Source organism: Rutidosis leptorrhynchoides, chromosome 8, assembly GCF_046630445.1.
Source record: "Rutidosis leptorrhynchoides isolate AG116_Rl617_1_P2 chromosome 8, CSIRO_AGI_Rlap_v1, whole genome shotgun sequence".
Lineage (NCBI taxonomy): Eukaryota > Viridiplantae > Streptophyta > Magnoliopsida > Asterales > Asteraceae > Rutidosis > Rutidosis leptorrhynchoides.
In genome coordinates this window covers 302,367,510-302,439,598 of record NC_092340.1, presented here as the reverse complement: position 1 = coordinate 302,439,598, position 72,089 = coordinate 302,367,510, and the positions used below count along the sequence as shown (strand labels likewise).

Here is a 72,089-nt window from a genome sequence, read left to right as displayed (position 1 = left end):
ATATGCATGTTTGAGTGACTTTATGTTAATTTTGGAGATACCGAATCTGTTCTTCTCTTGATACCGAGTCTGACTTTTGGTACCTTGAAACTTTCTGATTTTTATCTTCAAACACTTAACATGTTTATTCTATATCTTTCTGATCTGAAAACTCAAGCTTATTTGGTTACAGAATCTCAAGTTTTCATGACTACCGAATCTGCTTGAATTGTGTTTAAAAATTGACTAAGTGCTGTTCTGATTCTTTGTGTTATATAATTGATTTTGCATGATGAATTTGTATTGTGATGAATATCATATGAATGTCATGATTGTCAATTACTTGTTCATATTTGAGAATAAAGGATTTTTATATCTTTGAAAAACCATAAAAATCATAAAATATAAAAGATAAAACATATACAAAGGATTTCAAAGGCAAATAAGAATAGAGATATATGCTTTATGTTAAATACCTTGTGGTCTTCTATTTCTTATTTATACAGCTAAATGACGAACAATCACTTCATCAACTCTGAAACCAACATTCCCTGCAACTACTGGACTACAATTCTAGAGAGACACACTTTGTGGCCTGCTCTAAACTCTACAGTCAGTGTACCTATAACAGATCTGGAGCTACTTAACAGAACAATTAGGTTTGTGGAAGCTACACAAACTACTGCTGAAAATCCAGATGGAACACAAGCTCATTTTGAATTTCAACTGAGAGGAGTTCAAGGGAGGAGGAGTATCACTAAGGCTGATTTCAGGAGGATATTCAGACTTCATGTTGTGCAGAATGCTCCTGCTTTTCCTGCTACTCAGCAGATGATGTCATCTATCTTCGATCTTGGTTATGTTAGAGCCCGCAATGTTCCTCTGGCTAAGTTTCAGAAGAAATATCTGCACTCAAGGTGGTATGTGATCTTCTCAATCATCAATAGATGTTTGCTGATGACAAGGAGTAGATCCGACAGCCTGACTGTGTCAATGCTGAAGTTGTTCTACTCTTTCATAAGAGTAGAAGCTCCTGACTATGCAGAATTAATATGGGATTTGGTTCAAGCTCAAGTTGATAAGCCAAGGGGTTCATACATCCCTTGCGAAAGGTTTTTCTGTATCTTTATTCATGATGCTATAAATGCTTGCAGAAATTCAAATATATTTGTACCAGGTACACATGGATTACAGATGAAACGATTTGGGGAGCTGAAGATGAATACCCCGATGGTATCTGATAATCAATTCACTGCACCGATTCCAAATTGGCTAGTGAGGCTAGCTGAACCCCAAGACGCTCGTATGCGTTCTTATTTTGAGGCTGTAGGAATACCTCTTTCGAACCCGATACAAAAAGAACAAGTTGAACCCGACGCGGTTCCAGCCCCAGAGGTTGTAGAGGAACCTGTAGTACAACCACCTGGACCAGCTAATCCTCCACTTAGGGTGAACTTTAAACGATCTAGGGCAGCACACCAAGCTCAACCCGTGAGGATCAGGGAACCTAGTCCAACTAGGATTGAACCAACCCTTTCCACAACACCCGAAGTGAGCAGTGACACCGACACTTCAGCAACAGCATCTAAATCGTCTCTCGAACATTCTCCTAAGAGAACTCGATATATACCTGATGAGATGATTCAGACTCCACCAACCCAACGAGTAACTAGATCTAGGACTTCGACACCTATCGTTCGCCAAACAGTTACTACAACCGTTGGTGATACGGACCAAGACCTAGAACCAATTAGGTCACCCTCACCCATTTTCGTATCACATCCAATAATAACAGTAAGCCCTACGCTAAATGAAGCGCAAGCTTCGGTAGGCAAGAGATTTAAATGCACGGATGGTACAAAGACCACTAAGCCCATCCAATCTAAACAGGACTTAAGAATAAATCCTATAAAGCAAGGTTCTTCGGCATCTAAGGAAGTAAAGTCTTCCTCTGCAGTAAAGTCTGCGTTGACTCAATCGATTGAGGAAACTCAATCATTGAAGTCCAGAATAGCCGAAGGGGAGCCGAAAAATCTTGAAAAGGCACCCTGCGTATCGGCTGAAAATCCTCCTGTGTCTCAACGTACAACAGGGTCTCGAGGTCCGGCTTATCTTGATGAGGGAGATCTACCGCTGTAGTGACCCGAACTTTTCCATGTTTATATATATTAATTGAGATTGATATTTACATGATTAAATGTTTCCAACATGTTAAGCAATCAAACTTGTTAAGACTTGATTAATTGAAATAGGTTTCATATAGACAATTGACCACCCAAGTTGACCGGTGATTCACGAACGTTTAAACTTGTAAAAAAACTATATGATGACATATATATGGTTATATATATAGTTAACATGATATTATGATAAGTAAACATATCATTAATTATATTAACAATGAACTACATATGTAAAAACAAGACTACTAACTTAATGATTTTGAAACGAGACATATAAGTAACGTTTATCGTTGTAACGACATTTAATGTATATATATCATATTAAGAGATATTCGTACATCATAATATCATGATAATATAATAATTTAAAATCTCTTTTGTTATTATAAACATTGGGTTAACAACATTTAACAAGATCGTTAACCTAAAGGTTTCAAAACAACACTTACATGTAACGACTAACGATGACTTAACGACTCAGTTAAAATGTATATACATGTAGTGTTTTAATATGTATTTATACACTTTTGAAAGACTTCAATACACTTATCAAAATACTTCTACTTAACAAAAATGCTTACAATTACATTCTCGTTCAGTTTCATCAACAATTCTACTCGTATGCACCCGTATTCGTACTCGTACAATACACAGCTTTTAGATGTATGTACTATTGGTATATACACTCCAATGATCAGATATTAGCAGCCCATGTGAGTCACCTAACACATGTGGGAACCATCATTTGGCAACTAGCATGAAATATCTCATAAGATTACAAAAATATGAGTAATCATTCATGACTTATTTACATGAAAACAAAATTACATATCCTTTATATCTAATCCATACACCAACGACCAAAAACACCTACAAACACTTTCATTCTTCAATTTTCTTCATCTAATTGAACTCTCTCAAGTTCTATCTTCAAGTTCTAAGTGTTCTTCATAAATTCCAAAAGTTCTAGTTTCATAAAATCAAGAATACTTTCAAGTTTGCTAGCTCACTTCCAATCTTGTAAGGTGATCATCCAACCTCAAGAAATCTTTGTTTCTTACAGTAGGTTATCATTCTAATACAAGGTAATAATCATATTCAAACTTTGGTTCAATTTCTATAACTATAACAATCTTATTTCAAGTGATGATCTTACTTGAACTTGTTTTCGTGTCATGATTTTGCTTCAAGAACTTTGAGCCATCCAAGGATCCATTGAAGCTAGATCCATTTTTCTCTTTTCCAGTAGGTTCATCCAAGGAACTTAAGGTAGTAATGATGTTCATAACATCATTCGATTCATACATATAAAGCTATCTTATTCGAAGGTTTAAACTTGTAATCACTAGAACATAGTTTAGTTAATTCTAAACTTGTTCGCAAACAAAAGTTAATCCTTCTAACTTGACTTTTAAAATCAACTAAACACATGTTTTATATCTATATGATATGCTAACTTAATGATTTAAAACCTGGAAACACGAAAAACACCGTAAAACCGGATTTACGCCGTCGTAGTAACACCGCGGGCTGTTTTGGGTTAGTTAATTAAAAACTATGATAAACTTTGATTTAAAAGTTGTTATTCTGAGAAAATGATTTTTATTATGAACATGAAACTATATCCAAAAATTATGGTTAAACTCAAAGTGGAAGTATGTTTTCTAAAATGGTCATCTAGACGTCGTTCTTTCGACTGAAATGACTACCTTTACAAAAACGACTTGTAACTTATTTTTCCGACTAGAAACCTATACTTTTTTTGTTTAGATTCATAAAATAGAGTTCAATATGAAACCATAGCAATTTGATTCACTCAAAACGGATTTAAAATGAAGAAGTTATGGGTAAAACAAGATTGGATAATTTTTCTCATTTTAGCTACGTGAAAATTGGTAACAAATCTATTCCAACCATAACTTAATCAACTTGTATTATATATTATGTAATCTTGAGATACCATAGACACGTATACAATGTTTCGACCTATCATGTCGACACATCTATATATATTTCGGAACAACCATAGACACTCTATATGTGAATGTTGGAGTTAGCTATACAGGGTTGAGGTTGATTCCAAAATATATATAGTTTGAGTTGTGATCAATACTGAGATACGTATACACTGGGTCGTGGATTGATTCAAGATAATATTTATCGATTTATTTCTGTACATCTAATTGTGGACAACTAGTTGTAGGTTACTAACGAGGACAGCTGACTTAATAAACTTAAAACATCAAAATATATTAAAAGTGTTGTAAATATATTTTGAACATACTTTGATATATATGTATATATTGTTATAGGTTCGTGAATCAACCAGTGGCCAAGTCTTACTTCCCGACGAAGTAAAAATCTGTGAAAGTGAGTTATAGTCCCACTTTTAAAATCTAATATTTTTGGGATGAGAATACATGCAGGTTTTATAAATGATTTACAAAATAGACACAAGTACGTGAAACTACATTCTATGGTTGAATTATCGAAATCGAATATGCCCCTTTTTATTAAGTCTGGTAATCTAAGAATTAGGGAACAGACACCCTAATTGACGCGAATCCTAAAGATAGATCTATTGGGCCTAACAAACCCCATCCAAAGTACCGGATGCTTTAGTACTTCGAAATTTATATCATATCCGAAGGGTGTCCCGGAATGATGGGGATATTCTTATATATGCATCTTGTTATTGTCGGTTACCAGGTGTTCACCATATGAATGATTTTTATCTCTATGTATGGGATGTGTATTGAAATATGAAATCTTGTGGTCTATTGTTACGATTTGATATATATAGGTTAAACCTATAACTCACCAACATTTTTGTTGACGTTTAAAGCATGTTTATTCTCAGGTGATTATTAAGAGCTTCCGCTGTCGCATACTTAAATAAGGACAAGATTTGGAGTCCATGCTTGTATGATATTGTGTAAAAACTGCATTCAAGAAACTTATTTTGTTGTAACATATTTGTATTGTAAACCATTATGTAATGGTCGTGTGTAAACGGGATATTTTAGATTATCATTATTTGATAATCTACGTAAAGCTTTTTAAACCTTTATTGATGAAATAAAGGTTATGGTTTGTTTAAAAATGAATGCAGTCTTTGAAAAACGTCTCATATAGAGGTCAAAACCTCGCAATGAAATCAATTAATATGGAACGTTTTTAATCAATAAGAACGGGACATTTCAGTTGGTATCCGAGCGTTGGTCTTAGAGAACCAGAAAATTTGCATTAGTGTGTCTTATCGAGTTTGTTAGGATGCATTAGTGAGTCTGGACTTCGACCGTGTTTTCTTTAAAAATGATTGCTTAACATTTTTGTTGGAAACTATATATTTTTAACATATGAATATTATGTGATATATTAATCTCTTAACGTGTTTGATATTATGTGATAGATGTCTACCTCTAGAACAAGTCCCATTGACTCACCTAATAATAATGAAGAGTCAAATGTAAATTGGAATGATTTGTGGACTGATTCACAAGTTCCCGAAGAGGAACCGGGAGAAGAGTCGGAACTGGAAGAAGAATCGGAACCGGAAGAAGAATCGGAACCGGATGAAGAAATAGAACCGGTGGGGGAAATAATAAAACGGTTAAGTAAAAGAAAATCCTCAACCAACCGACCAAAGTTAATTATGGTCAATGGTGTTTCCGCCAAGGAAGCAAAATATTGGGAGGATTACCAATTCTCCGATGAATCGGATTCCGACGAGAATTCCGATGATGTTATAGAAATTACCCCAACTGAATTTAAAAAGGCAAAAGAAAATAATAAGGGAAAGGGCATAAAAATAGAGAAATCTAATTCCAACCCCGATGAACTTTATATGTATCGTCAACCCCCGAAGTCCTTAAGTTGTAACAATGACCCGGGAACCTCTAAACCACCAGGTTTTTCTAAACCAATGTGGACAACGACGGCTCGTATTAGGGGAACATCATATATCCCTAGAAACTTGGCAAAACGAACCAAAACCGAAGAAGAAGAAACGAGCGAGTCGGAATAAGATAGTTGTATTCGTGTGGTGTAATATATGGAATATAGTGTTCTTATGCTTTATGATATATGTAAAAATTGCTTGTATTAATAAGTATTTTTTTTATGAATCTAACTCTTGTCTATTTTACAGTTTAAAAACACAAAATGGATAGACAACCCAATATTTTAAGAGACCTACTCGGAGACATGATTGATGAAATCTTGTCTAGAGTTGGTCAGAATTCCTCGGCACAACTATTTAAGGCGAGATCAGTTTGTAAGACATTCAAAGAACGTTCCAAGAATGTCTTGGTTTATAAGAGACTTTCGTTTGAAAGATGGGGGATATCACATTGGGAAACCCATAAGTTACGATGTGTTTACTTTGACGCATATATTGCGGGGAACCCAAATGCTATTTTACGCAATGGGTTAAGAAATTATTTTGACTCAATATATCCGAATATTGGACTTCGTGATTTAGAAAAAGCGGCTAACATGCAACATAAAGAAGCATGTTATGCTTACGGATTAGTAATGTTCGCTTCTCACCAAAGTGAGAACAAGAACATCGGGCTATAACTATTAAACAAAACGTTTCCACAAGTGACGGAGTCGGTAATTGGGGTAAGAAATGAGGTTTTTAGATTGTTACGGGACTGTTGGACATTACGTAACCCTCGTCCCTTTGATGACGTTACAACACGCTGTCTTATCAACGGCCATAACGGTTATGTTGCACAAGACCAAGGATGGGAAGTAGTCCTAGTAAAACCAGAATGCATGACTTGTTTCTGGACGTATGAATTACGTGTCTTTATTGCCTTTGCTGAACGACTTGTGTACTAGTTAGAATTGTCTTCACAACTATCTTGTATCAAAGTTATTGTGTGCTATATTTCATGCTTTATGTAAAATAAGCGGTATTGTAAGTTTGTAAAATATTGTATAAAAGTTTGAACGCGAAATATTATTATAATCAGTTTTTCATATAGAATTGTAGTAGTTGAATTGTATATTAGCTACTAAGTATGAACTTAACGGGTAGGTACTACCCGAATTTAAACTTATAAAACGCTAATATGAAGAAAAAGCTTTTATAAATGAGTTCATATTATGCTACGAAATACTATTAACTACTCTTAATATTCTGTATGATTAACTTGTTCCATTTAACTATTTTGAAGGAAATGGCACCGACTACTCGACACACCGTGAATATGAATGAAGAGGAATTCCGTACTTTTCTAGCTTCAAACATAGCCGCAGTACAGGCTGCGCTACATACCAACAATAACCTTGGATCTAGCAGTACAGGAAATCGTGTAGGATGCACCTACAAAGAATTCACTGCCTGCAAACCTTTGGAATTTGATGGAACCGAAGGACCGATCGGATTGAAACGGTGGACCGAGAAGGTTGAATCGGTGTTTGCCATAAGTAAGTGTACTGAAGAGGACAAAGTGAAGTACGCTACGCATACCTTCACAGGTTCTGCGTTAACATGGTGGAATACCTATCTAGAGCAAGGGGGACAAGATGATGCATACGCACTACCGTGGTCAGCATTCAAGCACTTGATGAACGAGAAGTACCGTCCCAGAACCGAGGTCAATAAGCTCAAGACAGAACTTAGAGGGTTACGAACCCAAGGATTTGATATTACCACGTACGAAAGAATATTCACAGAATTGTGCCTATTGTGTCCGGGAGCATTCGAAGATGAGGAAGAGAAGATCGACGCGTTTGTGAAAGGATTACCGGAAAGAATCCAAGAAGATATAAGTTCACACGAGCCCGTCTCCATACAACAGGCATGTAGAATGGCTCACAAACTAGTGAACCAGATTGAAGAAAGAATTAAAGAACAGACTGCTGAAGAGGCCAATGTGAAGCAAGTCAAAAGAAAGTGGGAGGAAAACGGTGATAAGAATCACCAATACAACAACAACAGCAATTACAACAATAATCGCAACAATTATCCCAACAATCGCAACATCAATCGCAACTACAACAAACGGCCCAACAACAACAACAACAACAACAACAACAACTACAACAATCATCCCAACAACAATAATAACCGCAACAACAACAACAATCAGAAGCAACTGTGCCAAAGGTGTGAAAAGAATCACTCGGGGTTCTGCACCAAATTTTGCAACAAGTGTAAAAGAAATGGTCATAGCGCGGCGAAGTGTGAGGTCTACGGACCAGGGGTTAATAGAACGAAAGGAACAAATGGTGTCGGAACGAGTAATGGCGGAGCAAGTAGTGTCGGAGCAAGTTATGCCAATGTAGTTTGTTATAAATGTGGAAAACCAGGCCACATTATTAGAAATTGCCCGAACCAGGAGAACACGAATGGACAAGGCCGTGGAAGAGTTTTCAATATTAATGCGGTAGAGGCACAGGAAGACCCGGAGCTTGTTACGGGTACGTTTCTTATTGACAATAAATCTGCTTACGTTTTATTTGATTCGGGTGCGGATAGAAGCTATATGAGTAGAGATTTTTGTGCTAAATTAAGTTGTCCATTGACGCCTTTGGATAATAAATTTTTACTCGAATTAGCAAATGGTAAATTAATTTCAGCAGATAATATATGTCGGAATCGAGAAATTAAACTGGTTAGCGAAACATTTAAGATTGATTTGATACCAGTAGAGTTAGGGAGTTTTGATGTGATAATCGGTATGGACTGGTTGAAAGAAGTGAAAGCGGAGATCGTTTGTTACAAAAATGCAATTCGCATTATACGAGAAAAAGGAAAACCCTTAATGGTGTACGGAGAAAAGGGCAACACGAAGCTACATCTTATTAGTAATTTGAAGGCACAAAAACTAATAAGAAAAGGTTGCTATGCTGTTCTAGCACACGTCGAGAAAGTACAAACTGAAGAAAAGAGCATCAATGATGTTCCCATTGCAAAAGAATTTCCCGATGTATTTCCGAAAGAATTACCGGGATTACCCCCACATCGATCCGTTGAATTTCAAATAGATCTTGTACCAGGAGCTGCACCAATAGCTCGTGCTCCTTACAGACTCGCACCCAGCGAGATGAAAGAACTGCAAAGCCAATTACAAGAACTTTTAGAGCGTGGTTTCATTCGACCAAGCACATCACCGTGGGGAGTTCCTGTTTTGTTTGTCAAGAAGAAAGATGGTACATTCAGGTTGTGTATCGACTACCGAGAGTTGAACAAACTTACCATCAAGAACCGCTACCCACTACCGAGAATCGACGTCTTATTTGATCAACTACAAGGCTCGTCTGTTTATTCAAAGATTGACTTACGTTCCGAGTATCATCAAATGCGGGTGAAAGAAGATGATATTCCAAAGACTGCTTTCAGAACACGTTACGGTCATTTCGAGTTTATGGTCATGCCGTTTGGTTTAACTAATGCACCAGCTGTGTTCATGGACCTTATGAACCGAGTGTGTGGACCATACCTTGACAAGTTTGTCATTGTTTTCATTGATGACATACTTATTTACTCAAAGAATGACCAAGAACACGGTGAACATTTGAGAAAGGTGTTAGAAGTATTGAGGAAGGAAGAATTGTACGCTAAGTTTTCAAAGTGTGCATTTTGGTTGGAAGAAGTTCAATTCCTCGGTCACATAGTGAACAAAGAAGGTATTAAGGTGGATCCGGCAAAAATAGAAACTGTTGAAAAGTGGGAAACCCCGAAAACTCCGAAACACATACGCCAGTTTTTAGGACTAGCTGGTTACTACAGAAGGTTCATCCAAGACTTTTCCAGAATAGCAAAACCCTTGACTGCATTAACGCATAAAGGGAAGAAATTTGAATGGAATGATGAACAAGAGAAAGCGTTTCAGTTATTGAAGAAAAAGCTAACTACGGCACCTATATTGTCATTGCCTGAAGGGAATGATGATTTTGTGATTTATTGTGACGCATCAAAGCAAGGTCTCGGTTGTGTATTAATGCAACGAACGAAGGTGATTGCTTATGCGTCTAGACAATTGAAGATTCACGAACAAAATTATACGACGCATGATTTGGAATTAGGCGCGGTTGTTTTTGCATTAAAGACTTGGAGGCACTACTTATATGGGGTCAAAAGTATTATATATACCGACCACAAAAGTCTTCAACACATATTTAATCAGAAACAACTGAATATGAGGCAGCGTAGGTGGATTGAATTATTGAATGATTACGATTTTGAGATTCGTTACCACCCGGGGAAGGCAAATGTGGTAGCCGATGCCTTGAGCAGGAAGGATAGAGAACCCATTCGAGTAAAATCTATGAATATAATGATTCATAATAACATTACTACTCAAATAAAGGAGGCGCAACAAGGAGTTTTAAAAGAGGGAAATTTAAAGGATGAAATACCCAAAGGATCGGAGAAGCATCTTAATATTCGGGAAGACGGAACCCGGTATAGGGCTGAAAGGATTTGGGTACCAAAATTTGGAGATATGAGAGAAATGGTACTTAGAGAAGCTCATAAAACCAGATACTCAATACATCCTGGAACGGGGAAGATGTACAAGGATCTCAAGAAACATTTTTGGTGGCCGGGTATGAAAGCCGATGTTGCTAAATACGTAGGAGAATGTTTGACGTGTTCTAAGGTCAAAGCTGAGCATCAGAAACCATCAGGTCTACTTCAACAACCCGAAATCCCGGAATGGAAATGGGAAAACATTACCATGGATTTCATCACTAAATTGCCAAGGACTGCAAGTGGTTTTGATACTATTTGGGTAATAGTTGATCGTCTCACCAAATCAGCACACTTCCTACCAATAAGAGAAGATGACAAGATGGAGAAATTAGCACGACTGTATTTGAAGGAAGTCGTCTCCAGACATGGAATACCAATCTCTATTATCTCTGATAGGGATGGCAGATTTATTTCAAGATTCTGGCAGACATTACAGCAAGCATTAGGAACTCGTCTAGACATGAGTACTGCGTATCATCCACAAACTGATGGGCAGAGTGAAAGGACGATACAAATGCTTGAAGACATGCTACGAGCATGTGTTATTGATTTCGGAAACAGTTGGGATCGACATCTACCGTTAGCAGAATTTTCCTACAACAACAGCTACCATTCAAGCATTGAGATGGCGCCGTTTGAAGCACTTTATGGTAGAAAGTGCAGGTCTCTGATTTGTTGGAGTGAAGTGGGGGATAGACAGATTACGGGTCTGGAGATTATACTAGAAACTACCGAGAAGATCATCCAAATTCAACAAAGGTTGAAAACCGCCCAAAGTCGACAAAAGAGCTACGCTGACATTAAAAGAAAAGATATAGAATTTGAAATTGAAGAGATGGTCATGCTTAAAGTTGCACCTTGGAAAGGCGTTGTTCGATTTGGTAAACGAGGGAAATTAAATCCAAGGTATATTGGACCATTCAAGATTATTGATCGTGTCGGACCAGTAGCTTACCGACTTGAGTTACCTCAACAACTCGTGGCTGTACATAACACTTTCCACGTCTCGAATTTGAAGAAATGTTTTGCTAAAGAAGATCTCACTATTCCGTTAGATGAAATCCAAATCAACAAAAAACTTCAATTCATCGAAGAACCCGTCGAAATAATGGATCGTGAGGTTAAAAGACTTAAGCAAAACAAGATACCAATTGTTAAGGTTCGATGGAATGCTCGTAGAGGACCCGAGTTCACCTGGGAGCGTGAAGATCAGATGAAGAAGAAATACCCGCATCTATTTCCAGAAGATTCGTCAACACCTTCAACAGCTTAAAATTTCGGGACGAAATTTATTTAACGGGTAGGTACTGTAGTGACCCGAACTTTTCCATGTTTATATATATTAATTGAGATTGATATTTACATGATTAAATGTTTCCAACATGTTAAGCAATCAAACTTGTTAAGACTTGATTAATTGAAATAGGTTTCATATAGACAATTGACCACCCAAGTTGACCGGTGATTCACGAACGTTTAAACTTGTAAAAAAACTATATGATGACATATATATGGTTATATATATAGTTAACATGATATTATGATAAGTAAACATATCATTAATTATATTAACAATGAACTACATATGTAAAAACAAGACTACTAACTTAATGATTTTGAAACGAGACATATAAGTAACGTTTATCGTTGTAACGACATTTAATGTATATATATCATATTAAGAGATATTCGTACATCATAATATCATGATAATATAATAATTTAAAATCTCTTTTGTTATTATAAACATTGGGTTAACAACATTTAACAAGATCGTTAACCTAAAGGTTTCAAAACAACACTTACATGTAACGACTAACGATGACTTAACGACTCAGTTAAAATGTATATACATGTAGTGTTTTAATATGTATTTATACACTTTTGAAAGACTTCAATACACTTATCAAAATACTTCTACTTAACAAAAATGCTTACAATTACATTCTCGTTCAGTTTCATCAACAATTCTACTCGTATGCACCCGTATTCGTACTCGTACAATACACAGCTTTTAGATGTATGTACTATTGGTATATACACTCCAATGATCAGATATTAGCAGCCCATGTGAGTCACCTAACACATGTGGGAACCATCATTTGGCAACTAGCATGAAATATCTCATAAGATTACAAAAATATGAGTAATCATTCATGACTTATTTACATGAAAACAAAATTACATATCCTTTATATCTAATCCATACACCAACGACCAAAAACACCTACAAACACTTTCATTCTTCAATTTTCTTCATCTAATTGAACTCTCTCAAGTTCTATCTTCAAGTTCTAAGTGTTCTTCATAAATTCCAAAAGTTCTAGTTTCATAAAATCAAGAATACTTTCAAGTTTGCTAGCTCACTTCCAATCTTGTAAGGTGATCATCCAACCTCAAGAAATCTTTGTTTCTTACAGTAGGTTATCATTCTAATACAAGGTAATAATCATATTCAAACTTTGGTTCAATTTCTATAACTATAACAATCTTATTTCAAGTGATGATCTTACTTGAACTTGTTTTCGTGTCATGATTTTGCTTCAAGAACTTTGAGCCATCCAAGGATCCATTGAAGCTAGATCCATTTTTCTCTTTTCCAGTAGGTTCATCCAAGGAACTTAAGGTAGTAATGATGTTCATAACATCATTCGATTCATACATATAAAGCTATCTTATTCGAAGGTTTAAACTTGTAATCACTAGAACATAGTTTAGTTAATTCTAAACTTGTTCGCAAACAAAAGTTAATCCTTCTAACTTGACTTTTAAAATCAACTAAACACATGTTTTATATCTATATGATATGCTAACTTAATGATTTAAAACCTGGAAACACGAAAAACACCGTAAAACCGGATTTACGCCGTCGTAGTAACACCGCGGGCTGTTTTGGGTTAGTTAATTAAAAACTATGATAAACTTTGATTTAAAAGTTGTTATTCTGAGAAAATGATTTTTATTATGAACATGAAACTATATCCAAAAATTATGGTTAAACTCAAAGTGGAAGTATGTTTTCTAAAATGGTCATCTAGACGTCGTTCTTTCGACTGAAATGACTACCTTTACAAAAACGACTTGTAACTTATTTTTCCGACTAGAAACCTATACTTTTTTTGTTTAGATTCATAAAATAGAGTTCAATATGAAACCATAGCAATTTGATTCACTCAAAACGGATTTAAAATGAAGAAGTTATGGGTAAAACAAGATTGGATAATTTTTCTCATTTTAGCTACGTGAAAATTGGTAACAAATCTATTCCAACCATAACTTAATCAACTTGTATTATATATTATGTAATCTTGAGATACCATAGACACGTATACAATGTTTCGACCTATCATGTCGACACATCTATATATATTTCGGAACAACCATAGACACTCTATATGTGAATGTTGGAGTTAGCTATACAGGGTTGAGGTTGATTCCAAAATATATATAGTTTGAGTTGTGATCAATACTGAGATACGTATACACTGGGTCGTGGATTGATTCAAGATAATATTTATCGATTTATTTCTGTACATCTAATTGTGGACAACTAGTTGTAGGTTACTAACGAGGACAGCTGACTTAATAAACTTAAAACATCAAAATATATTAAAAGTGTTGTAAATATATTTTGAACATACTTTGATATATATGTATATATTGTTATAGGTTCGTGAATCAACCAGTGGCCAAGTCTTACTTCCCGACGAAGTAAAAATCTGTGAAAGTGAGTTATAGTCCCACTTTTAAAATCTAATATTTTTGGGATGAGAATACATGCAGGTTTTATAAATGATTTACAAAATAGACACAAGTACGTGAAACTACATTCTATGGTTGAATTATCGAAATCGAATATGCCCCTTTTTATTAAGTCTGGTAATCTAAGAATTAGGGAACAGACACCCTAATTGACGCGAATCCTAAAGATAGATCTATTGGGCCTAACAAACCCCATCCAAAGTACCGGATGCTTTAGTACTTCGAAATTTATATCATATCCGAAGGGTGTCCCGGAATGATGGGGATATTCTTATATATGCATCTTGTTATTGTCGGTTACCAGGTGTTCACCATATGAATGATTTTTATCTCTATGTATGGGATGTGTATTGAAATATGAAATCTTGTGGTCTATTGTTACGATTTGATATATATAGGTTAAACCTATAACTCACCAACATTTTTGTTGACGTTTAAAGCATGTTTATTCTCAGGTGATTATTAAGAGCTTCCGCTGTCGCATACTTAAATAAGGACAAGATTTGGAGTCCATGCTTGTATGATATTGTGTAAAAACTGCATTCAAGAAACTTATTTTGTTGTAACATATTTGTATTGTAAACCATTATGTAATGGTCGTGTGTAAACGGGATATTTTAGATTATCATTATTTGATAATCTACGTAAAGCTTTTTAAACCTTTATTGATGAAATAAAGGTTATGGTTTGTTTAAAAATGAATGCAGTCTTTGAAAAACGTCTCATATAGAGGTCAAAACCTCGCAATGAAATCAATTAATATGGAACGTTTTTAATCAATAAGAACGGGACATTTCAACCGCGTCCCATGGAAACGAGTCAACATGACAATCCTTCGGGATATTTATCAGACTTCCAGCAGACTGATCCCTTGGTTCATGAAAGTGATCCATTGGATCAAACCACTTCTCTTCTGAATTCTGAATCTCAGGGTCTAGAGGAAGAGTCCTTAACTGAAAGAGATTTGCCACCTCATGGTATATCAATGATTTCAGGAGTCGGAGATAGCAATATCTCTGCGAGAGCTAAACCGACGGGTAGTTCTGCTACTCTGTCAGAGTCCCATGAGACTAAAGTCATGGAGGCGGATGCTTCGAAAGAAACTTCGTCGGTGATAACTCCGGTTGTTACTCAACCTCCATCAGAAGGGGATATCACGAATCTGACTAGTAGTATGTACAGCCCTACATATAAGAATAATACCGCACAATCATCCTTACCTGCCCTCACGGCAACTTAAACACTTCCATCGACATCGCCTTCAACAGATGCTGCTACTTTTGTTCATGGTTACACCGTTGTTTCACCAACTGGGTCACCTTCTCGTATTTCAAATAGATATGGATTACAGTATCTCTCTGAAAATGAGGTGGAGGAGCTCTATCTTACCGAGTCTGCTAAACGGACTGATCTTGATGAAGTTCGTGAGACTATGATGATTTATCTTGAACAAGCAAGGATAGTGTATCCTTTCTCTCCATGCAAGTCACCTGGACCAATTCACATGCCTGATCATGATGATTTTGATCCCGACAATCTTCATGAGGGGGAGAATAGACAAAGTGGTCATCGGTTCAGTGGTTATGAAGCTGGTACATCTAGTCAACAGAAGGATAAAGATGTTGTTGATATATCCGATTCCGGTAGTGATGAAATTGATGAAATCCAGTGTGAAAGTTTTCTAGATGAATCAGAAAGTCAGAGAGAGGGTGACTCTGGGATGTTAATGATTATGGATACAGCTGATCAATCAGAGAATAAGTCATCTCAAGAGAACAATCAAAACTTTGACAACATTGAAGATATTTTGAAAGGGTCATCGAGTGTCGCCAATGAATTCAATGATCATCAATTTGTTAACTTGACATCTCCAACTGATGAATTTGGAATACACTTCGAAAAGGAGATTTTATCTAATGGCAAAGAAGATACTACGACTCCTCCTGATTTGAATGTTCCATTTCAAACGGCAGAGATTGTTCTTGAGCGTGATGCTGATTACCAACTAAGTGAGGATGAAGAGAAAACGATTCTTCGTTCACCATTCATTGAACAACAAGTGTATAGAATCTATGGTGATTCTGATCTTGTCCTTTCTGCATCAATGAGTGTTCTGGGTGCATGGAAATATCATAAGAAGCCAGAATATCTCAAAGCTTATCTGAGTGTTCGCAATAAATTCAAATTGAAGAATGAAGAGAAACTTCAAATTCAGCGGAATTCAGAGATCAAAAGCATAAATAAGATTTTGATGATTAATAAGGATGAAGTGAAGATGCCATTGTTTCAAGTTACAAGAATGGATGATGAGGATTATCAGTTTCAGTAGCGGATTTTGATAAACTGAAGATGGACGACATTATTTCATTTACCATCCGATTAACTTGAATGAATCTGCAACAATTTATCATGCTACTGCAATGAAGGCAGTCTACAGGTTTATTCTTGATTCGATGAGATGGATGTCTGTTCATGATTTTCAAATGGGATTGGAATCTGGACAAAAAAGAGCTCGGAATCAAACCACCAAATCAAGTGATTGAAGAGCTAAGATACATGTCCTTACTTGAAGTGAGCGACTATCCATATGGGTTTGCATTTGTCAATTCTCACTATACAAAGATCTTCATCAGAGTCTCAGATTTCAGAAGATACTCAGACGGAACGTTGATGTATGCTTTCAAATACATGAGATGGAGACTGATCAATAACTGCTATTCAACTGAAGATAATGAGATTGTTAAGTACATTCTCACAAGATTGAAAAGTCGTCTCGAAACAAGAGTGAATATACGAAGATATGAGAATCTCAAGGGATTCAAATCTAAAGTTCACTTCAGAGGAACAAAGTTCCTTTAGATGTTTTCGATAGGATTATATTGTAAAGTTCACATTTAACACTAAGGGGGAGATTGTTAGGACCCCGAAGTTGTATAGTGTTAATGTGAATTAAGTTTAAATGAAGGTTCCTTAGAAGAGGGCTATATAAGGAACCTAAGTAGTCCTAATTAGATAGCCATTGTATTGTAACTGAGTTCTAGAAGCTGTGGAATGTAATTTTACCGATTCTCTCTCATACCGTGTCTTCTTCCTACATACCGAATCTCACTCTATCTTATCATTTCTTTCAATCTCATCATGATCTGACCTATCACTGGAATTGTCCTATTCCCAAGTCCTACGGAACCTCTTGGCGCCCAGGTCCTTCACCCACGAAAAGAGATGAGAAATACCCTTCCCATCTTTTCCTAATTTCTCCTTCCTTCACTATGGTTTGACCGGCTTCATCCTTGATAAACTTGATGTTATCTATATCCCTCCTCCTACGCTCCCTAGCTTTTGCAATCCTGTAAATATCATTTGCTCCTTCTTTAGAGTCTAGTTTCCTATACAAGTCTTCATACGCTTTATCTTTTGCACGGGCAATGGCCTTCTTCACTTCTCTGTTGGCTTCTTTATACCTCTCTTCTGCCCTAGTTCTATCATCACGTGTCCCGTCCCGGCATGTAATGAGCTCCCTAAACCTCAGTTGCTTAAGCGCGACTTTGGTTTGAACCTCATCACTAATCCACCATGATTCTCTATTAGAATTATGTCCTCTCAATGTCCCTACTGCCACACCTAAGTTTTCCTTGGCAACATCCCTAATAGCAGATGCCATCGTATTCCACATCTGATCTGTGTCCACTTGAGTAATGGTATCCATTCCTGCCTCTACTCTTTCCAACACTGATGCTTTAAAAGTTTCGACTTTCCCTTCAATCAGATTCTTCCATAGGATCCTAGGTTGGACGGGCCTCACTCTCTTAGTAACCCGCCTCTGCAGAACCAAGTCCATGACCAATAATCTGTGTTGGGTGGAACAAGTCCAGGTAGTCAGGGCTCTACAATCTCTACAAGCTCTAAGGTCCCCTTTGCAAAGCATCAAATAGTCAATCTGGGTACTATGTCCCCCACTGTGGAAAGTAGCTAGTTGTGCTTCCATCTTCCTAAAGAAAGAGTTTGCAACAACCAGATCGTGAGCAACAGCAAATTCGAGAATAGAACGTCCTTCTTCATTCCGAACTCCGTACCCAAAGCCCCCATGGACACCCGTATATCCATCCGAGATCGTTCCTATATGACCATTAAGGTCTCCCCCAATAACCAATCGATGGTCAGCGGGGCAACTCCTCACAACTTCATCTAACGCTTCCCAAAAGCGACTTTTTCATCATCTCCTAAACCAGCATGAGGTGCGTAGGTGCAAATGACCATGTAAGTCTCCTCCTGGATAACTACCCTAACCGACATAATCCTATCGCTACACCTATCCACACCCACAATATTATCCTGATATAGGGGTCCTATAAGGATCCCTACCCTGTTTCTAGCTACTCTAGAACCCGAGAACCACAACCTGTAGTCGTCAATGTCAACCGCCTCTTCACCCCTCCATCTGGTCTCTTGAACACACAATATGTCCACATTACTCTTAAGTAACGTATCTACAAGTTCACGAAATTTGCTAGTCAAAGCTCCTACATTCCAACTACCTACTCTAATCCTAACGCGAGTATCTCTACTACCTCTAGACCTACCCGCCCCTAAACTAATAGGACATGACCTCAAATAACCATGCGTAAGTGACGAGTTAATCTTACCCTATAAACAGCACACTAAAAGTAGAAAAGAGTTGCTAAAACCGAAGTATAAATAGCTAGCAAAAACGTTTCTATCCAAAAGAAGCAGCAAGTTAAAAATAAAGGTAAATAGTACCCTTAACCAGTTAAAAACAAAAACAGGGCAAGTGGGGTCTCAAATTTTTTTTAAAGAAATCAAAATTATAAATAATGAATAAAGCTCAAAAAATAGTAGGTATATGGAAATATATTATAACTATAAAAAAAGATAGTTATATGTAATGAAAAATCAAAAAGAAGTGGAACATCACCGTTAGGTACAAAAAGAAAAGTAGTAGAACAGAAAAGTTTAAGGGTCAGAGAAAACAAACACAGCCTTGTAAGAACAAGGGAGTTCCGGCAACCGACGGTACAGAGGTAGCAGCAGCCAGCAAATTAGTGAGGTTTCTGGTTCGCAAGGACTTTTGCTCCAAGCTCCGTAATCTTACCTGGAAAAAAAAGTGACCGGAGAACTATTCCGGCGACCTGAGAGGCGGCGCGTGGAGAAAGGTTTGTCAGCGAAAGTTGTACTTTCAGGTTCGGAAAATTGCTGCGAGTTTAATGATGACGGTTTCGACTTCTAATTTGATCGGATCTAATACTAATAATCTTAATGATATTAATAATAATACTTATAATGATATTAGTAGTAATAATAATAATATTTATAATAATAACAATAATAACAATAATAATAACATTAATTAATAACAATAAAAAATAATAATAATAATAATAATAATAATAATAATAATAATAATAATAATAATAATAATAATAATAATAATAGTAATAATAATAATAATAATAATAATAATAATAATAATAATAATAATAATAATAATAATAATAATAATAATAATAATAATAATAATTATAAGACTACCTTTAATGATAAGCTTTCAAAAAAATGCCCCAAACAAGGCTCGAACCCAAGACCTCACGCTAACTCGAAACACTCTCAAACCATCTGCTCTGCTACTTCTTTTCTGATTTAATTCGCATCATAATTTATTTGATCCCGTTTTTCTGTTTTTATCTTCCTAATTTCATCACCACCATCTTTTCAGCCCAACAGGAATAATAAGCTGGATCTCGGCCCACCAGGCCCAATTGCAGATTGGATTTCGGGCTTATAAATGATTAATGGATGGAGGAAAAAAAACGCTGAGCAACAACTTCTGTTTTTTTTTTCTTTTTTTTAAGAAAACAAACAAGTGGGGATTATGTTTGTCAGCCATCTTTCTCTGGTTACTGTAGAAGAAATAAAAAAAATAGCAGCAGTTTTTGTAATTCGCAAGTATGCAGGAGGCAAGGAAAAAAATATAAACGCATGTAGTTTGGTTTGGTTGGGTCTTTGTTGACAGTAGAAATAGAAAATCGATGGTACTGTAGTGGTGGTTCATGACGGCTGGAGCAGGAACAGGAACGAAAAAGAAGAAAGAGAATACATAATGTGTTTGTCGTGATGATTGTGAAGTTCTCTCGGACTGAAACAGAGAGAAGAAAAAAATATAATATAGCCGAATTGTTTAAATGGGTGTTGGTAGTTTCGATGATATTGGTGACGGGTTTTGTGAAGGTGGTGACCGGTGATATATGGGTGTGTTTTTGGGTGGGTTTGATTTGTTCGAAACAAAAAAAAACACTTATATAGCAGCAGTGGTATACGATAATGGTTGTGTTTTGTTTTTGGTTTCGAAACATAAAAAGTGAGAGAGAGAGATGAGTTTGATGAGGGTGATGAGTGATATGGGTGTTGATGGAAAGTTTATGGTGTTGGTGATTTGAACTAAGGTGGCGGGTGTGGTTGACGATAGTTTGTAAGAGGGTGGTGATTAATTTGCTTTCGTTGAAGATGATTATGGTGGTGATGACGGTTGTCGGAGAAACAAGAAAACACAAGAGTGGAAGGTTTGAGATGGCGGTTTATGGTGATCATGAGTGGTGCTCTGGTGGTTGTGGTTGGCGAACGAAGCAGGAAACAGAATCCGAATAGAAACATAAAAGAGTGATCATTTATGAATGTATTTGAGTGAAGTTTAAATTGAACTAAACAAGAGGAAACAGAAGAGTGTAGTTGTAGTTAATTACGATGGGTTCCTAGTAGTGTGGTAGTTGTGAGCATAGTAGAAACACACACAAAAATATTGCAGTTGTGGATGGTGGTTGGTCGATCAAGAACAGGAACACACAACTCTAGTTGCATTCTCTTAAATTGATGGGTGTATATAAAGAAAAGAGAAGGAATAAAATATCATTAATATAATACTATATAAAACAAGAAACGTGCACAAAAATAATTTAACAGCTCACATATTTGTACATATACTGCCGACAGTTTTCAAGGACTATTATATCGTGCCCCGTTGTTCACTCAGTGGCGAATAAAAAGTCTTCAGAAAAATTCCAAATTTTAATAATAATTATCTTTATTTATTTCAGTCATTATGGTATAAAATTCGATCATTAATTTATTAAATAAAAATTACATCAACTGTCCCTCTCAATTCTGGTTAAAATATAAAAGTGCTAAAATTTAATAACTAGATCATAAATACATTTTTAGTAAGCCTAAAATTTATAAAACTTATTTTCAAATCACCGTTTATTTTAAAATCACATAAGTTCGAATTTAACTTGCTTAATACCGATCGAATGACAATTGAGTGTTACTGCCGTTTACTAAATCGATTCAAAATCACAAAATATATATTTAATATACTTTATTTATATAGATGTGTATAATATCATATTTTTATTTTATTTTACATAATTAATTTTGATACCAACAACATATAATATTTCAAATTATATTTCCAATTATATATATATATATATATATATATATATATATATATATATATATATATATATATATATATATATATATATATATACACACACATATCTATTTACAGTTAATTGTTCGTGAATCGTCGGAAATCATCAAAGGTTAAATGAATCCATATAAATAGTTTAAAAAAAAAATTTGAGACTCAGTATTACAGACTTTGCTTATCGTGTCGGAAACATATAAAGATTAAGTTTAAATTTAATCGGAAATTTCCTGGTCGTCACACCGGGTGTAAGCGAGAACTTATGTTGTATGGCCATATGGGTTTGACAAACCCTCATTCGGACGGTTCGCTACCGTTATGCGGATGAAATATATTTTTCGAGAATAAGTGTATGTTCTAACACTATGTGATGGGGTAACGTTAGTTGAGCCTTGATAATTGGGTGCTCGTGATAACAATTTTAGAATGATTTTACTATTACTCCAACGTTATAAATCATGTGGTTCAACCATTTTACTTACGTACTCACTTATTAAACCTATGATTTCACCAACATTTTCGTTGACAGATTTCTATGTTTTTCTCAGGTCCTTGAACGTTAAGTGTTACATGCTTCCGCACGCTATTTTTGATACTTGCTTGGATGTCGAGTATACTTGCATACATGGAGCATTTTTTGACTTTACATTAAATCGTGTCGCATAGGTTTCATTTGTACTTAAAAGCGTTGTATTGTATTAGTCGTTGAACTACCTTGTAAACTTTGAAACATCTTTACATATGAAATGAATGCGACATATTTTAGTCAAACGTTGTTTTAAAGACTTATGACCACGTAACGGGACCTAAGTAGACGGCGCCGTCAATGACGATTTTGTCGGGTCGCTACAAAAGATATTTGGGACAGACTTGAACAGATTCATTTGGGTAAAGATGCTGATACATCAGAGTTCCTTACAGACTCGTCAGAATCAGAAGATGAGCTCGATGATGGGAAGAAGACAAATTACTTTGCATTTATGGCTGAGACTTCTTCATCAAATAACGCTCAACAGGTATTTTTTGATCCATCTACTGTTATTGAATGTGTTAAATGCGCTGAATCTAAGATAACCATAGATAATTTAACAAAGGCATATGTGGAGATGAAAGAAAAATGGCACACAGACCATGTGACCACTAAGGTTGAAAATGAGTTGAAAGAGCAGATCAAAGTTTATAAAAAACAACTTCACGATCTTAAATGTTATAACTTTGACATAAATCAAACTTTAATTAAACGTGTGGACACAATTAATGAACTAAAGAAAGAAAATGAATGCGTTAAAGCTGATTTAGAAGCAATTTCAATTAAAATGAAGTGTTGAGCAAGTGCGTCACAATGGAATGAATTAATGGTGGAACTTAATGACACCAAGGACAAGGGTATTGGATATAGTTCTGCATCTCCTCCTTTTCAGAACACATTTGTTAATGCAAACGTAGTTGACGGTCGACCAGAAGATAGTATCCCTCCTAGTTATGAAGATTATGTTGAAAAGAATAAAAAATGTAGTTCAACTAAGAATACAACTTCTGATGATACTGCTGAAGGTGCTCTAGATCATGAGGAAGATAGGAAAACTGGGTTAGGAGATAACTCTAAGACAAGTAGAGTTAGAACACCAAAAGGTCCTGTTAAAATTTTAAGAAATCCTAGATTTGCTAACAGACCAGTTCCTCCTGTTACACCTAAGCCTGTTCCAAGTAGGGATGGCAATGGATCGGATATGGATCGGGTGAGGCCGTATCCATATCCATATCCATTTATTTTTTTACTTTTCATCCATCCATATCCATATCCGTCGGGTGAAGCGGGTTAATGGATAATTATCCATATCCGTTTAAATTTATTTTATTTTTAACAATTATAAGCGGTGGTTCACTATATACGATTAAAAGTAATATTTTTAATAGTTTATGCGATCGAAAGTCACATTTTACTAATCTATATAACAAATAATCAATAGATAACCTATTAAACGTGTAAAGATATCGACATGTAAGTTGCTTACTTTTAGTTACATGAAATCACATTTGAACCACCAAAGTACGATAAATACATTTGATTATTTAAACAAAACAAAATATAAGAAGAAAGTTATATTTTTAGAGAAAATATAAAGAAAGATGAATATGAATATAATTAATGAAATATCACTACATAAATGATACTAATTTGAGTGATAAATTTATATATTTAGTTATTTCGAGTGAAAGCGGGTTCATCCATGGATGGAATTTTTTCATCCACATCCATATCCATATCCATTTAGATTGTCCATATCCACGAATAATCGGGTGGATCGGATGGATATCCACTGGATTGGGTATCCATTGCCATCCCTAGTTCCAAGAAATAAAACAAATGATTCTCCTGTGTTTTTAAGAACACAAGATCCGTCATCTTCAAACTCTAATAATGTGTATGAATTTAGAGGATATAGGGAGTTTTGTCAATGTTTTAATTGTGCTATTTTTGGACATATTGCTGCTAATTGTCCTAGAAGATATAGATTACCCAGACAGAAGATTGACCTCACATATGATGATCGCAGATCATCTTATGCTCATAAAACAGGTTCACCTGTTAATGATGAAGTTCGTGTTAAAAATCACACGAAAAATGTTGTCTATGGAGAGTATAAGAGAAAGAATTTCAATAGGTCAATTTCTCCTGTGAAGATTAAGGTTCCTAAACAGGATACTGAGGCAAGATTTGCCAAATCAAGTGTTCATAGTAGAGCTTTTGAACCAAAGGCACGATCGCCTTCGCAAAAAGCTAGTCGTCGAAAATACTTTTCTCGTACCAGACCACGAGTGAATCGCTCTGAAAATGAGCAAAATGTGAAAAACCAGAAAAGCAATATTGCAACTTCTAACCTGTCTAAGTTTACGATTTCTAATGATGAGATTCCACCAGACTCAAACGGGAAATGGATGGAATTTCAAGCTATGGGTGTTAATGGACAACCTACTGCCATTCGGGCATGGGTTCCCATTATCAATTAATTCTCTTAATGTGATGTACAGGGAACCAGGGTACCTGCAAACAACACATGGATAGTGGATAGCGGCGCTTCGAGACATATGACTGGACAACTATCTCTTCTTTCGGATGTACACCCAATTAAGGGAGGTTATGTCGCATTTGCTGGAGATAAAGGAGGTCACATTTCTGCTCAAGGTTTATTGAAGAATGAAAAAGTTAGTTTTGAAAAAGTAAACTATTGTCAAGAGCTTGCAAACAATCTGTTGTCGGTTTCACAAATCTATGAAAAATCTTTCAAAGTAGCATTTGATGACGAATTCAGCTACATTTTGAAACCAGAGTTTGTGATTCCTCCAGAAATGATTTTGATGAAGGCTCCTAGACAAGCTGATTTATATATGCTAGATATGAACGTTGCTACTTCAACTGCTGAACATCATCAAACTTTTGTTTCTAAAGCAACTGAACAAGATTCTATTACTTGGCACAAATGCATGGGTCATTTAAGTTTTTGGAAAATGAATCACCTTGTCCACAACAATCTTGTAGAAGGTGCTGATCGTCGATCTTTTCAGATTCCAGGAACATGTGTTCTGTGTAAGAAGGATAAGCAGAGCAAGAAAGCTCATAAGCTGGTGAAGTATAATCCAATATCTGCTCTACTTGAATTGTTACATATGGATCTTTTCGGTCCAATTCATTTTGAAAGCATTGATGGAAGTAAGTATTGTCTGGTTGTAACTGATGATTATTCAAGATTTTCTTGGGTAATGTTTTTGAAAGAGAAGTCCGATACTTTTGAGAATTTGAAAGTGCTAATCAATCGATTAGAGACAGGTTTTAATCTAAAGGTAAGAAATACTCGTTACGACAACGGTACAGAATTTAAGAATCAGTATCTTCGAGGTTTTTGTATCGAAAAAGGTATCAATATGTAGTTCAGTTCTGCGTACGCTCCTCAGATGAATGGTGTTGCTGAAAGAAAGAATAGAGTATTGATCGAGACAGCTAGAACAATGCTAGCAGATTCATCATTACCTGTTCATTTTTGGAGTGAAGTTATTGGAAACACGTGTTACACTATGAATCGAGTTCTGACTGTTAAACGACTGGTAAAACTTGCTATGAGCTATTGCATGGGAGAAAACCATCTTTGAAGCATCTAGAACCATTTGGTGCACCGTGTACCATCTTGAAAATAAAACCAGGAAGTAAGTTTGATTCAAAAGTGGTTACTGGAGTATTTCTTGGGTATAGTTCTCCTAACAAGCCAGTTTTCAACAATGAGACAAGATGTGTTAAAGAATGCTCTGAAGTTGGTGTCCAGAGGAATTATATAAAGAGTGTTTCTAAGAGTCATCCTTGGATTTATAACTATGATGAGCTAATTGACTCATTCAATCTTGCTCCAGATCATACGGAGAATGAAGTTGAGTTACAAATGCTGTTTGATTTACAAAATGAACCAGAAGTATCTGCACCTACACCAACTCCAACTCCATTACCCACCGTCAATGAATCAGTTCAAGATTCAGATCAAGACGTTGATCCAGTGTACGATACATGCGGATCTGATATTTCAAGTGAGAGTTCTGATAATCATTAAGATATTAGTGATACTACGAATCTACATCATGAGATACCTGTTCTCGCACAACCAGTTCCCAGAACTACAGCTGATCATCCTAGAGAGAATATTATTGGAGATCCAAATGCATGTGTTAGAACAAGAAGGTAAGTTCAATTTGATGGTCAAGTTGATACTCATATGACAGCTGCTGCTGTATACTACGAGTACTCATGTCATATTTCTAGAATAGAGCCAAAGACAACAAAGGAAGCCTTGAAGCTTGTTGATTGGGTCATGGCAATGCAAGAAGAGATTCAACAATTCCATCGTTTAGATATTTGTAAGCTAGTTACTAAGCTGCATGGTGCTAAAGTAATTGATCTCAAATGGGTTTGGAAGTGCAAATTTGACGAAGATGGCAATGTTATTCGTAACAAAGCAAGATTAGTTGCTAAAGGTTATCAGAAAGATCCTGAATTCGATTATGATGAACTTTTTGCTCCTGTTGCCAGATTGGAAGCCATTCGTATTTTCTTGAATTTTGCTTCATTTATGAAGTTCAAAGTATTTCAAATGGATGTCAAGAGTGCATTTCTTTATGGCAAGCTTAATGAAAGAGTATATGTCAATCAACCACCGGGTTTTGAAGATCATCTTCATCCTGAAAAAGTTTACCGTTTATGAAGAGACCTATATGGTTTACATCAAGCCCCAAGAGCTTGGTATGGACTTTTGTCAAGTTATCTGATCGAAAAAGGTTATCAAATGGGCACGGTAGATTGTACTCTGTTCACGAAGGTTAAAGATGATGATATTATATTGGTCCAGATCTATGTAGACGACATTATTTTCGGTTCTACTAAGCAGGAACTCGTCGATGAGTTTGAGCAGGTTATGAAGGACGAATTCGAAATGAGCAAATTGGGTCTCTTACACTACTTTCTTGGTTTGCAAGTCGAACAGACTGAAAATGGCATTTTTCTTCATCAAGCAAAGTATGTAAATGATATACTCAAATGTTTCAGTATGACTCAAGAACGTCCTGTGTCGACCCCGCTAGCTGTAAATCACGGTATTTCGTTAGACTGTGAAGGGGAGCCTGTTGATCCTACATACTATCGAGCAATCATCGGATCGCTCATGTATCTCACTGCAACTAGGCCAGATATTATGTTCGCAACATGTCTGTGTGCTCGTTATCAAGTTAATTCGAATACAGTTCATCTTACAGCTGCCAAAAGAATTCTTCGTTATCTGTTACATTCTCCAAATCTCGGCATCTGGTATTCAAACGAAGACAAGTTTGATCTTGTAGCATATAGTGATTCAGACTATGCAGGTTGCAAAATCAACAACAAATCTACTTCAGGAGGATGTCAATTTTTAGGTGAAAGGCTGGTGACCTAGCAATGCAAGAAACAAACTGCAGTTGCGCTTTCCACATGTGAAGCTGAATATATCGCTACTTCTAGTTGCTGTTCGCAAGTTGTTTGGATCCAACAACAACTTTGCGTTTACGGACTAAGAATCTCTTTCTCTCCTCTTTATATTGATAATATTGCTGCTATTGCAATTACTAAGAATCCTGTGCAACATTCTAAGACTAAACACATAGGTGTTAAATATCATTTTCTTAGGGATTTCCATGAGAAAAAGATAATTGAGGTTAAGAGAATAGGTACTAAGGACCAGAGGGCTGACCTTTTCACTAAGGCTTTCGATAAACCTAGGTTCTTGCTACTTTTAGAGATGAATGGCATTGTTGATCGAGACAAAGTAATTTTGGATGTTGATTGTGAGGGTTAATCAAACTTTTAGACTTTGCATGTAGGATGCATGACATATAGATTTTAGTTTTTTATTATCTGTATTGCATATTTTTACTTCCTGTCTGCATCTCTCTTCATGATTTCTTACATGTTTGCATGCTAGTCTGTAGTTATTTTCTGTTTCGTTTGTTAAAATGCTAAAAGTCAAAAAGATTTTATGTGTTAGTATTTTAGGGGGAGTATTTTTTATCAACAGAATATACTTAAAAAGTGTAAAATGCCTCACCAGAAAACCCTAAAAAGTTGAAAAATTCCAAAAATGAGCTTGTTTTGATTAATATGTGGGAGATGAAGAAATTACTGTACTGAGAATTGATATATTTGATTAGTAAGGACTGATTTGAATGTTTATGTTTATCTGTTGTGTGATGTACTGATAGATGTGACTTATGAATTCTTGGCATTAGACAATCATAATAAGAATAACGATCATCTAAGATTCAGAAGTCATGAACGATCTGTAGCGTTTGAAGGTAGTCACCTAATTATCTTCGAAACTATATCTAATGATAATTGTTGAGGAACTCAACAGTCTGTTGAGGGTATCCCCTATCATAATTGATAATTACTAGAAAAGGTTGGGGGTGGATTTTAAGGTTGAGGATTATCTGTTTGGCTGGTGCATACCACGTTGTCACGGGCCTAAGACTCTATAATCGAAACTAAACCCCGAAAATATCAGAGAAAATTAGTTTATGTCGAAAGTAAGTGTCCCTTCTCGCTTAAGGTTGAAAAGTATAATTCCTTATTACGGACCGTTCAAGCATTTAAGGGAGAACACCTTCGAGTGATCAGAGCACACAACAAAGAAACATGAGTTCATGCATAATAATGGAAAATTCATTCATGATGGCGTTCAAAATCAATATATCAAAAGACAGTGATATGCTGAAAAAGAAATATCAAAAGAAAATCAAGGTAAAAAATAATTAGCGTATCAAGATGGAAAAGTCCTAAAAGTATGAAGAATGCTGATTCATGATGTGCTCATAAAGAACTCAGATCATTCTTAGTGTGACGCCCTGCGCAGCTTGAATTGCTTAATCACGACGTTTACACTGAACTATCAAGATTCTTGTCGTTTGCAATATAGAGTTATACCTATTAAGACTGTAAGTTGAAAAGATACTTATCTAGATATACTCTAAATAATATATATATGAAAGTTTAACTTTCGATTTCGTTTTCCATGTCAACTTGAACATAAAGAAGTTAAGGGCCTTGAGATTTATTTCATGTGACGACTGGTCATCAGGCAAGTCTGCTTAAACTGTAGACCAATCTCCGCGGTAAATAATGTGCCTATTCGGATAATCTAATATACTCTAAGATCTGCCGTACCAACTAGATTGAAGATCGTCAACACACTAGTAGAAGCCAAAGGCTGACAGGGTTATTTAAAATGCCGTGAGAACCATCCTGTTCAATTTGAATGAAGTACATGGAAAGAGATAATGGAAAGTTACGCGTAATGAATTGACAACCTAATAAAAATGCACAATCATAACTGATGAAAGAATCAAGGATCAATGAACTTAGCGTGATCTCAAAAATCACTGCTTTATAGTGTTCAAGTAATTAATGCCAACATGATTGTCGAAGTGTTCGGAATGAATATGTTCATGTTTGATGGGGATTGATATCAGTAATTGCATGATAATAGACATAGACTGGATAATTAGGAATGAACAACAGAATTTGATTCAATATGACAGTTCTGATCCATTTTTAAATTGTTAATCATCTTGCTTACAAAAAGAATGTGGATTTATGTGTTTGTTTATCTGTCTGTTAAATAGTTTGCATTGAAAACTGTAAAACAACAAAAAGATTTTGATTTTGCATGTTATTGCACTTCATGGTAGAATGTCTTATATGTGCATATTTTTAGTTGCATGACATTATATCTCAGAAAACTTATAAAGATTTCTTTCGTTCTTTTGTTTTCTGATTATCCTCTGAATGTACAATGACATCTGAAAGAACCTTGTCGAGATCAAGATATTTTTGGCCACCAAATCCATGAGATAGAAGTTTGTAGGGCTAGTGTAGGACTTACTCATGTGAAACAGAATGTTTAGAGTAATAACTTTGTTATGGTTAAGATTTTTGATATACCTAAGTGTCAATGATCATTTCTTGATGGATTAGTGATTTATGACTCAAATTGAAAGTGCTAGTTAGCTCTAAGATTTCCAAATGAGTCGAAATCCCAAGTTTGTGAAAATTTGAAAATTTAAAATTGCCTAAGTGGCTCACTCACACGATTGATGTGTGAACCGTACGAGTAACCACACGTGTGAGGTTAACTGTACGGATGATCCTATTCTAGAATTGTCCTAAGACATTTGGGCCACACACATGAGTGACTGTGAGACGTGTGGTTGAATGGTGAACTGTGTGATCAATCGTACGGTTGATCACGAGAGTATAAATAAGGAGGCGACGAACACAATGTTCACTTTCACACTCAAACTCACTTTTGCTCTCAAAATTCGATCATCGCCATTCACGATTTCCACCGTAGGTCTTTCTAAGCTACATTAACCGATCACAGTGCCACCAACTTGGTATGATTTCATCAATTTTTGATTGTTTAATTTGGGTTTATGTGTATCGAAACCCTAGGGGTGTAACAGTCGAATTTTATGCAATTAAAGCTTGTTTTAATTGATATCTGTTATTGTTTTGTGTTAATCGGAACCTAATGTTGCTATTGTGATGTAAATCGGCCCCTAAAGTGATCAAACTGATAGGTCAGATCATGTTGAGATTGAGAGAAATGATAAGATAAAGAGAGATTCGGTATGTAAGAATGAGACTCGGTATTAGAGAGTATCGGCAAAATTACATTCCACAGCTTCTAGAACTCGGTTACAATGCAATGGCTATCTAATTAGGACTACTTAGGTTCCTTATATAGCCCTCTTCTAAGGAACCTTCATTTAAGCTTATTTCACATTAACACTATACAACTTTGGGGTCCTAACAATCTCTCCCTTAGTGTTAAATGTGAACTTTACAACATAATCCTATTTAAAACATCTAAAGGAACTTTGTTCCTCTGAAGTGAACTTTGGATTTGAAACTCTTGAGATTCTCATATCTTCGTATGCTCACTCTTGTTTTGAGACGACTTTTTAATCTTGTGAAAATGTATTTGACAATCTCAATATCTTCAGTTGAATAGCAGTTATTGATCAATCTCCATCTCATGTACTTGAAAGCATACATCAACGTTCTGTCTGAGTATCTTCTGAAATCTGAGACTCTGATGAAGATCTTTGTATAGTGAGAATTGACAAATGCAAACCCATATGGATAGTCGCTCACTTCAAGTAAGGACATGTATCTTAGCTCTTCAATCACTTGATTTGGTGGTATGATTCCAGCTCTTTTTGTGTCCAGATTCCAACCCCAACTGAAAATCATGAACTGACATCCATCTCATCGAATCAAGAATAAATCTGTAGACTGCCTTCATTGCAGTAGCATGATAAATTGTTGCAGATTCATTCAAGTTAATCAGATAGTTGTAAATGAAAATAATGTCATCCATTTTCAGTTTATCAAAATCCGCTTCTGAGAATTGGTAACACTCATCATTCATTCTTGTAACTTGACACAATGGCATCTTTACTTCATCCTTATTAATCATCAAAACCTTATTTATGCTTTTAATCTCTGAACTCTGCTGAATTTGAAGTTTCTCTTCATTCTTCAATTTGAATTTGTCACGAACACTCTGATAATTTTTGAGATATTCTAGTTTCTTATGATATTTCCATGCACCCAGAACACTCATTGATGCAGAAAGGACGAGATCAGAATCACCATAAATTCTATATGCTTGTTGTTCAATGAATGGTGAACGAAGAATATCTTTCTCTTCATCCTCACTCAGTTGGTAATTCGCATCACGTTCAAGAACAATCTCTGCAATTTGAAAAGGAACATTCAAATCGGGAGGAGTCGTGGTATCTTCTTTGCCATTAGAGAAAATCTCCTTTCCAAAGTGTATTCCAAATTCGTCAGTTGGAGATGTCAAATTAACAAATTGATGATCATTGAATTCATTGGCGACACTCGATGACCCCTTCAAAATATCTTCAATGTTGTCAAAGTTTTGATTGTCCTCTTGAGTTAACTTTTTCTCTGATTGATCAGCTGAATCCATTAACATTCCTGAGTCACCCTCTCTCTGACTTTCCGATTCATCTAGAAAACTTTCACACTGAATTTCTTCAATTTCATCACTGGAATCAGATATATCAACAACATCTTTATCCTTCTTTTGACTAGATGTACCAGCTTCATACGTTGATCTTTGAAAAACACTGGACCGATAACCACCTTGTCTATTCTCCCCCTCATGAAGATTGTCGGAATCGAAATCATCATGATCAGGCATGTGAATTGGTCCAGGTGACTTGCATGGAGATAAAGGATACACTATCCTTGCTTGCTCAAGATAAATCATCATAGTTTCGCGAACTTCATCAAGATCAGTTTGTTTAGCAAACTCAGCAAGATAGAGCTCCTCCACCTCATTGTCAGAGAGATACTGTAATCCATATCTATTTGAACTTCGAGAAGGTGACCCAGTTGGTGAAACAACAGTGTAACCATGAACAAAAGCAGCATCAGCAGCAACTGTTGAAGGCGATGTTGGTGGAAGTGTTTGAGTTGCCGTGAGGGCAGGTAAGGATGATTGTGCAGTATTATTCTTATATGTAGGGCTATACATGAAATGTCCCGTTCTTATTGATTAAAAACGTTCCATATTAATTGATTTCGTTGCGAGGTTTTGACCTCTATATGAGACGTTTTTCAAAGACTGCATTCATTTTAAAACAAACCATAACCTTTATTTCATCAATAAAGGTTTAAAAAGCTTTACGTAGATTATCAAATAATGATAATCTAAAATATCCTGTTTACACACGACCATTACATAATGGTTTACAATACAAATATGTTACAACAAAATAAGTTTCTTGAATGCAGTTTTTACACAATATCATACAAGCATGGACTCCAAATCTCGTCCTTATTTAAGTATGCGACAGCGGAAGCTCTTAATAATCACCTGAGAATAAACATACTTAAAACGTCAACAAAAATGTTGGTGAGTTATAGGTTTAACCTATATATATCAAATCATAATAATAGACCACAAGATTTCATATTTCAATACACATCCCATACATAGAGATAAAAATCATTCATATGGTGAACACCTGGTAACCGACATTAACAAGATGCATATATAAGAATATCCCCATCATTCCGGGACACCCTTCGGATATGATATAAATTTCGAAGTACTAAAGCATCCGGTACTTTGGATGGGGTTTGTTAGGCCCAATAGATCTATCTTTAGGATTCGCGTCAATTAGGGTGTCTGTTCCCTAATTCTTAGATTACCAGACTTAATAAAAAGGGGCATATTCGATTTCGATAATTCAACCATAGAATGTAGTTTCACGTACTTGTGTCTATTTTGTAAATCATTTATAAAACCTGCATGTATTCTCATCCCAAAAATATTAGATTTTAAAAGTGGGACTATAACTCACTTTCACAGATTTTTACTTCGTCGGGAAGTAAGACTTGGCCACTGGTTGATTCACGAACCTATAACAATATATACATATATATCAAAGTATGTTCAAAATATATTTACAACACTTTTAATATATTTTGATGTTTTAAGTTTATTAAGTCAGCTGTCCTCGTTAGTAACCTACAACTAGTTGTCCACAGTTAGATGTACAGAAATAAATCGATAAATATTATCTTGAATCAATCCACGACCCAGTGTATACGTATCTCAGTATTGATCACAACTCAAACTATATATATTTTGGAATCAACCTCAACCCTGTATAGCTAACTTCAACATTCACATATAGAGTGTCTATGGTTGTTCCGAAATATATATAGATGTGTCGACATGATAGGTCAAAACATTGTATACGTGTCTATGGTATCTCAAGATTACATAATATATAATACAAGTTGATTAAGTTATGGTTGGAATAGATTTGTTACCAATTTTCACGTAGCTAAAATGAGAAAAATTATCCAATCTTGTTTTACCCATAACTTCTTCATTTTAAATCCGTTTTGAGTGAATCAAATTGCTATGGTTTCATATTGAACTCTATTTTATGAATCTAAACAAAAAAAGTATAGGTTTCTAGTCGGAAAAATAAGTTACAAGTCGTTTTTGTAAAGGTAGTCATTTCAGTCGAAAGAACGACGTCTAGATGACCATTTTAGAAAACATACTTCCACTTTGAGTTTAACCATAATTTTTGGATATAGTTTCATGTTCATAATAAAAATAATTTTCTCAGAATAACAACTTTTAAATCAAAGTTTATCATAGTTTTTAATTAACTAACCCAAAACAGCCCGCGGTGTTACTACGACGGCGTAAATCCGATTTTACGGTGTTTTTCGTGTTTCCAGGTTTTAAATTATTAAGTTAGCATATCATATAGATATAGAACATGTGTTTAGTTGATTTTAAAAGTCAAGTTAGAAGGATTAACTTTTGTTTGCGAACAAGTTTAGAATTAACTAAACTATGTTCTAGTGATTACAAGTTTAAACCTTCGAATAAGAGAGCTTTATATGTATGAATCGAATGATGTTATGAACATCATTACTACCTTAAGTTCCTTGGATAAACCTACTGGAAAAGAGAAAAATTGATCTAGCTTCAACGGATCCTTGGATGGCTCGAAGTTCTTGAAGCAGAATCATGACACGAAAACAAGTTCAAGTAAGATCATCACTTGAAATAAGATTGTTATAGTTATAGAAATTGAACCAAAGTTTGAATATGATTATTACCTTGTATTAGTATGATAACCTACTGTAAGAAACAAAGATTTCTTGAGGTTGGATGATCACCTTACAAGATTGGAAGTGAGCTAGCAAACTTGAAAGTATTCTTGATTTTATGAAACTAGAACTTTTGGAATTTATGAAGAACACTTAGAACTTGAAGATAGAACTTGAGAGAGATCAATTAGATGAAGAAAATTGAAGAATCAAAGTGTTTGTAGGTGTTTTTGGTCGTTGGTGTATGGATTAGATATAAAGGATATGTAATTTTGTTTTCATGTAAATAAGTCATGAATGATTACTCATATTTTTGTAATTTTATGAGATATTTCATGCTAGTTGCCAAATGATGGTTCCCACATGTGTTAGGTGACTCACATGGGCTGCTAAGAGCTGATCATTGGATTGTATATACCAATAGTACATACATCTAAAAGCTGTGTATTGTACGAGTACGAATACGGGTGCATACGAGTAGAATTGTTGATGAAACTGAACGAGGATGTAATTGTAAGCATTTTTGTTAAGTAGAAGTATTTTGATAAGTGTCTTGAAGTCTTTCAAAAGTGTATGAATACATATTAAAACACTACATGTATATACATTTTAACTGAGTCGTTAAGTCATCGTTAGTCGTTACATGTAAATGTTGTTTTGAAACCTTTAGGTTAACGATCTTGTTAAATGTTGTTAACCCAATGTTTATAATATCAAAAGAGATTTTAAATTATTATATTATCATGATATTATGATGTACGAATATCTCTTAATATGATATATATACATTAAATGTCGTTACAACGATAATCGTTACATATATGTCTCGTTTCAAAATCATTAAGTTAGTAGTCTTGTTTTTACATATGTAGTTCATTGTTAATATAATTAATGATATGTTTACTTATCATAATATCATGTTAACTATATATATAACCATATATATGTCATCATATAGTTTTTACAAGTTTTAACGTTCGTGAATCACCGGTCAACTTGGGTGGTCAATTGTCTATATGAAACCTATTTCAATTAATCAAGTCTTAACAAGTTTGATTGCTTAACATGTTAGAAACATTTAATCATGTAAATATGAATCTCAATTAATATATATAAACATGGAAAAGTTCGGGTCACTACAGTACCTACCCGTTAAATAAATTTCGTCTCGAAATTTTAAGCTGTTGAAGGTGTTGACGAATCTTCTGGAAATAGATGCGGGTATTTCTTCTTCATCTGATCTTCACGCTCCCAGGTGAACTCGGGTCCTCTACGAGCATTCCATCGAACCTTAACAATTGGTATCTTGTTTTGCTTAAGTCTTTTAACCTCACGATCCATTATTTCGACGGGTTCTTCGATGAATTGAAGTTTTTCGTTGATTTGGATTTCATCTAACGGAATAGTGAGATCTTCTTTAGCAAAACATTTCTTCAAATTCGAGACGTGGAAAGTGTTATGTACAGCCGCGAGTTGTTGAGGTAACTCAAGTCGGTAAGCTACTGGTCCAACACGATCAATAATCTTGAATGGTCCAATATACCTTGGATTTAATTTCCCTCGTTTACCAAATCGAACAACGCCTTTCCAAGGTGCAACTTTAAGCATGACCATCTCTCCAATTTCAAATTCTATATCTTTTCTTTTAATGTCAGCGTAGCTCTTTTGTCGACTTTGGGCGGTTTTCAACCGTTGTTGAATTTGGATGATCTTCTCGGTAGTTTCTTGTATAATCTCCGGACCCGTAATCTGTCTATCCCCCACTTCACTCCAACAAATCGGAGACCTGCACTTTCTACCATAAAGTGCTTCAAACGGCGCCATCTCAATGCTTGAATGGTAGCTGTTGTTGTAGGAAAATTCTGCTAATGGTAGATGTCGATCCCAACTGTTTCCGAAATCAATAACACATGCTCGTAGCATGTCTTCAAGCGTTTGTATCGTCCTTTCGCTCTGCCCATCAGTTTGTGGATGATAGGCAGTACTCATGTCTAGACGAGTTCCTAATGCTTGCTGTAATGTCTGCCAGAATCTTGAAATAAATCTGCCATCCCTATCAGAGATAATAGAGATTGGTATTCCATGTCTGGAGACGACTTCCTTCAAATACAGTCGTGCTAACTTCTCCATCTTGTCATCTTCTCTTATTGGTAGGAAGTGTGCTGATTTGGTGAGACGATCAACTATTACCCAAATAGTATCAAAACCACTTGCAGTCCTTGGCAATTTAGTGATGAAATCCATGGTAATGTTTTCCCATTTCCATTCCGGGATTTCGGGTTGTTGAAGTAGACCTGATGGTTTCTGATGCTCAGCTTTGACCTTAGAACACGTCAAACATTCTCCTACGTATTTAGCAACATCGGCTTTCATACCCGGCCACCAAAAATGTTTCTTGAGATCCTTGTACATCTTCCCCGTTCCAGGATGTATTGAGTATCTGGTTTTATGAGCTTCTCTAAGTACCATTTCTCTCATATCTCCAAATTTTGGTACCCAAATCCTTTCAGCCCTATACCGGGTTCCGTCTTCCCAAATATTAAGATGCTTCTCCGATCCTTTGGGTATTTCATCCTTTAAATTTCCCTCTTTTAAAACTCCTTGTTGCGCCTCCTTTATTTGAGTAGTAATGTTATTATGAATCATTATATTCATAGATTTTACTCGAATGGGTTCTCTATCCTTCCTACTCAAGGCATCGGCTACCACATTTGCCTTCCCCGGGTGGTAACGAATCTCAAAATCGTAATCATTCAATAATTCAATCCACCTACGCTGCCTCATATTCAGTTGTTTCTGATTAAATATGTGTTGAAGACTTTTGTGGTCGGTATATATAATACTTTTGACCCCATATAAGTAGTGCCTCCAAGTCTTTAATGCAAAAACAACCGCGCCTAATTCCAAATCATGCGTCGTATAATTTTGTTCGTGAATCTTCAATTGTCTAGACGCATAAGCAATCACCTTCGTTCGTTGCATTAATACACAACCGAGACCTTGCTTTGATGCGTCACAATAAATCACAAAATCATCATTTCCTTCAGGCAATGACAATATAGGTGCCGTAGTTAGCTTTTTCTTCAATAACTGAAACGCTTTCTCTTGTTCATCATTCCATTCAAATTTCTTCCCTTTATGCGTTAATGCAGTCAAGGGTTTTGCTATTCTGGAAAAGTCTTGGATGAACCTTCGGTAGTAACCAGCTAGTCCTAAAAACTGGCGTATGTGTTTCGGAGTTTTCGGGGTTTCCCACTTTTCAACAGTTTCTATCTTTGCCGGATCCACCTTAATACCTTCTTTGTTCACTATGTGACCGAGGAATTGAACTTCTTCCAACCAAAATGCACACTTTGAAAACTTAGCGTACAATTCTTCCTTCCTCAATACTTCTAACACCTTTCTCAAATGTTCACCGTGTTCTTGGTCATTCTTTGAGTAAATAAGTATGTCATCAATGAAAACAATGACAAACTTGTCAAGGTATGGTCCACACACTCGGTTCATAAGGTCCATGAACACAGCTGGTGCATTAGTTAAACCAAACGGCATGACCATAAACTCGTAATGACCGTAACGTGTTCTGAAAGCAGTCTTTGGAATATCATCTTCTTTCACCCGCATTTGATGATACCCGGAACGTAAGTCAATCTTTGAATAAACAGACGAGCCTTGTAGTTGATCAAATAAGTCGTCGATTCTCGGTAGTGGGTAGCGGTTCTTGATGGTAAGTTTGTTCAACTCTCGGTAGTCGATACACAACCTGAATGTACCATCTTTCTTCTTGACAAACAAAACAGGAGCTCCCCACGGTGATGTGCTTGGTCGAATGAAACCACGCTCTAAAAGTTCTTGTAATTGGCTTTGCAGTTCTTTCATCTCGCTGGGTGCGAGTCTGTAAGGAGCACGAGCTATTGGTGCAGCTCCTGGTACAAGATCTATTTGAAATTCAACGGATCGATGTGGGGGTAATCCCGGTAATTCTTTCGGAAATACATCGGGAAATTCTTTTGCAATGGGAACATCATTGATGCTCTTTTCTTCAGTTTGTACTTTCTCGACGTGTGCTAGAACAGCATAGCAACCTTTTCTTATTAGTTTTTGTGCCTTCAAATTACTAATAAGATGTAGCTTCGTGTTGCCCTTTTCTCCGTACACCATTAAGGGTTTTCCTTTTTCTCGTATAATGCGAATTGCATTTTTGTAACAAACGATCTCCGCTTTCACTTCTTTCAACCAGTCCATACCGATTATCACATCAAAACTCCCTAACTCTACTGGTATCAAATCAATCTTAAATGTTTCGCTAACCAGTTTAATTTCTCGATTCCGACATATATTATCTGCTGAAATTAATTTACCATTTGCTAATTCGAGTAAAAATTTACTATCCAAAGGCGTCAATGGACAACTTAATTTAGCACAAAAATCTCTACTCATATAGCTTCTATCCGCACCCGAATCAAATAAAACGTAAGCAGATTTATTGTCAATAAGAAACGTACCCGTAACAAGCTCCGGGTCTTCCTGTGCCTCTGCCGCATTAATATTGAAAACTCTTCCGCGGCCTTGTCCATTCGTGTTCTCCTGGTTCGGGCAATTTCTAATAATGTGGCCCGGTTTTCCACATTTATAACAAACTACATTGGCATAACTTGCTCCGACACTACTTGCTCCGCCATTACTCGTTCCGACACCATTTTTTCCTTTCGTTCTATTAACCCCTGGTCCGTAGACCTCACACTTCGCCGCGCTATGACCATTTCTTTTACACTTGTTGCAAAATTTGGTGCAGAACCCCGAGTGATTCTTTTCACACCTTTGGCATAGCTGCTTCTGATTGTTGTTGTTGTTGCGGTTATTATTGTTGTTGGGATGATTGTTGTAGTTGCTGTTGTTATTGTTGTTGTTGGGCCGTTTGTTGTAGTTGCGATTGATGTTGCGATTGTTGGGATAATTGCTGCGATTATTGTTGTAATTGCTGTTGTTGTTGTATTGGTGATTCTTATCACCGTTTTCCTCCCACTTTCTTTTGACTTGCTTCACATTGGCCTCTTCAGCAGTCTGTTCTTTAATTCTTTCTTCAATCTGGTTCACTAGTTTGTGAGCCATTCTACATGCCTGTTGTATGGAGGCGGGCTCGTGTGAACTTATATCTTCTTGGATTCTTTCCGGTAATCCTTTCACAAACGCGTCGATCTTCTCTTCCTCATCTTCGAATGCTCCCGGACACAATAGGCACAATTCTGTGAATCGTCTTTCGTACGTGGTAATATCAAATCCTTAGGTTCGTAACCCTCTAAGTTCTGTCTTGAGCTTATTGACCTCGGTTCTGGGACGGTACTTCTCGTTCATCAAGTGCTTGAATGCTGACCACGGTAGTGCGTACGCATCGCCTTGTCCCACTTGCTCTAGATAGGTATTCCACCATGTTAACGCAGAACCTGTGAAGGTATGCGTAGCGTACTTCACTTTGTCCTCTTCAGTACACTTACTTATGGCAAACACCGATTCGACCTTCTCGGTCCACCGTTTCAATCCGATCGGTCCTTCGGTTCCATCAAATTCCAAAGGTTTACAGGCAGTGAATTCTTTGTAGGTGCATCCTACACGATTTCCTGTACTGCTAGATCCAAGGTTATTGTTGGTATGTAGCGCAGCCTGTACTGCGGCTATGTTTGAAGCTAGAAAAGTACGAAATTCCTCTTCATTCATATTCACGGTGTGTCGAGTAGTCGGTGCCATTTCCTTCAAAATAGTTAAATGGAACAAGTTAATCATACAGAATATTAAGAGTAGTTAATAGTATTTCGTAGCATAATATGAACTCATTTATAAAAGCTTTTTCTTCATATTAGCGTTTTATAAGTTTAAATTCGGGTAGTACCTACCCGTTAAGTTCATACTTAGTAGCTAATATACAATTCAACTACTACAATTCTATATGAAAAACTGATTATAATAATATTTCGCGTTCAAACTTTTACACAATATTTTACAAACTTACAATACTGCTTATTTTACATATAGCATGAAATATAGCACACAATAAATTTGATACAAGATGGTTGTGAAGATAATTCTAGCTAGTACACAAGTCGTTCAGCAAAGGCAATAAAGACACGTAATTCATACGTCCAGAAACAAGTCATGCATTCTGGTTTTACTAGGACTACTTCCCATCCTTGGTCTTGTGGAACATAACCGTTATGGCCGTTGATAAGACAGCGTGTTGTAACGTCGTCAAAGGGACGAGGGTTACGTAATGTCCAACAGTCCCGTAACAATCTAAAAACCTCATTTCTTACCCCAATTACCGACTCCGTCACTTGTGGGAACGTTTTGTTTAATAGTTGTAGCCCGATGTTCTTGTTCTCACTTTGGTGAGAAGCGAACATTACTAATCCGTAAGCATAACATGCTTCTTTATGTTGCATGTTAGCCGCTTTTTCTAAATCACGAAGTCCAATATTCGGATATATTGAGTCAAAATAATTTCTTAACCCGTTGCGTAAAATAGCATTTGGGTTCCCCGCAATATATGCGTCAAAGTAAACACATCGTAACTTATGGGTTTCCCAATGTGATATCCCCCATCTTTCAAACGAAAGTCTCTTATAAACCAAGACATTCTTGGAACGTTCTTCGAATGTCTTACAAACTGATCTCGCCTTAAATAGTTGTGCCGAAGAATTCTGGCCGACTCTAGACAAGATTTCATCAATCATGTCTCCGGGTAGGTCTCTTAAAATATTGGGTTGTCTATCCATTTTGTGTTTTTAAACTGTAAATAGACAAGAGTTAGATTCATAAAAAAAAATACTTATTAATACAAGCAATTTTTACATATATCATAAAGCATAAGAACACTATATTCCATATATTACACCACACGAATACAACTATCTTATTCCGACTCGCTCGTTTCTTCTTCTTCGGTTTTGGTTCGTTTTGCCAAGTTTCTAGGGATATATGATGTTCCCCTAATACGAGCCGTCGTTGTCCACATTGGTTTAGAAAAACCTGGTGGTTTAGAGGTTCCCGGGTCATTGTTACAACTTAAGGACTTCGGGGGTTGACGATACATATAAAGTTCATCGGGGTTGGAATTAGATTTCTCTATTTTTGTGCCCTTTCCCTTATTATTTTCTTTTGCCTTTTTAAATTCAGTTGGGGTAATTTCTATAACATCATCGGAATTCTCGTCGAAATCCGATTCATCGGAGAATTGGTAATCCTCCCAATATTTTGCTTCCTTGGCGGAAACACCATTGACCATAATTAACTTTGGTCGGTTGGTTGAGGATTTTCTTTTACTTAACCGTTTTATTATTTCCCCCACCGGTTCTATTTCTTCATCCGGTTCCGATTCTTCTTCCGGTTCCGATTCTTCTTCCGGTTCCGACTCTTCTTCCGGTTCCTCTTCGGGAACTTGTGAATCAGTCCACAAATCATTCCAATTTACATTTGACTCTTCATTATTATTAGGTGAGTCAATGGGACTTGTTCTAGAGGTAGACATCTATCACATAATATCAAACACGTTAAGAGATTAATATATCACATAATATTCATATGTTAAAAATATATAGTTTCCAACAAAAATGTTAAGCAATCATTTTTAAAGAAAACACGGTCGAAGTCCAGACTCACTAATGCAACCTAACAAACTCGATAAGACACACTAATGCAAATTTCCTGGTTCTCTAAGACCAACGCTCGGATACCAACTGAAATGTCCCGTTCTTATTGATTAAAAACGTTCCATATTAATTGATTTCGTTGCGAGGTTTTGACCTCTATATGAGACGTTTTTCAAAGACTGCATTCATTTTAAAACAAACCATAACCTTTATTTCATCAATAAAGGTTTAAAAAGCTTTACGTAGATTATCAAATAATGATAATCTAAAATATCCTGTTTACACACGACCATTACATAATGGTTTACAATACAAATATGTTACAACAAAATAAGTTTCTTGAATGCAGTTTTTACACAATATCATACAAGCATGGACTCCAAATCTCGTCCTTATTTAAGTATGCGACAGCGGAAGCTCTTAATAATCACCTGAGAATAAACATACTTAAAACGTCAACAAAAATGTTGGTGAGTTATAGGTTTAACCTATATATATCAAATCATAATAATAGACCACAAGATTTCATATTTCAATACACATCCCATACATAGAGATAAAAATCATTCATATGGTGAACACCTGGTAACCGACATTAACAAGATGCATATATAAGAATATCCCCATCATTCCGGGACACCCTTCGGATATGATATAAATTTCGAAGTACTAAAGCATCCGGTACTTTGGATGGGGTTTGTTAGGCCCAATAGATCTATCTTTAGGATTCGCGTCAATTAGGGTGTCTGTTCCCTAATTCTTAGATTACCAGACTTAATAAAAAGGGGCATATTCGATTTCGATAATTCAACCATAGAATGTAGTTTCACGTACTTGTGTCTATTTTGTAAATCATTTATAAAACCTGCATGTATTCTCATCCCAAAAATATTAGATTTTAAAAGTGGGACTATAACTCACTTTCACAGATTTTTACTTCGTCGGGAAGTAAGACTTGGCCACTGGTTGATTCACGAACCTATAACAATATATACATATATATCAAAGTATGTTCAAAATATATTTACAACACTTTTAATATATTTTGATGTTTTAAGTTTATTAAGTCAGCTGTCCTCGTTAGTAACCTACAACTAGTTGTCCACAGTTAGATGTACAGAAATAAATCGATAAATATTATCTTGAATCAATCCACGACCCAGTGTATACGTATCTCAGTATTGATCACAACTCAAACTATATATATTTTGGAATCAACCTCAACCCTGTATAGCTAACTCCAACATTCACATATAGAGTGTCTATGGTTGTTCCGAAATATATATAGATGTGTCGACATGATAGGTCAAAACATTGTATACGTGTCTATGGTATCTCAAGATTACATAATATATAATACAAGTTGATTAAGTTATGGTTGGAATAGATTTGTTACCAATTTTCACGTAGCTAAAATGAGAAAAATTATCCAATCTTGTTTTACCCATAACTTCTTCATTTTAAATCCGTTTTGAGTGAATCAAATTGCTATGGTTTCATATTGAACTCTATTTTATGAATCTAAACAAAAAAAGTATAGGTTTCTAGTCGGAAAAATAAGTTACAAGTCGTTTTTGTAAAGGTAGTCATTTCAGTCGAAAGAACGACGTCTAGATGACCATTTTAGAAAACATACTTCCACTTTGAGTTTAACCATAATTTTTGGATATAGTTTCATGTTCATAATAAAAATCATTTTCTCATAATAACAACTTTTAAATCAAAGTTTATCATAGTTTTTAATTAACTAACCCAAAACAGCCCGCGGTGTTACTACGACGGCGTAAATCCGATTTTACGGTGTTTTTCGTGTTTCCAGGTTTTAAATTATTAAGTTAGCATATCATATAGATATAGAACATGTGTTTAGTTGATTTTAAAAGTCAAGTTAGAAGGATTAACTTTTGTTTGCGAACAAGTTTAGAATTAACTAAACTATGTTCTAGTGATTACAAGTTTAAACCTTCGAATAAGAGAGCTTTATATGTATGAATCGAATGATGTTATGAACATCATTACTACCTTAAGTTCCTTGGATAAACCTACTGGAAAAGAGAAAAATTGATCTAGCTTCAACGGATCCTTGGATGGCTCGAAGTTCTTGAAGCAGAATCATGACACGAAAACAAGTTCAAGTAAGATCATCACTTGAAATAAGATTGTTATAGTTATAGAAATTGAACCAAAGTTTGAATATGATTATTACCTTGTATTAGTATGATAACCTACTGTAAGAAACAAAGATTTCTTGAGGTTGGATGATCACCTTACAAGATTGGAAGTGAGCTAGCAAACTTGAAAGTATTCTTGATTTTATGAAACTAGAACTTTTGGAATTTATGAAGAACACTTAGAACTTGAAGATAGAACTTGAGAGAGATCAATTAGATGAAGAAAATTGAAGAATCAAAGTGTTTGTAGGTGTTTTTGGTCGTTGGTGTATGGATTAGATATAAAGGATATGTAATTTTGTTTTCATGTAAATAAGTCATGAATGATTACTCATATTTTTGTAATTTTATGAGATATTTCATGCTAGTTGCCAAATAATGGTTCCCACATGTGTTAGGTGACTCACATGGGCTGCTAAGAGCTGATCATTGGAGTGTATATACCAATAGTACATACATCTAAAAGCTGTGTATTGTACGAGTACGAATACGGGTGCATACGAGTAGAATTGTTGATGAAACTGAACGAGGATGTAATTGTAAGCATTTTTGTTAAGTAGAAGTATTTTGATAAGTGTCTTGAAGTCTTTCAAAAGTGTATGAATACATATTAAAACACTACATGTATATACATTTTAACTGAGTCGTTAAGTCATCGTTAGTCGTTACATGTAAATGTTGTTTTGAAACCTTTAGGTTAACGATCTTGTTAAATGTTGTTAACCCAATGTTTATAATATCAAAAGAGATTTTAAATTATTATATTATCATGATATTATGATGTACGAATATCTCTTAATATGATATATATACATTAAATGTCGTTACAACGATAATCGTTACATATATGTCTCGTTTCAAAATCATTAAGTTAGTAGTCTTGTTTTTACATATGTAGTTCATTGTTAATATAATTAATGATATGTTTACTTATCATAATATCATGTTAACTATATATATAACCATATATATGTCATCATATAGTTTTTACAAGTTTTAACGTTCGTGAATCACCGGTCAACTTGGGTGGTCAATTGTCTATATGAAACCTATTTCAATTAATCAAGTCTTAACAAGTTTGATTGCTTAACATGTTAGAAACATTTAATCATGTAAATATCAATCTCAATTAATATATATAAACTTGGAAAAGTTCGGGTCACTACAATACATACTACTAGTCAGATTCGTGATATCCCCTTCTGATGGAGGTGGGGTAACAACCGGAGTTGTCACCGGCGAAGTTTCTTTCGAAGCATCCGCCTCCATGACTTTGGTCTTATGGGACTCTGACAGAGTAGTAGAACTACCCGTCTGTTTAGTTCTCACAGAGATATTGCTATCCCCGACTCCTGAAATCATTGATATACCATGAGGTGGCACATCTCTTTCAGTTAAAGACTCTTCCTCCAGACCCTGAGATTCAGAATCCGGAAGAGAAGTGGTTTGAACCAATGGATCACTTTCATGAACCAAGGGAACAGTCTGCTGGAAGTCTGATAAATATCCCGAAGGATTGTCATGTTGACTCGTTTCCATGGGACGCGGAAGATCTTCCTCATCAAGATAAGCCGGACCTCGAGACCCTGTTGTATGTTGAGGTACAGGAGGATTTCCAGCCGATACGCAGGGTGCCTTTTCAAGATTTTTCAACTCCCCTTCGGCCGTTCTGGACTTCAATGATTGAGTGTCCTTAATCGATTGAGTCAACGCAGACTTTACTGCAGAGGAAGACTTTACTTCCTTAGATGCCGAAGCATCTTGCTTTGTAGGATTTATTCTTAAGTCCTGTTTAGATTGGATGGGCTTAGTGGTCTTTTTACCATCCATGCATTTAGATCTCTTGCCTACCGAAGCTTGCGCTTCATTTAGTGTAGGGCTTACTGTTATTCTTGGATGTGATACGGAGATGGGTGAAGGTGACCTAATTGGCTCTAGGTCTTGGTCTGTATCACCAATGGTTGGAGTAACTGTTTGGCGGACGATGGGTGTCGAAGTCCTACATCTAGTTACTCGTTGGGTTGGCGGAGTCTGAATCATCTCATCAGGCATGTATCGAGTTCTCTTAGGAGAATGTTCAGGATATGATTCAGATGCTATTGCTGAAGTGTCACTGCTTACTTCGGGTGTTGTGGAAAGGGTTGGTTCAATCCTAGTTGAACTAGGTTCCCTGATCCTCACGGGTTGAGCTTGGTGTGCTACCCTAGATCGTTTGAGGTTCACCCTAAGTGGAGGATTAGCTGGCCCGGGTGGTTGAACTACAGGTTCCTCTACAACCTTTAGGGCTGGAACCACGGCAGGTTCAACTTGTTCTTGTTGTACCGGGTTCGGAAAAGGTATTCCTACAACCTGAAAATAAGAACGCATACGAGCGTCTTGGGGTTCAGCTAGCCTCACTATCCAATTTGGAATTGGCGCAGTGAATTGATTATCAGACACCATAGGGGTGTTCATCTTCAGCTCTCCAAACCTTTTCATCTGTAATCCATGTGTACCTGGTACAAATATATTTGCATTTCTGCAAGCATTTATAGCATCATGGATAAAGATACAGAAAAACCTTTCGCAAGGGATGTATGAACCCCTTGGCTTTTCAACCTGTGCCTGAACCAAATCCCATATAAATTATGCATAATCAGGATTCTCTACTCTTGTGAATGAGTAGAAAAGTTTGAGCATCGGCACAGTTAAGCTATCAGATCCACTTCTTGTCATCAACAAGCATCTGTTGATGATTGAGAATATCACATACCACCTGGAGTGCAGATACTTCTTTTGAAACTTAGCAGGTGGAACATTAGTTGCTCCAACATATCCAAGAGAAAAGATTGAAGACATCATCTGCTGTGTGGCAGGAAAAGCAGGAGCATTCTGTACAAGAGGAAGTCTGAATATCCTCCTGAAGTCTGCTTTTGTGATACTCCTGAATCCTTGTACTCCCCTCAGCCTAAATTCAAATCTGGCTGGTTCACCCTGTGGATTAGTAGCATTTGGTTGTGTGGCCTCCACAAATCTGATTGATCTGTTAAGAATATCCAAGTCTGTTCCTGGCACACTAACTGTGGAGCTCAGAGCAGGCCATAAAGTATGCCTCTCTAGAATTGCAGTCCAATAATTGCAGGGAATATTGGTTTCAGAATTGATAAAGTGATTATTCGCCATTTAGCTGTATACATAAGAAATAGAAGACCACAAAATGTTATCATAAAGCACATTTCTCTATTCTTATTTTCTTTGAAATCCTTTTTATATTTTTCAAATTTTATAATTTTTATGACTTTTCTAAGATATAAAAATCATTTATTCCAAATATGAACAAATAATTGACAACCATGAAATTCATATGATATTCATCTTAGTACAAAATCATCATGCAAAGTCAATTATATAACACAAGGAATCAGAACAACACTTAGTCAATTTTCAGCACAATTCAAGCAGATTCGATATTTATGAAAACTTTAGATTCTGTAACCAAATAAACTTGAGTTTTCATATTAGAAAGATATAGAATAAACATGTTAAGTGTTTGAAGATAAAAATCAGAAAATTTCAAGGTACCAAATTTCAAACTCGGTATCAAGAAAGAAAACCAGATTCGGTATCTTCAACAATTAATAGAAAGTCACTCAAACATGCATATTCTATCACATATCATGTAATTTCACAACCATGATCAATTAACCATTCAATTACAAGCATATTAACATGTTAATTGTATGAACAAACTCGGTATCAGGATAAGAACACATTCGGTAGATACAGAATTCATCAAATAAGCAATTAAACATGTAATCAGGCTCGGTCAAATGATAGATCAGTCAATTTAACTCAGATTAGACAAGATTTCATGTTGATTTTCCAAATCAATTGAGTTTAATCAAAGATTAATTGAAATTGACTCAGACTCGATATAATCAACAAAATTTCAAAAATTAAAGGTCATAATCCAGTTATTTTTGATCTTTTCTGGATGATAAAAACTTAATTATCTCAGATCTACAATTATATATCTTAAACATTGATTAAAATGAACAATTACCAAGAATTTAAAGAAACAGAATGACGAACTCGGTAGAATTAGGCAGATTCGGTATAATCAACAGACTCGGTAGGTAATTAATAACGGTAAGAGAGTAATGTTTGAATTTGACTCTCCTTTTATAGATACTGAAGGTAAAATACCGAATGGGCTTTACAGAATGGGCCTAATATACTGAATACAGTCCAATTTTTCAAAACTTTAACAATTTAACTCCAAATCTTGACAAATTGATTTTTTTCTCTTGAAATCCATTTCAATCTTTTCATGAAAAACAATTTTGAGATAATTTTTGAAAACTTTGAACTTACCGAATCTGTACTGTTGGTTGTCAGACTCGGTAAAATGCTAAAAATAGCATTTATTCAGTAAAATTTAAATATTTTTTTTTATCTTTTCCAATTTTTATGAATTTTTCAAAATAAGATTTGTACTTAAAAGAACTTTGAATTTTATACAAAGTACAAATCTTCAGTAATACCAATTGTTGACACGGGTTACATACTGAGATGTATACAAGCTATAGTGAATTATTTCAGATAAAAACAAAGAAATTTTGAATTCACTTTTGAAAAACAATATTTTTTAATAATTTTCTCATTTTCTCCCTTTTTCTCCCCCTCAAAATGTGATATACAAGAAAGTAAATCAGCATTTTGATTATGTTCCCAAGAAAATGAATTAACTCCCCCTTGAAATAGGATATCAATGAGTTACCTCCCCCTTGCGTTACCATTGAATAAATATATCTAGGAAGTTATCATTAATCTAAAGGCAGTCCCTTAAAGAAAAATTATCTAAAGCACTGAAACTTAGTTGCTCCCCCTAGAAAGTATCTACTCCCCCTAAACACAAGATCCCAAAAATAAGTCCCAACAGATCTAAGGAATATCAAGCACTATACTCTACCATGCCAATCTCTTTGATCAAGAATTTTAGCCTAAGTTCATCTAAAGGTTTAGTGAACATGTTAGCTAATTGCACTTTAGTAGGCACAAAGTATAACTCTACATCCCCTTTCTCTACATGGTCCTTAATGAAATGATAACGAATATCTATGTGTTTAGTTTTAGAATGCTGAACCGGGTTGCTTGTTATTGCAATAGCACTTTGTGAATCACAATAGATCGGGGTCTTAGAAATCTTAAAGTCATAGTCCAAGAGTTGAGTTTGTATCCACAAAACTTGTGAACAACAGTGAGCTGCAGTAATGTACTCAGACTCAGCTATTGATAAAGACACACAGTTCTGCTTATTGGATGACCAACCAACTAGCCTATTCCCCAAAATCTGAATTGATCCAGATGTGCTCTTTCTATCAACATGGCAACCACCATGATCCGCATCAGTATAAGCAGTGAGATTGAAATCGGATTCATGAGGATACCAGATCCCAAGGTTAGGTGTACCTTTAAGGTATTAAAAAATCCTAACAACCGCTTTGGAGTGAGATTTTTTAGGGTTGGACTGAAAGCGGGCACAGACAGTTACGGCAAGTGTAATGTCTGGTCGACTTGCAGTCAGATACATTAAAGAACCAACCATGCTTTGATAAAGCGTAATATCAAAGGGTTCCCCATTAGTATCAGCATCCAGTAAAGTCCTCATTGGGGTTGTCATTGGTTTTAAAGCAGTCATTTTAAAACGTTTTAGCATATCATTGATATACTTTGTTTGACTGATAAAAATCTCATTTGGTAATTGTTTTACTTGTAACCCCAAGAAGAAAGTTAACTGGTCAAGCATGCTCATTTCGAATTTGCTGGCCATAAGGTCACCAAATTCTTTGCATAAGGCCGGGGACGTGGAACCAAAAATAATATCATCAACGTAAATTTGAACCAAGAGAATGTGACCGTGGTTTTTACGGATGAATATCGTTGTATCAATCGTTCCACAAGAGAAGTCATTGTCCAGCAAATATTTTGTTAAGGTCTCGTACCATGCACGCGGTGCTTGCTTCAGACCGTATAAAGCTTTCTCCAAGTAGTAAACGTGGTTTGGATGAATGGGATCGACAAAGCCTTCTGGTTGATCAACATAGACTTCCTCTTGAAGATAACCATTCAGAAAAGTAGTTTTGACATCCATTTGAAACACCGTGAACTTCATATGAGAAGCAAATGCAAGGAAAAGAAAAATTGCCTCAATCCTAGCAACCGAAGCAAACGTTTCGTCATAATCAATGCCCTCTTGTTGTCGATATCCTTTGGCCACAAGACGTGCCTTATTTCGAACCACAATTCCATCAGAATCCTTCTTGTTCTTGAAAATCCACTTAACCCCTATTGGTCGTTGACCCGTTGGTCTTGGAACTAATCGCCATACTTTCAATCGTTCAAATTGATTGATCTCGTCTTGCATTGCAACTACCCAGTATGGATCTAGTAAAGCTTGAGCAACCGTTGTTGGTTCAATCTTACTAAGAAAGGCTGTGAATAGACACATATTCTGAGTAGCCCTTCGAGTTGAAACTGGAGCAGATGCGTCACCAATAATAAGATCTATTGGATGACTTTTAGTCCATCGGGTGTGGGGAAGAGGTTGAACATCAATTGTATCCATTAGAACATCAACCGTTGTTGATGTTGAGCCTTGATCTGCTTGATCTGATGTAACATTATCTAATGGATTCAATAGAGTATCTGGAGAAACAGCTGGAGTTGTATCAAATGATGAATCTTGATCTTGTTCAAGATTATAAGTAACATGAGGTTGGAGGGAGGATGAAGAAGCAACAGGTGAATCAGTTGGTGTTGAATCTTCATCAAAAAGACTTTGAAGAGTCTCCACAGTAGTTGACTGTGATGGTGTAACCGGTACGGCTTGAACATTTAAATCCCGTTGAGGAGTATAAAGACTATCAAACAAGATATCCAGTTCCTCTGATGTAACCGTAGGAACACCCTTCTTCGAGAAAATTGAGTTTTGCGCGGAAGAAGTAGTAGCCAGGTTAGGATCGGGTTTTAAACTGAGTTGTTCAAAAGCCATTCCCGAAAATTCATCGAACTTGACGTTAATGCTCTCTTAAATCATCTTTGTCCGCTTATGATAAACATGATAAGCAACTTTGTTTGAGGAATAACCAAGAAATATGGCCTGATCGCCATGAGGATCAAACTTTCCGAGGCTGTCAAAATCGTTAAGCACATAGCATATACAACCAAAAACACGGAAATATTTGACATTCGGGCGTCTACCATATAATAACTCATATGGAGTTTTATCAAAACGTTTGTTTACAATACAATGATTTTAGGTATAGCATGCAGTTGAAATGGCCTCCCCCCACATTTTTGGAGGTAATTTGGAGTAGGCAAGTATCGTTCGTGCTGCTTCGCACAACGTACGATTATGTCGTTCGACTACTCCATTTTGTTGGGGGGTCCGAGCAGCAGAGAACTGATGTTCAATGCCTTGGTCTTTCAAATAACTATTAAGCGGGTCATTCTTAAATTCCGTCCCATTATCAGTTCTGATGCTCTTAACATGTTTGTTAAAAGAGCGTTGAATCTTTTTAATGAACTCAATGATAATGGCGGGGGTTTCTGACTTAGTTCGCAAAAGAAAAATCCATGTAAACCGAGTATAGTCATCAACAATGACAAGCACATGTTTCTTGCCACCGAGGCTAGAAATATGCATGGGTCCACATAAGTCCATATGCAATAATTGCAAAGACGAAGAAGTACTGGGGTTTTGCTTAAGCGGATGATTGGTCCATTTCAGCTTACCCATCGCACATGATGGACCCACATGATGCTTATCATATTGAAAGGTTGGAATACCATCAACTAAATCTTTAGAGACTAGTCGATTGATACCCTTGTAATTCAGGTGTGACATCCGATGATGCCATAACCATGAATTTTTTTTGGTAGAACGAGTGGCCAAACACATGGTTGCATGTGATGGTGCATCATTGAGGTCAATAGTATATAGTGAAGCACAACGTTTACCAACAAGAAGATCATTCCCTTCTGTGGATTGCACCGAGCATTGTCGACGTTCAAACAAAACTTTGAGATCTCCATCGCAGAATTGGCTCACACTAAATAAACTGCACCCCAAACCCTCAACATATGAAACCCGTTTGATTGTTATGCCATTTTGCACAAAAATCTCCGTAACCCGTTATTGCTGCAATCTCATCGTTTCCGAATGTAACCGTTCCTAGGAATTTGTCAATGAAGTTGACAAGCAAGGATTTATCGCCCGTCATGTGTCGAGAACAACTGGAATTGATATACCAAACACAGACGTCGAAACCCTGTAAATGTGAATTTCCTAGAGTTTAGGTACCCAATGTTTTTTGGGTCCTTTTCGGTTAGTACCAGCAATAAACTTTGGATTAACAACAAACTTTGGATCAATGATGAAATAATCACGTAAAGCATCATGCAGTTTAGACAATAAAGCATCATTTAAAACCACATTACATGAAGCATCATACGCAATATCAATCTTTACATCGTTATCAGAAGTCTTAACACACAATTTATTCCAAGTAGATGTTTTGTTCACAGACGAAAATTGAAAAACATGAGATGATTTCCTAGGCCGACTAGCAGATTGCTTTGGTTTGGTTGCTACTTTCTTAGTCGTGGACTTAGGAACCCATACAGATTTGTAATTCAAGTTTGGATTATGACCTGTGACACGAAAAACACCTTTGTTAGTTAGACGTCCAAACTTTTCAGTTGACACATGAGATGACTGATTTTGTAGAATTTCCAATTTGATTGTACGTTCTTTTGCATCATACTCACTTAATTCAGGTTTAGAACTTGTGTGTGTTGTGGACTTAACTGATTTCTTTAAAAGACTCGCTTTTGAAGTTTTTGTCATAGGAATCATAGGAATCTTTTCAGTTAACACAGAACCATTTGGAGAATGAACCTTTTTAACAATATACTGAGTTGTAGAAACAACTTTCGAACCATGATTGCCAAATTGAGAATGTAGAGGATTTTTAAGAATAGTAATGGGTTTTACATCCTTAGATGTTGTTCCCTTCCCCTTCTTAGTAATCCCACCAGTACATTCAAGCACATTGGTTGCAACATTAGACATTTGCTTAAGTATGTTAGCCTGTTTCAGTTGAATTATCTTTTGTTTTAAGCTTTTAATCTCAAGACATAATTCTTCAGCAGAAACTATCACTTCACCCTCCTTAAAAGCATAAGTACATTCTTTCTTAGGCAGTGAAGACAATTTATCACACAAAGCAAGCATTTGTTCTAATGATTGGCACTTAAGTTGCAAGTCAATATTCTCCTGTTCAAGTTGAGCTACTATACAATTCAAATCACTTACAGCAGGCAAATGCAAGTAATAATCATGCAAAGGATCAAGTTGACTTTCAAAATCTATCAAAGGTTCAATGTTCGGTTCATTCTGAGGTTCTACTTTTTCATCTAAAGAATTTTGACCTAGAGAATCTGTCTCAAAGAAGACAGTTAGTTCATGTGCTAGGTCTTCACGAAAAACATCATCTGGACATGCAGGTAAAGTTGGTAGAATTGGTTTCACATCAAAAATTGGTTCATCAAACACCTCATCTATCGCAGTAATGCTAGAACTAAGTTTGTTAAACACTTCATTCTCAAGCATTAAAATGTATTTCTCTAGCATGAGTGTTGGGATATAAACCAGTCTACGCTTAGGCACATAATCTTCACGTTGCATGTTCTTTTCAGTTTCAACAAGATTTTTCAAGAAGTGAGGATTCGATTTACCTATCTTAGCATTGATTTTTTCATACATTAAGCTAATTTGATGGTATTTCCTAGATTTACGATTCACAATAATATCATCAAAATCAGCATCAGAAGCATGTACAAAATGCGATGGTAAACAGGCTTGAAAATAATTAGAATGATATAATCCTGGAATCTTTTTAGAAGAATCTTCCAAAATTTTCGGATCTTCATAACCCAACCCCCACTTTTCACCATGAATCGTTTTTGGTCTATTCATGAAAATCGTTTGTTTTGAAAGTTCCATATCCATGATAGCTTTGGATTGCTCTGTTCGATAGAGTTTTTCCTCATATCGAGCAAGTTGTGCTTTCATTTGAAAAGATTCTTTTGACAATAAATAAATTTCAGTGTTCTTTTCAATTATGGTGTTTTCCAATTGAACGATTTTCTTGTTTAGTTTTGAAAGTGTGGGTTCATGTTGGTTTTTCAAATCAGAAAGATTTTTTTCTAAAAATTGAACTTTTTCTGCAAGTCGTTCCGATTTTAAACGATAATTAGTTCTTTCAACTTTAATCGGATGAATTGTCTTTTTCAGATCTTCCAACTCAGTTTTCGTAGAGTTGAGTTGGAGAGTCAATCGTTGCACATCCATTTGCAATTTGGATGAGGAAGGTCTGGTCTCATTCATTTTGATTTTATCTTTTAAAACCATGTTTTCAGATTTTAAGCCTTTGACTTCTTTTGACATTGAGACCAGATTCTTCATCAAGTCATTTTGCATTTTTATAAAATCAGGTGAGAATTCAGTTGATTGTACCTCATCATCATCGGATGTTGAGTCAGAATTCTCCATTGCTTCCTTAGCTTTGATGTGCTTTGTCACCTTGCAAACATTTGCATGTTCCACCTCTGAATCGTCAGTCCAGTTAAACCAAGTATCATCAACCGGTTTTAGCTCTCCCCCAGTTTCCACAATCTTAGCCATCAACATTTTCTTCTTGTAGTAAGCTGCGTCCTTCTTCTTAGGCATCTTGCATTCACGAGAGTAATGACCAGCTTTGCCACAATTGAAACAAATTGAATCTTCCTTCTTGGAATCATCAGCACGTTGTTGTTTAGATAGATAAGCTTTCTTGTAGTACGAAGAAGATGACGAGTTTTTGCGTTGATTGCTTGATTTGCCTTTAAACTTGTGTTTGTTCAGGGCTTTTGTGAACATGGCTGCCATCTTGACTAATTCAAGGTGAGAATCATCAACATCAGAAAGATTCAAATCTTCTGAATCAGTTGATTCTTCTACAAGCACTTTCTTGGACAAGCTTTTGGAAGACGTCAACTATTTGCTCTTCTTTTTGGCAATTAGGGCAAGTGGATCGCCCGGAGAAGACTCTTTCCTTCCTTCTTGAAGTTTAGACACTTCAGGTTGGTAATACATAAGAACTCCAACAAGCTCATGAATAGTCAACTTGTCAATCTCTTTAGTAGATCGAACAATGGTTCCATAAGGAAGCCAATCAGCATTGAGCTTTTTGAGAAACTTCATGTTGACTTCAGCATTTACTTTTATGATCTTGCACCTTTTCAACTCATTGAGAACACCATTGAAACGACGATAGGTATCCTTTAGTGGTTCATCAGTTTCCTGCTTGAAATCTTCATAGAATCCCAAAGCCTTATTCAATTTAGTAACATCTGACATGTCATAACCTTCTTGCTGTCGTTTGATCTCATCCCATATATCTTTTGATGTTGTGTTGCTATCAACATTTTCAAACAATTCATACGGGATAGCTTGCATAACAATATTCTTTGCCTCTATGTCACCCTGAGCTCTCTCACGCTTATCACCAGAAAGTTCATAGACTGGAATTGGCATACCAGTATCCGGATGATAATCAACAACTGGACCATCTCTCAGAGAAGCCCAAATGTACTTTGCTTTCTCACCCTTATAGTCTATGTACTGAGTGATACGGTGAAGCCACTGAGTGTACTTGCCATTAAACAACACTGGAGGACGGGAATCTGATCCAATGATCAAAGTATCTTGAGTAGACATCTTGAAAATGAGGTAGATTCGGTAAAGATTCTGTATTACACAAATCTAAGATGAAAAATCACAATAATCTGATCAGAATGTCAGATTCTGTATCAGATTCGGTACTGTAGTAGATTCGGTAAAGATTCTGTATATCAGATTCTGTATAAGAAACTGATCAGAAATACAGGTGACATACCCAGATTCAGTATAGATTCGGTAATCACAAGAATTGTAGCCTGTAACCACTTAAAACAATGGATTAAGTGATACGGAAACTCAGATTCTGTATCTGACTCGGTAGTCAGATTCTGTATGAATTTGAAGTTCAAAATCAATTCAATCCTTTTGAATGAGATTCTGTAACCTTGCTGCACAAGGAAACAAGTTAGTATCACACAAAATATCAAAGATACCGAAAGTATAGGATACCGAATGTCAACTGTAGCAGTTGACAATACCGAGTCTAAGTTTAAAACTTAGAAATATGACAGAATCCTTTCTCAAACCACACCAATTAGCTGCGTATAATCAAACCGAATGTGATAGAATCACGATCACACCACAATCTGCAACACTTAAGATGAATTTAAGTAATGAAGCAGACTCGGTATGACAGTTACGATACTGAGTGTTGATCAAATCTTCAAAACTTGATGAATTGAAGAAATTGAACCGTCAGAAATATGATTTAACACCTCACGAACACAACTGAATCCTTAAATCTTCACAAAAATCCAGAATCAAGCTTGAATTAAGCAATACCGAGAGTTTTAGCCACAAACTCTAAAAATCAACTTGATTCTCCATAATTGAAGTTAAAAAGCTATAATGAAGATCGAAACTCTTTCTAAAAGACCTAATGCACCTTCGCTAAACTTATCACAAGAATCTGAACGTCAGATTATCAAATTCGATAATACCGAATGTGATTCAAAATACCGAGAGTATTCAGATTCTGTAATCTACAATCTCTGGATCGATATAGTGATGTAGAATCACTTCCTGGAAGCTCTGATACCAAATGATAGGTCAGATCATGTTGAGATTGAGAGAAATGATAAGATAAAGAGAGATTCGGTATGTAAGAATGAGACTCGGTATTAGAGAGAATCGGTAAAATTACATTCCACAGCTTCTAGAACTTGGTTACAATGCAATGGCTATCTAATTAGGACTACTTAGGTTCCTTATATAGCCCACTTCTAAGGAACCTTCATTTAAGCTTATTTCACATTAACACTATACAACTTCGGGGTCCTAACACAAACATGTAATCTAAGTGATTTAAAAATGCATTTAATATCGGTTTCATCAGACATGCACGAGTGACATCACTCGCACGCGTGAGACATGACTCGCACGAGTCAGTACGCGGTTGATGATCAACCGTGTGAACTTTTGAGCTCACTCATTCAATTTGATTTGGTTGCTCACTAGCTTGACAGAGCTGACACGTATGATTAGCTGCACGAATCATCACACGGTTAGCTTATAAAAGTACCTCAACCGTGTACCTTGTCTGAAACCATATTACTGCTCAGACTTGTCAACAGTGGCACGAGTGACTATATCACTCGCACAGTTGATAACTCAGCCGCACGTGTGACATTATCACTTGCACGTTTTAGCATGTTAATAAGTTTATGACACTTTGTTGCGAATGCTTTAATATTTTATGATATGTGGGTTGTATTTCTAACATTTCTATTAATGTTTCAGTTTGTTAAGATATCATCAATGGCTGATCAACAAGTCAATGTGCCAGTTGTTAATCCAGAAGTACAGGGGGAGCAACAATAAAATCCTCAAGTGTATCCTGTTAACCCACCTGCTCAACCAGAAATTATCCTAGAGAAGGGTGATCTGAACAATCAAGTTGCTCTATATGACACTACTCTCGAGAGAGGTGATCATTTTAAAGAGATTGTGGAATTTCTTAAGAGATCAAGAATTCATACTGCTATCTCTACCCAATGCACGACATACTACAGCCATCAGAGGGAATTCTGGATAAATGCTATACTTGATGTATCGGAAGATGAGACTAAGATAGTCAGTACCGTTCAAGGACATGAGATCATCATCTCCAAGACTGTGATAAGGAGGATTTTAAGGTTTAATGATGAGAATTGTGCTCACATGACAATCGATCGTGAGAGAATTCACGGATGCTTTAAAAGATGTGCTTATTCTGGTTATATTGCTGGCAAATCTGAACTGATGAAGACGCTTCTGCCTCCACAGTTTCGATATCTTGCTCATGTGATTATGCATTATTTAAGTGGACGCAAAGCTGGGTTTGATAAGCTGAACGAAAAAGTGCAGAGTATGTTTGTGGCACTTGTTCTAAGGGCTCCGTATGATTTTTCGGGATTCGTCTTCTATTACTTCAAAGCGAATCTTTTCAGTTCTACTAAGAGATATCTCATTTATGCCCGTTTTCTTCAAATGATTATTAATGACGCTGCACCTGATCTACCGAAGCTTCAAGAGGATATTATTCACCTTAAGCCAATGAATCCGATAACTTTCCGAAGAGTGGAGGAAAAAAGAAACGAGGGTTTGAAACCTGATTTTAACGGAAAGCTTGTATGCCATCTGATTAAGGAGAATTATTGATGTCCGGCTGGTAACGCGTAGAGAAACAATGATTCAGACTCTAACTACGAAGTTACAGATGAGGAAGGTGGAGATGATAATTAGAGAGCTACCGGTGAAGCTCAAGGAGGATGTAAGATTAATGATGAAGTTATTGAAGGTGATGATGATGCGACAGAGGAAGATGTTAGTTTGATTCAGGGGAAGAGGAAAGGGAAGGAAGCAATGACTTCAGAATAGCCCAAGAAGAAGGAGAAAAGAACGAAACATCATTTTGATTCATCTCAAAAGTCATCTCAGGGAGGTTCGAAACAACAAGCTCAGAGACAACCATCCGATTTCATGAAGGATGCAAGAGCCGCCGTTACCTCACCGAGACCTGCCACCACAGCACCTCAGGTCACGTCATTCGAATTCAAGACACAACAAAATCTACTGTTGTCTTTAATCACGAAAATAACCAATCTAGAGAATCAAGCCATTGAGGAGGAGAAGATCAATGAAGCTAAGATTGAGTCGTTAGTAGAGGAAAACAAGAGGTTATCGAATAGATTGGACCGTCAGAAGGGTAGAACAGAGAAGTTGAAGAAGAAGGTGTTGGCGATTAAGAGTGAGAATAAGGAGAAGTTAAAGGAGTTGAACAATAAGATCGAATCGCTTACCTCTGGTAAAACAAAGTTGATTAAGGAGAGAGGAGAAGAATATTCCTCTGATTTAGGTGGTGATGACGAGAAAGACGATGAAGAAGATGCTGGAACTGGAGGACCCTCTTTTGAGATTCCGTTAGTGATACCTATTCGAAGCTTTAATGAATATGGTGAGGTCTTTACTGCTGAATATTATATGAATTATTCAAATGTTTTTAATGATGCAGAAAAGGGGGACGTTCCACCAAGTGATTTTCCGCTGGAATAGCTTGCTGCTCTGGCATACGATAGTGAAAATGATACAGAGGATGCAGAGACAGTTGAAGCAGAGAACAAGGCTCCAGAAGAAGAGTCATTTGACAGTATCCCTCCCGAATCAATCCAAAATATCAACTTAAGTGATTTCGATAATTTGTTTGCGGATGAGAAGAGTGAAGATTCTGTTGGTAAGGATAGTATGAAAGAGGATGTGATTGTTGAATCTGAAGATGAATTGGTAACAGAATCTGACAAAGAAGAAGAAGAAGAAGTTGAGATTGTTATGCCTTCACTTGAGCCATACTCAAATCCGTCAATCAACACTTTAAGTGACTTCTTCAATTTGAGTAGTGAGGTGAAAACAAAGAGATTGAATGATTTAGAAGAAGCAAGGAAGGTATACAAGGAACAAATCAAGGAAGTTGATGATTTAATGGAAAGGAATAAGAAAATCCGACATGAGAAACTGCTCGTTGAGAAATAAAGAAAAGAAATTGTGCTGAAGAAAAAGAAACTCCGAGTCGAGCAAGCTAAAGCCGAGGCATGGAATGAGATTAATGAATGGTTCAAATGTGATAGGTTTAAAGTTAACAGAAACATTGAAGAAGATGAGATCCTTCAGAGTTGGTGGAAACAGAACGTCGTTAACCCTGATCAGTTGAATAATCCAGAACTCGAGCCGAAGTTTGTTAGTTTCTACGAAAGGGGAAAGAGAACCAAGAAGTATTCCATGGGTAAAATTTTGAGCTGGGGCTACTTCAAGAAGATCAATTGTTTTGCAATCAAGAGAGAAGGAGGAGTTGATTATATGGCAAGACCGAGTCGCTTCAAAACTCTACCTTACTTCGAGATCATGCAACTTGCTAAGCTAAAGATGTTGAACACTGAAGATAGTGATCTTTCCAGGTGGTTTCAGATAAAACTCAGATATGAGTATAAGACAGGGAAATGGGATATCTTTAAGTCACAGCCGCCAGGTTTTCCATGCACCCGACAAAGAAAAATTCTAAAGGTGGACCTGTACGCGTTGTTAAGTTCCGTTCGGCCAAGTACATGAAGCAATCACCCTTTATGCCCTTATCCAAGGATATTTGCAAAAACTTCAGATGGTGGTTCTATGATGAGTTGCCGGAAGAAGCAGTGATCTTGACTGCAATTGAAAAGGAAGATGGAAGCATACAGTTCGACAATGTGAGGATTTTAGATCCTATGTGGCTGAGGAACTTATCGAGATTTGATGTGGAGACCCTTCACCGCCATCACATTACGTTTAGAGATGATCGAAAAGAGGAAGCTATGAGATATCAACGTGTGATCGATGTCTACCATGCCTACCTCAATAGAGAAAGTGATGCTCAAAGCTCAAAACAAGTTCAAGCCAGCTGATCTATGTCAGATACTGTATTGCTAGTTTATATTTTTTGTTTTGTTTTTGAAGATGTATTTATGTGAGAGAGAATCTGGATATGTATTTGATGTTAAACTGATGTTACTTTTGGACTTATATGTACTTCACGAACATTTACTTTATTCTAATCGATGGTCTAGGTTCTAGGGGGAGTTGTTGATGCATTTTCTGTAAGTCCCTAGACATCTAGCTTACGTTTGTGATTAGTACTTCAGTTTATGGGCTACCATGATCGCTCGTTATTATCCCATATGTGTTTATATGTGATTACATGTACTACAGGAATGCAAAAAGGATAATTGACTATATTAGACTCTGTCACACGTACGAGTGAAGTCTCACTCGTACGGATGACAAGCTCATACGCACGGTTGAGCTGAGCTGAGTCACAAATCTAATCTAACTAAACATACACGAGTGAGTGATCACCCGCACGGCTGAGCCAGATCACTCGTATGAGTGACAGCCAACTCGTGTGGTTGACTTAACAGCAGGGGTATTTAAGTATTATGTTCTTCATTTTAGGTTAAGCCTATCATTTTACACATACATCACTCAGATCGGGTAGCCTTATCCGATTCTCTCTCAACCCAAATCACTCAAGAGGTGAATAATATCTCTAGATGTTAATCTAATCACACAATCCATTGTTGTGGTTTGACTAAATTAATCCCAAAAAGCACAATATTCACTAGATTGGTTTGATTCACTAATTCCGCCTTTGTGTGGATTAAACTTGTTGATTTCGAAGTTCCTAGTCATGTTTCTTTAACATTGAACCAACAAACTCCCACTTGTGCATCACATACCATCTAGAAAACTATATTTGCGTCTAGCAACACGTCAATGCCCTCGAAAATATACAAGTATTTGTTTCAGCTAAACGAACTATCATTATTATTAAAAATGATTTAATGATTGAGTGTCTATTGTCCTTTTATTGCCGATACCGAGTTGACATGAGACATGGATCTAGTCATTCTCATTTGTCAATCAAGTCTATTTCTCGATCTAGAAAATCTGAATGTGATCACCAAGTTTAAATTAATCATCAACAATATTGCTTGGGCACGGTCGTGTAAATATCCATTCATTTTCATCGAGGGGCCCAGTGGTATCATACTCTCATGTAGAGGAATAAATTCCATTTTGATTACATGCGTTCATCATGTGCTTCACATCATACCCAATGATGACCTTTTTAACTACCTTGTTCAGGATAGCGTTTAACCATATCAAAGTATAATATGTCATACAATCGGAAACCAACATATACATCTCAGGTCTAAGGACACAAAGACATAACCATTATGAGATTCACTATTGACGACGATCCATGTAGTGACATCTCATGATTGGGTCATTCCAATATTCATCATCAATGAATACATATGAATTTTGGCCTCGGCTAGTTAACTATTCACCATCAGTGAATAAAACGAAATTTCATAATAATCTTAATTCGTGTTACTCCCATAACATGACCGATTATGGAGATTTAGAATAATTAACAATTATTCATGGATTAAACATGCTAATATAGAACACAGTAATATAAATGAAAATAACCATACCGAGTATCTCAATTCATTTAGATAAAACTGTTTAATGTTCCAGAGATATCCAAATACTAAATTACAAATGAAAAAGATTAGTAGCTTAACGAAGTCCAATATTACTAGCATGATCATCATGCTTGTTGTGCATCAAGGGCTTCGTGAATGGGTCAGCCACGATATCATCTGTATGAACCTTTAAGAATACTAATTTCATTCCCTACAATGACTTCACGAATGTAGTCAAACTTTCGAAGAATGTATCGGATACTTTTATGTACATGTGATTCTTTCGGAAGTGTTATAACAACCAAACTATCACAATACATCTTTATAGAAGATTTATTTTTGTGTACTACTCTGAGTTCAACAATAAACTTCCTTATCCAGAAAACTTTCTGAGCAGCATCTCAGGTAACAATGTATTCAGCTTTTGTTGTAGAATGTGCAACAATGCTCTACTTTGAGCTCTTCCAATTAACTGTCTCGCCTATCATGACAAAGACACAACCTGACTGAGATCGAGAATTATCTCGATCAGTTTGGAAACTAGCATATGTATTATGGTTAATACTTAACTCCTTTTCCAAGCAATTGTAAACCAAGAACATATCTTTAGTACTCTATAAATACTTAAGAATGTTCTTAACAATAATCCAATGTTCTTAACCAAGATTTTGTTGATAATGACTCGTCAAACTCAAAAATAACGAGACATCATTTTAGTACCTAATATGGCATACATAATGGATCCTATAGCCGAAACATATGGGATATATTTCGTTCATCTTATCTCATCATGTGTGATAAGACTTTGAGACTTGCTCAAGGTTATGCCCTTTTGCACAGGCAATGCTTCAAGGTTGGAGTAATGCATGCTAAATCTCTGCAAGATAAGATATGTACATTAATTCAAAACAATAAGCCATTTGAATCTATTTCTATAGATCATGATTCTAAGTATATAAGTAGCTTCTCCAAGATCATTTATGAAAAATGTTTTCAAGCCAAGACTTGATATCTTGCAAGTTGAAATGTTATTTCTAATAAGCAGTATGTCATCAACATACAAGATCAAGAAGACTAATTTGCTCCCACTAGATTTAATGTAAACACAGAGCTCATCTTATTTTTGAGAAAAACCAAACTCTTTGATATCCTCATAAAACTAAAGATTCTAACTCCTGAATGCTTGATTTAATCCATAAATGAATTTTAGAAGCTTGCATACTTTATTAGGATGCTTAGAATATACAAACCCTTTTGGCTGAACCATATATACGTCCTCGCTTAGGTCTCCATTTAGAAAAGCGATTATGATATTCATTTACCATACTTCATAATCATGAAAAGTAGCTATGGCAATAAGTATCCTAATGTATAAAACTCGCGATCAGTGGAAAAGTTTCATCATAACCTTGTGCCACGAATTGAGCTTTAAAAGTGTTTACATTACCGTCCATGCTAGTCTTCTCTTTGAAGACTCATTTACACCCCATTGTCTTACAATTGGGTAGAAGATCAATCAAGTCACATACATGATTATCTATCATGGACTGCATATTTGCATTCATAGTATCTCGCCATTTTTAAGATTCGTGATCTTATATGGCCTTACGGTAGCTAGAGGTTTCATAATCCTATAGGTGAGGTTCATCTGAATTAATCAGATAATCAAACCTCTTATGCCGATAAGGAGTTCTTACATGACTTATGAAGTTCATGTGCAACACGTTCTGACTCATAAACAATGCGCTCAGATTCAACGTGTGGGTTACTAGTGCTTATAGAAGGTATATTACTTTGTGGTTCTTGAATTTCTTCAAGATCTACTTTATTCCCACTAAATTCTTATAAGAGAAGATCTCTTTTTTTTTTAAGAATTCAGTAGACCGAGCATAGAACACCTTGTTTTAGCTTCGTAGTAGAAGTAGTAACCTATTGTTTCCTTTAGGTATTCCATAAAGTGAAATTTAATACTTCAGGGTTTTAATTTATTTGAAGTATCATGCTTCACATACACTTCACAAACCCCAATTTCAAATAAGACAACTTGGGAATCTTCCCATGTCATAACTCATATGGTGTCTTTTCTACCTTCTTGGTTGGAATCATATTGAGCATACGTGCAACAGACTCTAATGCATAACCCCAAAAAAGACGGTGGTAGAGTAGTCAGACTCATCATAGATCAAACCATATCAAGTAAAGTTCGATTCCTACATTTAGACTCACCATTGAGTAGTGGTGTGTGAGGTGGAGTGAATTGTAAGACAATCCCACAATTCTACAGGTGGTCCAAAAACTCTTTACTCATATACTCACTTCCTCCATCAGAGTGAAGTGATTTAATGGTCTTTATAAGCTGATTCTTTACTTCATTTTGAAAGAATTGAAACCTTTCAAAAACTCCATGTTTATGTTTCAACAAGTAGACATAACCATATCTACTATAACCATCAGTTATTGTAATGACGTAAGATTCATCATTTCTAGACATTATTCTAAAAAGGCCACATACATCAATATGTATTAGTCCTAAAAGATATGTAGCTCTTTTACCTAAATCGGAGAAATGAGCCTTTGGCATCCTTTCACATAAACATTACTCACATACATCAAATGAATCAAAGCCATTTGATTCCAAAAGTCCATAAGAATGGAGTTTTGAAATGCGTTGTTTATATGACCAAGACGACAATGTCCTAGATAGGTCTTATTCAAGCATTGCTTGAATTGCTTGGCGGTACAAGTATACATAGAATTCTCATTTGAAATCACACCATGCATATCAATTTCAAAAATATTATCACTTGGATAGGCATTAAGATAAAAAATATTATTCTTAGAAATTAAAATATCAAAGTGCGTAAATTTAAGTTCAAAATCAACATCTTTCAAACTATATTGCTCATAATACTAGGAGCATTATAACATTGTTCCAACAAAACAATAAGATCACTTGCAAGAGTAAGCTCATAGTGACCAATGGCTTCAACCGAAGCTTGATTCTCATTGCCCACTCGTAAATTTAGTGTGCCTTTCTTCAGTCTATTACTTCTTCTCATTCCTTTCATATTGTTACAGGTGTGAAGGCCACAACCGGTTAACAAAGATTCAGGAATCACTAGAAAAAGTATATAACTGTATATGAAATATACCTGAGTTTGCTAGTCTTACCAGCATTGCCTTTTCTCAGCTCATATTGGTAGATAGGACAACTTCCTTCTTCAATTATAAATCTTTTCATGATGGAAACATTTGGCGTCTTTTGTTGGGATTTCCTTCTTGGAAGGTGGAATAATTTTCCTCAAAAATGATTTATCATTTCCTTCCACAAAGTATTCGGCTTATTCTTTTTCACCCTTTCATCCTACTTCTCCTACTCATCGAACAACTTCCGATAAGCATTTTGCTGAGCAGCAGGAGCTGCACAAATAGTAGGATCGGATAAGGGTTCTAATTTTGTTCAATTTCCATTCATGCTTGAGTGCAATTCCCTGGTTGTTGTGCCAGTATAGGAAGTTTGAACATTGAGTTTATCCTTCTTCAACAAATAAGGAAGTGTGTTTTGGTTTACATTTTGATTATTTGACATCTACAACAGATATAAAATTCAATTTAGTATTTTCGATATTGAGCTTTAATAAGTTAACTACCCAAGTTTTTATAATATTTTTAAAAACAATTAATTTACGAAAGTCTAAGATCCACATAGAGGTTCCATAGCCACATCTGTTGATCAGCTAGCAGTTATGAAGTTTATTGGTAGGCAGCGGGTACCAATTGCATTACAAGTGCAACTCTTAGATCTTTATGGGACCTTGAGATATGTGTAGTCCAACAAACCATTATTATCTATTGGCATGTTTGTCCCATCCTTGCCTCGAACTCAGGTCTCACCGTGAATACGATTAAGTCGTCCAATTTGGAAACAGTGGAAATTCACGCTAGTCTCACTAGATCGAAAAATCCACCTCGTGACTATAATTTAGCCTAGTCTCACTAGATCAGAATAATAACGAGGAGTGTTTGCAAGCACATTGGATGGCATGACTTAAATTTGATGGGTATTTTAAAAAATTTGTGTTAACAAATAATGCATGCACACAATATTCGTTACACCTTTTGTTAAAAATCAATTTAACTAATTATATATGTCGATCGTGTATTATGCGTGCAGTTTGTTATTTAATTTCTAATATAAAAAATAATAAATACACAAACATGTATCGTTTTAAAACAGTTTTAAAAGATGTCGCCCATATATATTATTTGAGTTTCAAAAAATAATTAACTTTAAACTCGTTAGAGTTTAACTTTTTAAAATCATCAATTTTAATCTTGAAACGAGTTACCGATTTTATTTGATGTTTTCATCAAAAACTCAGCATATATTGTAATCAACAATTATATATAAATGCAAAAATAAAACACAACCATATCATGCATCACACACATAGCCTAGCCCAAAAATCCTATGCTTGATCCCATGAGCCGACATGGGATCAAGAGGTCAAACTAAGGGTAATTTCGTAGCTCCCACTTAATTCAAGAATCAAGTGAAAACTTGACAAATGCCATCGTCGTCAACTTGACATGTTCTCCATCTTCTAAGTCAAACTCCACGTTGCATCTTTATCTTTAATCTTCATCTTATTACATTTATTTAAAATTGAAAAATACAACTAATCTAATACTTTTACAATTTAGAATAAACATAAATACAATACTATGAAATTGAAAATAAATATGAGACGACCCGTCCTAATCCATAAGGACGAATACAATAACATATGATTACATCGCGAGGTATTTGACCTCTAAATGATACATTTTACAAACATTGCATTCGTTTTTAAAAGACAAACTTTCATTTACATCGAAAGTTGACAGACATGCATACCATTTCATAATATATCAAAATATCAATGACTTAATAATAATCTTGTTGAATTCAACGACTCGAATGTAACGTCTTTTGAAATATGCCATGATGACTCCAAGTAATATCTCTAAAATGAGCAAATGCACATGGGAAGATTTCTTTCATACCTGAGAATAAACATGCTTTCAAGTGTCAACCAAAAGGTTGTTGAGTTCATAGGTTTATCATAAGCAATAAAATTCATCATTTTGATAGACCACAAGATTTAAATATAGTACACCTATCTCGTGTACAAAACCATTTTTCATAATGCTTAGCAGAGTAGGTTCGTATCCTTTTCTCCCCCGTAGGTTGCCTCGCGATTTTTAAATAACCGTACACATATCTCGTGCACAAAAATAATACACATAGCCTGTGTATAAAAATCATTCTCTCGATACATAACAATCAATTTACTTTCATTGCTTGGCTTGGTAACCGACCTTAACATATAATGCGCATCAATAATATCCCCAAAAACAGAACATCTCGTCTGTATAATATATAAACTTCAAAGTACTAAACACCACGCCCACTAGCCCTTCCGTCTAGTGAACATTCTGGGTGGGGGTGTTAAACCCAGTAGCTACCTTTAGGATTCGCGTGAATTATGGCCATACCCGATTCTAATTCTTAGGTTACCAAGCAATAATAATCAGGGGAAATATTCACAACAATTAGTGGCAATTATAACGTCCAACTAATTCAATAATAGTCTATAGAACTTCTGTCTGCATAATAATTCATTCGAGGAATGTTTTGCTTGTGTCTATCCCGTCAAACATTTATAAAAGCATTTCATGTATTCGCAGTTCAAAAATATATTTCAAAAGCATTTAATAAAGCAGTTGTAAAAACAACGCATGTATTCCCAGTCCCAAAAATGTAAAGAGTAAAAGGGAATCAAATGAACTCACAATATGATATTTTGTAGTAAAAATATGCATACAACGGAACTGAACAATGCAAGGTTGACCTCAGATTCACGGACCATCAAGTATCATTATTATCATCATGGATCATCATAATCGGTCGTCGTCGTCATCATCATCATCATCATCATCATCATCATCATCATCATCACGAGCTTATCATAATCATTCTTTTTCCTTTTTCCCATGATCATTACCAATATCACCCGGTTATCATTCTAATCTTCACCATCATCATCAACTTGCCCTCGTGACACCATTATCATATATTATCATTAAAATCATCATCCTTTACATCATATTCATCTTCATTCATTACATAACATCATGACAATCATCTTTATCATAATATTATCCTTCACATATCATCATGCATCATTACCATCATCATCCAACATCATAACCATTTATCATGATCATCACGCTCGTTATTCATCACCATTCTCCACCTCGTCTATCATCACCCTCGTCATCATACCCGCTGCCATCCCATTAAGTATCACCATCTACATCTAATATATCGGCCTTAAGAGAAAGAAAAGAATCTCGGCCCAACAAGTGTAAGCCCAATCGGCTTACTTGTGAAAAGAAATTAATTTGGCCCAACTAGTAATCCACGGCCCAAAAAAATATATATGATTTATGTTCTCAGTTAAAGCTTGAAGTGGGAAACAGATAACAAAGCAAAAATAAAAAAAAATATAATATGCAATCATTTACACTCCCTGGCCGTCACCATCGTTTCTTTATACTATTCCTCGTCTTTAAGGCATCATTCATTGTAATTATCATTATCATCATCTTTATTCGTTAACCCAGAAAACGAAATAGAAATTAGTAGCACTTAACCATGGCCATAACAATCACAGAGAAAATCAAACGGTTTTGTGTATTGTGATCGATGGTATAATAGTTGTAGTCGTGTAGTAGTAATTGCCTCTTGGTTAGCAAAATGGTGTTCGTATAGTAACATAATTCTTGATGGTTGTTTGGGTGTCGGTGGTGGAAGGTGGTGACAGTAACACAAAGGTGGTGATCGTGTATGTATAGATGATACAGAAAATAACAGTTAAGAAGCGTAATAGTTGCAGCACAATGGTTGAAGTGATGATATTTTATCATGGTGGCCGGTGGTTGTTTAACACGAAGAAGCAGAATCCGTTTAAGTGGTAGTATATTAATGGATTGTTTGTGGTTTTTGTGCGATGACTCAACAACAGAAACAAAAAGATGCTGCAGTTGTATCAATCAATTAGAATAAAGATTTTGCAGCCGTGGTACAGTGGTGGGTGGTGGTTGAGCTGTGGAGATGGGTGGCGATGGTGCGGGTGGTTAGCCGATGGTGAAGTGTTGGAGGAGATTACCAAGTTGGCTTGATATCTTTCATCTCTCTATTTCTATGATTAAATTATATATTATATATATATATATATATATATATATATATATATATATATATATATATATATATATATATATATATATATATATATATATATATATATATATATATATATATATATATATATATATATAACTCATGATAACAATAAAATAATACAGTTTAATAATGATTATAGTATAAAGATGATATTAAAACGTGTGAGTCTTTGCCACCTAATATATTATCTGTCGACATTCTCAATTTTGTGTTTCGTTGATAATTAGTGGCGGATAAAAGTACACGAAAAAATTCCAAAATTTTAAATTAAATATCTTTATTTATTTTGGTCATTATGATATAACATTCAGTCATTAACTATTAAATAAAAATTACATTATTTATTCACTCCCAACCCCAAGTAAAAAAATAAAAAGTTTTAAAATTCAACAAATAGTTTCTAAATATAATTTAAATAAGCCTATAATTGATATAACTTATTTTCGGACCACCGTTTATTTTAAATTCATATAAGTTTGTTAAAATAACCATTTGAATGATAAACGAGTGTTATTATTTTTTCTTAAATGAATTCAAAACCATTTATTTTCGAATTACATTATATTTACATAAATATATATTAACTAACAATTTAATTATTAATTCAAAACATCAAATCATATAATACTTTATTTAATACCTCTAATTATTATTTATGCACTTATATATATATATATATATATATATATATATATATATATATATATATATATATATATATATATATATATATATATATATATATATATATATATATATATACATACAGACATATTTATTTTCAAATAATTGTTCGTGAATCGTCGGGAATGGTCGAGGTCAAATCGTAATTGAATATATGAACATAGTTCTAAAACTTTCGAGACTCAACATTACAGACTTTGCTTATCATGTCGGAATCATAATAAGATTAAGTTTAAATTTGGTCAGAAATTTCCAGGTCGTCACAAAATAAAATACAACTTTGGCTTCAAAATAGCCTTTCTAATAAAATAAATAATCAACATGACATAATATTGCCGTAATCAACAATCACAACAATCATACATAGGTCGGGGCATTATGAGCTATTTTCGCAATCACAATTTTAATAACTACATTATTAAAACCTACATATAGCTTGTTCATGGTTACAATGCATGTGTATAACCATGGAATACAACAATCAATAATTATAATAAATATTCAAGCCATAATAATTAAATCTATAATTTAAAATAGTGATATTCTTTTAATCATATTTGTGCGTCATGAGGTTAAGTCTAAATCAACCGCGTTGACTTTAAAAACCAAAAAGGTTTCGACTCTCACCAATACACCACAAAGCTAGATCTAAAGAATAAACACCCGATGATTAAAACGGTGTAAAAGCGGCTCTGATACCACTGATGGAAAACCGTGTGTACATTTAAATTTTATAAACGCAGCGGAACATGAAAATATACATCTTTTATTAACTTTAAAATAAATATCATTTATTTTAATATAAACTTTCAAGTAAAACATCCACACGATTAACGATCCCAACAAGATCCAATTACACCACTAATAATTGTCAAGT

The 72,089-nt window shown here is 35.6% G+C and overlaps 1 protein-coding gene across 1 annotated transcript; it reads right to left on the bottom strand.

The window, feature by feature from the left end:
• Window positions 1-17,593: 17,593 nt before the first annotated feature.
• On the bottom strand, window positions 17,594-58,392 carry LOC139864356 (uncharacterized). Its single transcript, XM_071852935.1, has 3 exons — window positions 58,336-58,392; window positions 18,606-19,059; window positions 17,594-18,531 (listed from the first exon to the last, which is right to left on the bottom strand). Exons 1-3 carry the CDS (start codon window positions 58,390-58,392, stop codon window positions 17,594-17,596), a joined length of 1,449 nt encoding a protein of 482 aa, XP_071709036.1.
• Between the last annotated feature and the right edge of the window lie 13,697 nt (window positions 58,393-72,089).

Coding starts and splice junctions, on each gene's coding strand:
- LOC139864356 (XM_071852935.1), bottom strand. CDS start 58,392: ATGCTAAAACGTGCAAGTGATAATGTCACACGTGCGGCTGAGTTATCA. Junction 19,060..58,335: donor CTGAGTTATCAACTGTGCGA/GTGATATAGTCA, acceptor TGCTGTTTATAG/GGTAAGATTAACTCGTCACT. Junction 18,532..18,605: donor AAAAGTCGCTTTTGGGAAGC/GTTAGATGAAGT, acceptor ATGGTCATATAG/GAACGATCTCGGATGGATAT.